At 41.5% G+C, this 64,119-nt stretch overlaps 2 protein-coding genes across 6 annotated transcripts in view; one reads left to right on the top strand and one right to left on the bottom strand.

The window, feature by feature from the left end:
• Positions 1–5,676: 5,676 nt before the first annotated feature.
• Positions 5,677–36,433, bottom strand: Racgap1 (Rac GTPase activating protein 1). Of its 4 annotated transcripts, none has more exons than XM_071609861.1 (18): positions 36,317–36,433; positions 31,281–31,367; positions 28,953–29,041; positions 21,725–21,927; positions 20,564–20,700; positions 19,545–19,614; positions 16,980–17,033; positions 16,237–16,317; positions 15,746–15,863; positions 14,566–14,696; positions 13,554–13,718; positions 11,988–12,083; positions 11,702–11,900; positions 10,329–10,434; positions 10,025–10,157; positions 9,741–9,876; positions 7,173–7,281; positions 5,677–6,812 (listed from the first exon to the last, which is right to left on the bottom strand). In XM_071609861.1, the coding sequence occupies exons 3-18, from the start codon at positions 29,035–29,037 to the stop codon at positions 6,737–6,739; spliced, it is 1,899 nt and encodes a 632-aa protein (XP_071465962.1). In that variant the 5' UTR covers positions 29,038–29,041; positions 31,281–31,367; positions 36,317–36,433; the 3' UTR covers positions 5,677–6,736. The 4 variants fall into 4 exon arrangements, with proteins under 4 accessions (XP_071465962.1, XP_071465963.1, XP_071465964.1 ...); XM_071609862.1 differs by having other exon boundaries at positions 28,953–29,037; XM_071609863.1 differs by lacking the exon at positions 31,281–31,367.
• Positions 36,434–59,517: 23,084 nt separating this feature from the next.
• Asic1 (acid sensing ion channel subunit 1) overlaps positions 59,518–64,119 on the top strand; it is a 25,152-nt gene continuing 20,550 nt past the window's right edge. For both annotated transcript variants that reach the window (XM_027949903.2, XM_027949901.2), the window contains exons 1-2: positions 59,518–59,879; positions 60,710–60,905. In XM_027949903.2, coding sequence (XP_027805704.1) covers positions 59,518–59,879; positions 60,710–60,905 — 558 coding nt within the window. The remainder of the gene's footprint in view (positions 59,880–60,709; positions 60,906–64,119) is intronic.

Below are 64,119 nucleotides of genomic sequence, written 5' to 3'. Positions count from 1 at the left end.
TAAGCTGCCGACTGCAGGCGGTTCCCGTTAAAGCAAAGCAGCTGGAAAGGGCTTAGCCCTTTAATGCCAGCAGCTGTATTTCCACAGTGTGACTGCTCTGCCCAGGGGCTGGACGATGTCCAGAAGCATCAGGCGTTTAGCCCCAGTCAATGTACATTAACCCAGGAGGAGAGAGCAGCCAGCTAGCTCCCTGGGAGGAGGGGCACCTCGGCCCCTAAGCTTTGCTTTCCAATAAGGAAGAAAAATCCTAGCCCTGTTGTTGTCTCTCTTGCTACTAAAATCTGGAAAGACTGTATCATCTCATAGGCAGAGCTTTCTCTGTGGTAGGAGCAACCCCATTTTAAAAGCTCACCTCAGGACAGAAGTCACTTGTTAGTTTTGACAACAAAAAGACTTTAGGCCATTAACCACACAGACTCATTCTCTTTTTTAAGCTGATTTCCCCCCCTCTGAGATCTGACGTATTCTTCTGATCCCAGGTATGCACATGTGTGGACAAAACAGACTGATACCTCTTCTTGGAGAGCACTGGGCCCTAGGGTTGATGAGGGAGAAAGCTAAACAGCCCTCAGAAAGACCTGGCACAGAGTAGGTTGCTGAAGAGAGATCACTAGAAGACTTCTTACTCAAAGCCAGATGGTGAACATGAGACAGGGTGAGAGCTAATGCCACTCAGGGGGAAGCCAATAAGCTAATCTGCTGACATGTTCCTTGAAGCAAGCTGATGACTTGGCTCAGAGACTTGTCTGTCCCTGGCTTTGAGCTTCAGAGCCCACAGGCCACTCATGGGTGGCCTGAGAATAGACAGCCACTAGGAACAACCTCAAGTACTCATATCTTTCACACAGCAAATAGTGCAGAACACCAAGTCCAGGTCCTCCATTCTGCCAAGCAGTAACCCCACTTGAAAATTCCGTCCCAAATTCTCTCCCCAGCAGCCTGGGCCTCCCTGCTCTTCCTGGGCCATCTGTTGAGAGTACATAACCATATCTACATATAGCCCTCTCAGTGGAATCTTAGCCCTAGTTTGTGTGTGACATACAAAAGTTCTTATAATAATGGGGAGAACTCCCTAAATGATCATCTGCTAGTTTTGCTCATTTTATATTTGATCACTTTGCAAACACACACCCTTCCTTGAATGGGATACAGATAACACTGGGCCTAAGCAAAGGTCATTAATAGCATTTAATACCCAATATCATATTAACAGGCTCCACACCAGTGCTGACCTCTAGAATAAGAGCTGGAACACCGAGGTTCTAACCCCAGGTAAATTATACATTAGTTTGTGGGAATCTGGGCCAAATCACCTCTGAATTTCCCAATTGGGAAAATACTACCTGTCCTGCCTTCCTCACATAGGTGTGGTGACATCAAGTAGGTGATAGATGATAGCCTCTGAATATGATAAATCACCATATTAAATTTCCTAGAGATTTTATGGAGAAATCAGTTCTTAATTCCATCTTCAGTGATGACCAGAGATCGTAACTGGCAAGTGCTTTATTAGAAGTCTAAATATCCATTTATATGTGTCTGAGCCTAGCACACAGATGGTACCCAACTGTGTGAGATATGAGGATACTGCTGTATAAAAAACAATGAAGCTAAATGAAGCCTGGCAAGAGTTACAGAGGGAGAGACAGATAAAAAGAAAAATTCCTGCCTCCAACTGAGTCCCTGAAAAGTGGCCTCCTTCACCATCCCACATGACTTGTTAGTTAGAGGACAAAGCTCTCACACTACAAGGTTATTCCTGGTGACGTCAAGCTGTCTTCCACCTGACTTCATGAATAGAAACCATCAACAAATACAGTTGTGAGAACGAATGTCTAATAAATTACACAAGTTAGGAACCTCCTGGCCTAGTGCCTTCACTTATTTACAAAATATACCAGTTAAAGGAAGCATATTTTTTAAAAATTACTAATTTCTTAAGTGACCATTCTCCAAGCCCTGTTTACCCTAAAAGCACAATGCTAACATGCCCAAACTCTGCAGGCTTAAAAGTTTTTGTAGCACTGCCTGAAATTTGAGTCGTCACCAAGACCGTATTAAAACATATTGATCTAAAACCTATGGTGACCTGTGCCAACTTGAACAATGAACACTATGCTACCCTCACTCCTCAAACCTGGACTTCCACAATAGCTTTCCCTGCTCATGTTCCAAGACTTAGTTAAAAGTAATGTATAATTAGGAAAACCAAGTCCAGGTCCTCCATACCAGGTATAGTAATGTGGCTCCCAAATGTTTTTCCAATAGGAAGTCATACACTGTGTGTGTGTGTATGTGTGTGTGTATACATATGTATATATACACATATATAATAATGTGTGTGGATATGTATATATGTATAGATATGGTATTTCCCCACCCCATCTGCGTTTCACAAATTTTTCAGTTTTCTGAAGTCAAACACTGTCCAAAATATCAAGTGAAAATTCTAGAAATAAACAATTCCTAAATTTTAAATTGTGAACCATTCTGAGTAAACATGATAAAATATTGTGCCATTCTGCTCTGTCCTACCTGGATATGAATCATTGCTTTGTCTAGTATATTCACATCATATACAGCACTTGCCTGTTAATGTTACTTATTTATCAGATCAACTCATGGTATCACAATGCCTCTATTAAGTAACCCATTAGACTTAATAATGGCCACAAAATACAAGAGTTGTGAAGCTGGCAATCTGGACATGCTAAAGAGGAGCCATAAAATGTTCCCTTTACATGAAAAAGTGAAAGTTCTTTACTTTAAAAAAAAAAAAAATCATGCTAGGTTGCTAAGAATAAATCTGTGAAATTGTGAAGGAAAAAATAAATTTGTATTAGTTTTGTTGTTATTATATTCCCAAACCACGAAAGTGTGTAGTAAGTACTTAGTAAAGGAGAATGCTGGCTCAAATGTAAGAACCTGGCTTTGATGCCCAGTACTGAAACAAACAAAAAATACGGAGAATGCATTCAATTTATGGGTAGAAGACATGAACAGAAAATGATCCAAACGAAGAGTGCTGCACCAGAGAGCATTAGGCCTATTGAATACTGCAGCACGAGATACACCCAAACTAGTGACATCCAGCCATTTACTAAGTGATGCAACTAAATGATGGTCACATAGACTCAGGAATAGATTTGGACTGAAAAAATATTTTAAAAATTTTCTGGAAGGCTGAGGATATAGTTCAGTGGTAGAACGCTTGGCTAGCAGGCACGAGGCCCTGGGTTCAATCCCCAGTACCACCAGAAAAAAAAAAAAAAAGTTACTGCAGAGGCTATGTCTGCCAAAGAAGCTGCTGCTGCCACATTTCTAGAAGAACTCAAATTGATTTAAGGAGTAAGGCCACCACAGCAAGTCTTCAATTTTGATGAAACTGGGATCTTCTAGGAAAAAAATGCCTAATAGTCTGTATTGATAAAAGTGCAAAAGCAGAATCAGGGTAATAAAATATAGGACACAATATTATGTGACAATGCAACAGACCATATGACAAAGCCAGTAGTGTACAAAATCCACATGCTGACAAACATGAAAACAAAAATTCTATTTGTGTATGTGTGTGTGTGTGTGTCGGGGGAATCCCAGGGCCTTATGCCAGTATTATCCCTTCTACCCCTGTGAGATTTCATATCTAAAAGCTTCCAGCAACAACCAGCATAAGCAGGCAAGTGCTCTACCACTGATCTATATTCTCAGTCTCAAAAATTCTATTTTGAGAGAGACTACATTCACATAGGTTTGAAATAGTTTTATTAATTTGTCTTAGTTTTAATCTTTCAATGTGCCTAATTTATAAATTAAAATTTATCATAGGCATATACATATAGGAAAAAGCATGTGTGTGTGGTGTTGGGGCTGTGGTATGATCCACGGTTTCAGGCACCACTGGGGGGTCTCATCCCCTGAGAATGGGGACACCTGTACATGTGTCATCTATCTGTCAGAGGTAGTCAGGGAGACCCACCATAAGAAAACAAAAACAGCAAGCCATTCCTTGCTCCCTGCACTCACTCAGCAATCCATGTCATTTTGTGTCACTCACTAATTCAGGCATGAATTTAAAAATGCAAGACCCCTTTCATTGCCACAGGTTCACTTCATAGCCAAAAATGACTGATTTCTCTGATTCAAACTCAAAAAGCCTTCTTGCCTTCTGTCTCTACAAGTAACAAATTCACTTTCTTAAGGAAAGACAAATCATTAAATACCCAGTAATAAATGCAAATTGTTGCTGCTGAATCAAACCATGTATGTAATGCTTGCCCGGTTAAATAAACATCAAACTTGGGAGTCTTACAAATTGAAAAGGATGGAGGTAAATGCTGTTATTTAAAAAGATTACCATTCTTAGAAAGTGAAATAATAAGAGTAAGAAGCAGCATCAGAAAGCACTAAGACCGGGCTGGGATGTGGCTCAAGCGGTAGCACGCTTGCCTGGCATGCGTGCGGCCCGGGTTCGATCCTCAGCACCACATACAAACAAAGATGTTGTGTCCGCCAAATACTAAAAAATAAATATTAAAAAATTCTCTCTCTCTCTACCCCTCTCTCTCTCACTCTCTCTTTAAAAAAAAAAAAAAAAAAAAAAGCACTAAGACCAAGAGATGGGGCGACAGCCACCCCAAACACTTGGACTCCTTTCCACAGATCTCACCTCGAGAAAACATAATTATGAAAACCCTCAAAAGTCAAGTTGTTCCACATGAAGTCCTATTAAAGTTGAAAGTGGAGATTATATATATATTTCCCTTTGCTAATACCAGAATTATATTCATGGTTAAGGTCTCTTGGCCTAGGCCAAAAACTGAGCAACTAGCTGCCAATGTTTGACACATAGGACCATTTCCTTTTTCGTTAATGGGCCATCAACTCCTGCATAGGGTAGTCTTGCCTTCACTAATGTTACACAATCCATTTACTTCCTCTACATTAGTGACTTCAAATGCACCTTGGGGAGATACTGCAGAATAGCAAATATGGAGCCAGGCCAACTTGATGCTTGCAAAGACATAAGAAAAGAGGTAGCATCTAGAAAAAGTTAAAAAAAAAAAAAGCCTAGCAGGCATGTGTGTGGAGGGGAGTATGGGGAGATGGGACCCATCCTCTGTCAATTTGCTGAGGCAGACGGGCCCTGCTGTGAGAGCTGCCCCCTCCTGGGAAAAAAGCCAGTAGGTTGCCTCCTCTCTCCACGGTTACATATTAAGCCTGCAACTGTTTACGTTCAATCTCAGATACATTCTGTTCACCAGCTTCAGAGTTCCAAGTGCAGGTGCCCTCAGTTAATCATCCCAGCTCACTCCAGAGTCATTTCCAGCAGTGAAGGATGTTCCAGGCAGCCAGGCAGCCAGGCAGCCAGCCAGAGGAAATTTTTTTTTTTTTTTTAATTTGCACCATTCTGGTCCCTAGAGACAGGTTTTAAAAGTTTGTTTTTTGTTTAAAGTACTTTCTTCAAATATAAGGATAAAAGTCATAGGACAAATATAGAACTTTGAATTGGACAAAGAAAGACTGAATGAGAAATAAACAAACTTCTGGAGGTGGTCAGGTGGGGTAGGTCCAGAGAGTGACAAATGGACAGAACAACAGGTTCAACATACCTTGAGGAAAGATAATATTGAAAAGGCATTGAAGGTTAACATCTGGGACAAGAAAACCAACCTCAAGTTTCTTTTGAAAAAGCTATTTACTTTTTTCCAAATATGTCTTACAGACAAGGGGTAATATGAGTCAAAAACATTCTATAGATGAAAAATTTTTATAGATGTTGGGAATAATTATAATAGAAGTAAAAGCTCACATTTATTTAGATGTGGCTATATTCCATGGGAAAAATTTTAGCATCCAAAGTGCAAAGACAAAAATGACTGTGTTTTTTCTTGCCACATGAAATATTGACAGTCTTCCCTACAGCCTCATCTTATTTGTTAGCTGGGATGACAAACAGCATACTAACCTTTAGAAATAGGAATCTACTGGACAAAAGGTGGGAGGGTGAGGCATCAGAATGAATTCAACTTTAAAACAACAAACTGGCTATGACCCCAATAAAACCCAAAGTCCAGCAAGTCGCCCATCAGAGATAAAAAGAAGTATCACATTCACAAGGTTGTGTCACTTCTCAAGACCTTAAGAACTAATCAATCCAAATTAAAGCTATGCATACTCCCATGACTAGTTCTGTCCTCAACCTATCCTATTTATGAAGGTTCCATGCTATAGTTTAATTCATAATGGGAAAAGGGAAATTGCAGGTTCTGAGAAGGAACCATCCTAAATTCTCTGACTAATCTTTTCTTTACCCTGTCCCGTCACTTCCTACCCATACCAAAGAGGCAGGGTTTCTGTCATTGTCTCATGGAGATGAGTTAAATAACACTAGAGAAAAGTCATTCCAGGAGCAGCATTTGGCTTCAAGCCAAAGGGATGCCTCCTGACCCCAAAAGAACCACAATTCCATATTTCTCCTTCAACCCCTATAGGGATCTCCCATCTGAAAGCTCCCAACAACAACCAGCACAAGGGGCTGATAAAATGTTACTGGAGGAGAAGAAGGAGATATATATATATATATATATATAGTTTTAATAAAACCCTCATGCACAATTAAACTTGATTAAAAGCCTGGAGAATGCTAAAAGTAGTACAGGAGGCTGCAGAGCAGAGAGTACAGGTGTGCCCTTTCCTGCAGTTGGTAAATGCTGGGAAGTAACAGGCAGACGTGACTTCACTTGAGCATTGGAGAAGCAAAAAAGTTGCCTTGTCGTCCTAGGTTGGTGGCAGACTTGCTTTTGCTCCCAAATCTACACATAGACACACATATTAAAAAAAAAAAAAAAGAGAGAGAGTGAAAGAAAGAAAAAAGTATTCTATATAAAACAATGAACAACCAACCATAATGTTATATAATCAACTAAAAATAGGAAATCCTAGACAACTATTTTGTTAGCTACTCTTAGTCACCTGAAATGAGAGGGGAATTAATTAATAATCTTTAGACCCTTCTCTTAAGAAGGTAGTCCTATAGCTCTAATTTTACTTTTAAAATATAGTTGCTAGCTTAAGATCTGATTTGATTTTTCTTTCAATATATTTGATATTCCAGAAGAGAAGTCTAAAGAAGGAGTCATCTCTAATTTATTAAGAAGGCCAATTCTGCATACCTGGGAGTGTTCTTGGTGAGGGTAGAGCGGACTCTTTGGGATAGGGAGCTGGATGAAGGAGTCTTGAGAAGCTGGTGCTCAGGAGTAGTCACGGGCCCCAGTAAGCTCACTTCAAAAGAAGAATTCAGACATATTTTTAAAAGAGAAAAAAGAAAGCACCCTTAAAGATGGCCAGTTTTAAGCTGACTGCCTTCTGAAGCACTTAAGAGCTAAGGTTAGGCACCAAGCAAAGTACCACATCATTTTTGTCATAATTTTTTGTAACACATAGGTATATCTTTTGAACTATGAAGGCAACTATTCAATAAATAGCTGGCATTCACTGCCTGAGTTAGATCATTCTCAAACTCTAAACTTCACACAAACACCTGGATATTTGGTTTTTACTTATACTAGAAGAAATAATATGCTTTCTTAAAAAGAAACTTGCAATAATGGAAAAAAAAAAAAAAAACAGATATCTAATGCCAGTGGGGTTGGAATGAAATCACCCTATTCATATAAAACTGTTGATAGCAATATAAACTGATAAAAGCCTTAAAAAAAATCAAGTTTTAGGGGCTGGCGTTGTGGCTCCATGTAAAGCACTTGACTTGCCTGGCATGTGTGAGGCATTGGGTTCGACCCTCTGCACCACATAAAAATAAATAAAAAGGTATTGTGTCCATCTACAACTAAAAAAGAAAGAAAGAAATCAAGTTGGGAGATAGGCATGATGGCACATGCCTATTAACCCAGCAACTCTGGAGACTAAGGCAGGAGGATCACAAGTTCAAAGCCAGCCTCAGTCATTTAGCGAGGCCCTGAGCAACTCAGTGAGACCCTGTCTCTAATAAAACATAAAAAAGGGCTGAGGATGTGACTTGGTGGTTAAGCACCCCTGGGTTCAATCCCCGTTACCAAAAAAGAAAGAAATCAAGTTGGTAAAACATCAAAAAACATAAAAAATGTTATCAAACCTTTTAATTCAGTAACCCCCACTTATGGGAATTTATCATTAGGGTATATGTATATGTTGGCTGCAGTATTATTTGTAACCATGAAAAATAATGTCACTATCTACCACAATGTGTGAGTTGCTGGCCTCAGCAGCTTAGTGAGATTTTTTTTAAAAAATATTTATTTTTTAGTTATAGGTAGACACTGTGTGTGTGTGTGTGTGTGTGTATTTTTTTTAATGTGTTACTGAGGATCAAACCCAGTGCCTCACACATGCTAGGCAAGCGCTCTACCTCTGAGCCACAACCCCAGCCCCTTGTGAGACTCTTTTTTAAAAATTAAAAAGGGCTGGGAGTATGGCTGAGTGGTAAACCACTGCTGAGTTAAATCTTTAGTACCAAAAAAACGATAAATAAATAAAAGTACACAACTCACAATATGCTCACAAAATTATCACAATATGCTATGTGATATAGGAACAAATTGTCTCTAAGCTATTATTATATCTACATTAAAAATATATATTCAAGGGCTGGGGATGTGGCTCAAGAGGTAACGCGCTCGCCTGGGATGCACGGGACGCTGGGTTCGATCCTCAGCACCACATAAAAATAAAATAAAGATGTTGTGGGGCTGGGGATGTGGCTCAAGCGGTAGTGCGCTCGCCTGGCATGCGTGCAGCCCGGGTTCGATCCTCAGCACCACATACAAACAAAGATGTTTGGTGCGCCGAAAACTAAAAAATAAATAAATATTAAAATTCTCTCTCTCTTTAAAAAAAAAAGCTTAGGACATACAAAAAAAAAGCAGAATACCTCGATTCTTGGAATACTAGGATACCAGCTATGGCCCCCTTCCCCCTCCTGAGAGAAATCTATGTTACCCCCTTTAAAAAAAAAAAAAAAAAGATGTTGTGTCCACCGAAAACTGAAAAAAAATATAAAATAAATTAATTAATTAGTTTAAAAAAAAATATATATATATATATATTCAAGAGCTGGGGTTGTGGCTCAGCTGTAGAGTGCTCGCCTTGCACGTGCAAGACCCTGGGTTCGATCCTCAGCACCACATACAAAAATAAACAAGTGAAATAAAGATGTTGTGTCCAACTACAACTAAAAAATTTAAAAAAAAAATTATATATATATATATATATATATATATTTTTTTTTTTTTTTTTTCAAGCCAGGCACAGTGGTGCACGCCTGAAATCCCACTGGCTTGGAAGGCTGAGGCAGGAGGATCGCAAATTCAAAGCCAGCCTCAGCAATGTAGCAAGGTATTAACTCAGGGTACTCTGTCTCTGGATAAAATATTAAAAAAGGGTTGGAGATGTAACTCAGGGGTTAAGCACCCCTGGGTTCAATCCTCGGTTACAGCAAACGAACATACACACACACACACACACACACACACACATATATATATATATACACACATACATATATATGGGGGGAGTACATGGAAAAGTAAAAAAGATGGTACCAGTTTTCCTTTAATGTTAGAATTTTCAATATAAATTTAATTTTTATTGAATAGGAATTTCAGTTATAGTAAAGACAGAGAAGAGAGAACATGACCAAAACTAAAGAGAAGCAAGTTGTTGAAGAAACACAATTTAGGCCTGACCTTTAATATCTGGTGTCTGTGGTGTTGAAAAGGCATTTGAGTTTTCAATAACATGCAGGGGATCAATGTTCTCTTGCTCCACCATCATGAACTGACTCCAGTATTCCAGGGGCAGTGAAAGCAGGCGTTCTACCACCTAGAAGTTACCAAATATGTTTTCAAACTTCCGAAAGCTTAAAGAGCTTACTTGTCATTATCCTCTCATGTATCGTATTGCATAAGTTCATACATTTTATATGAACATACACACATAAACACAAATCTATACATACACCTGTGCCTACCTTGGGTTGACGCTTGATGTCCTGTAACATTGTCACTGGGTCTGGATTGGGCACAGCATGGGCAACAATTGTAGGACCAAAGACTTTAGCCAGATTGGTAACATCCATTTTAGTGTTTGGACTCTGAGCCACTCTAATCAAAATGAGTATTAGGTTAGGTAACTTGCTCATCCACTTAAATGCAGACCAAAATATAAATTCTACAAGAAAACAATTCACCTCTCACACTCCCTAACACCCAACCCACATTATATTCTCCTTGAAAAATTCCCTAATTCCCAGAACAAGTTTCTGCTGTACTAACCTCTGCAAGTGAATCATGAGGAAGGCTAATGTGTCCCTGTTGGCCTGGGGTAGTTCACCAACAGCCTGGTACATGGCAGCTATGCTGTTATCTTCATCTGTGATTTCTATAAATGAAAAGAAAGCACCTAGAGGCCTGGACTTCTTTCCCTTGACAGCGGGCCTCCAGGTTATCGACCACAAAGTCTCATCTATACAGTAAGCTTCTGAAACTTCTGATTAGGTTCATGACTGCATCAGACTCTTCTTTCATTAAAAAGCAGGACACTGGCCAACAGCTCAATATTAGAAGTCAGAGCATTTTAAAAATCACCCTTGCAGTTAGGGAAAGTAGTTGGCAAGCCATGCTAGGAAGACAGACCTAAAACCACAGTGACAATTACCAAGAAGGTACTCATGAATTCATAAGACATATTTAAGGGCCTACTACGTATGTACCAGGTTATCTTCTAAGTGTTAAGGATAAAGCAAAGAAAGTCCTTACTCATGGAAGACCCATTCTAATGGAAGAGTTAGTCAAATAACAAATACATTTCAGGTTGTGATACCTGTAGCAAAGATGGCAGACAAGAAGTTAGAAAGTAATGGGAGCTGTTACTTGAGACTAGTGGTCAGGAAAGGTGTTTCTAAGCATAATACATCTGAAGAGAGACTTCAGATGAAATAAAGGGGCAAACCACATACTTATCTAGAAAGTAGTCAAGGCTGAAACAACAAATGTGATGGACTTGAGGTGGGGAGCAAGCTTAGTACATTCTAAGATGTGCAAAAATTCAACCATCCAAAATGGTGTTGGAGACATAACTAGAAGCCAAATGCTTCTAGTTAAGGAGGGCCTTTTGGGCTGTGTTAAAGACTATCGACTTCATTTTGAAGTAATGGGAAGCCAATGGAGGAAAATGAGAACAAAGGGATATCATCTAACTTAAATTTTAAAAGGACTACTCTATACTCTAGCTCATGTGTAAAGATCAGACAGTACCAGGCAAGAGTAGAAACAGGACAATCAAATAGCAGGTTCTTATCATATTCCAGGGGAAGAGTATGACAAAAGGGATAGTAGCACTTCTAATACCACTCTTGATATCAGGAAAATGAATCAAGATGGTTCCAATTTCTAAAGGACAACCTGACACTTGAACAAAAAATAAGAGCAATGACAAAGGCAAAACAAACAAACAACAACAACAAAACCTATTAATACCCTATACAGAAAGGAAGAGGGGACAATCGTAGGGAATACGTACATGGTTATTCAAACTATCATGAGTATCTACTATGTTTCAGGCCCTGTACTAGGTCAAGGATAAAACAGTAAAAAAGCCCAGTTCTGGTGGAACTCACATTCAGGTGTTAATATATGTATGCACATACCTGCTGCTTCCATAAAGGCTTTGTTTAGCCTAAAGGTTAGAAGGGGTTCTTTGAGGTTTCGAAGGAAGTCTTTTAGAAGGCTACAGATGGCATGGATATCATCCACTTTGCTGAGAAGGGGTACGGTTTTCACTCTGAGGAATTTCTCTTTCAGCTCTTTTACTGTCCGATCACAGCCTGAGATCCTATACAAGCCAGTCTATTCTCAAGATGAAAATTTTATGTAAGAATCTCCTAATTATTAACACAAACAATAAATTCATCCTGTTCTAGGGTTCACTCTTACCTCAGTTAGCCCTCTCTGCTCAATTTCATTTACACAGTGGACAACAATAGAGGGAATCATTGGAGAAGTTTGGGATACAAAATCAGCCAGCATTCCCTAAAAAAAAGAGCTTCCAATTATTATTTACACCATTTAGACCAACAGAGGAGAACTATGCATCTAAGAACCATTTCTATTCTACTGTCATATAGAATGCATAACTAACTAGAAATAATGCTAAATCTGGGATACATGTCAGCTTTTTAAATTCCTTTTCTCAAAAAAAACATATTAAAACAGATTCTCAATTATTTTTTCTACCTCCAAACTAAGACTGATTTATGATCATATATACCATACTCTTGCATCAACAAATAATAAGACCACCAGCTATGACTGTCTCCATCTCTTCTCAAGGGCAGCAGAAAGCAAGCAATAATGAGATTATAGGTATGGTCTTTATTATTTTGAAAAAGAAAATCTTTTTACATTTTAATCATTCTTAGCAAAAAAATTATTTAGTACAATTCATAGCTGATCATGATATAAACTCACTGTATAGGGGAGAACTCCATGATTACAGAAATACCATAAAAAACCCATAAGCACTCATAAGAACTATTAAGATTAAGAGAACAATAACATTTGATTTTCTGGGAGGTGGGTGTCAGTGTTGTTATTTTGCTTTAACTCTTACTAATATTGTTATATAATCAATTTCTAAACAATTTACTGGTAAAGGTGGGGAGGAGGTGATAAGAGAATTAGTAAATCAAGAATGGATTTGTGTAGCCGGTACAGTGGCACACGCCTATAATTCAGTGGCTCAGGAGGCTGAGGCAGGAAGACTGCAAGTTCAAAGCCTCAGCAACTTAGCAGAGATTCTAAGCAACTCAGCAAGATCCTGTCTCTAAAAAAAGTCTGGGGATGTAGCTCAATGGTTAAGCACCTCTGAGTTCAATCCCCAGCACCCAAAAACTTTTAAAAAATTAAATGGACTTGAGTTAGTAATCATAAAAGAAAACTGATAGAGTCAGTAGTCACATTAATCTGCATACTTTTTTTTTGGGGGGGGGGGGTACCAGGGACTGAATCCAGGGGAAACTTACCACTGAGCTATATCCCCAATCCTTTTTATTTATTTTTTTAAATTTTGAAACAGGTTCTTGTTAAGTTGCTTAGGGCCTAAGTTGCTGAAGCTGGCCTTGAACTTGTGATCCTCCTGCCTCAGCAACCTGAGTCACTGGGATAACAGGCATGTGCCACTGAACCAAGCATTGACCTGTATACTTTCGTTTATGTCTGAAATTTTCCAAAATAGGATAGGATGGAAATAGAGTATAAAGTAAGGAAGAGGAGGAAGAAAAAAGGAGAGGGAGTAAGGAAAGAGGAGTAAAGAGGGGAGGGAAAAGGAGTTTGTTTTAAAAAGGTTATTGAACAGGCAAACCCAATAGAACTTTGCTACAAGTTAACATTTTACAATTTCTATTCATTGTTCATGGAGGAAAATGTATTCGGCATCCATAATTTTAGAACAAAAACCGAAATTAAGCCTTTGAAAGGCTAACAAAGCCACTTAAGTCATACCTCTCCAATCTTGACAGGTGTTCCTATCAGAGTAGGAATGCAGGGAAGGGGACAACGGTCTCGACATTCTGGATGAGAAACCACACGACAATCTCGACACTTCAGAGACAGCTTGCCAAATTTTATCCGTTTCCCACATGGAACACAGGATTCAGGTTTAATAACCTAAGGATAAAACAGAACAAAAAAAAAAAAACAGGGTGGTATGAATTACAAAATTATCTTCATTGTCACCAATATCTATTGAACACTTATTATGTGCCAAACATCCTTCTAAGGTCCTTATACACGCTTTTTATGCAATTTTCCAATAAAGCAGGTTTGTTTTCTTCATTTTAAGATAAGGAAACAGAAACAAAAGGAGGTTAAGTAACTTGCCTGAAGCTATCCACCTGGAAGACAGCAGTGTATAGTAGTGGAAAGAACTTGTCTCTTGACAACCTGTCAGAAAACCTGGATGCTAAATCTGCCACTATCATATGGCTCAAACAAGTCAATTAACTCCTGTAAGGCTTGGTTGGTTTGCTTGGATTTTTATGAGGAAACCAAATGGTATAAAGTTAAAACATTTTGAAAACCTGCTATGTTTTCAATATGGCATATGACTATAACCTCAGACTCAGGAGGCTAAGACAGGAGATCGCAAGGCCAGCCTCAGCACTTTAAGCTCTAAGCAATTTAGTGAGAATCTGTCTCAAAAAAATAAAAAGAACTGGGGATACAGCTCAGTAGTAAAGCATTCCTGGGTTCAATCCCTTGAACAGAAAAAGATGCCACATTCAAGTACAAAATTTAAGCATGTATTACTAAAAGTACAATTATTTCTAAAAAGTTGTTTTAATACAAGCCTCCATAATCAGGAGTTACCCCTGGAGATTGAGATTGGAAAGAGGAAAGGAATTTGAAATTTAACTTTATAACACTAAAGTGTTTATATTTATTCCAGTACATATTACTTTTTCAATTAAAATATTAAGAGTCCTGAAAGAAAATGAAGCAATCACAGATCTACCGTCTTAGAGACAAAGTCATGCAGGCGCATCCCTCCGTTACTCTGTGGTGTGCCTGAACTCTCATTCTCGGTTCTTGGCTCCAGAGGTCTACTGCTCAGGGTGGAGTCACTGTTCCAAGGTTGTAAAGTACCTAGAAAACAAGCAAATTTAAACTTCAGCTTAAAAATTTGAATTTTAGCCCCACTTTTAATTTAACTGATAAACAGTAATCTGTAAGCATAACCAAAAGTGAATTCCAACAGCTCTGCCAAAGAAAAAGTTTCAAGAAAAACTAAGTTACATACAATGGCACAGATGAGGATAGCAACCTGAAGGTAAAGCATGACACAAACACATCTCTGGTTCTCAGTAGACATCAAAAAGAAACTACCCACTACAACCAACCCCTATCTCCAGGGTTCTAAGCAAACAACTCTCTCATGATCAGAGGAGTAGAGGTAAGGGAACAGAGGGAAGGAGAAAGGAAGGGATAGGGGACGTGCTGGGACTGAATTAGAGCAGATTATATTCTATACTTATATAATTATGTCAAAACAAATCCTAAGGGTCCGGGGTTGTGGCTTAGTGGTAGATCACTTGCCTAGCATGCGTGAGGCACTGGGTTCGATCCCCAGCACCATCTAAAAATAAAAATAAATAAAGGTATTGTGTCCATCTACAACTAAAAATTAAATAAATAAATAAAGACTCCTAGGCCCGGTGCAGTGACGCACATCTGTAAATCCCAGCAGCTCGGGAGGCTGAGAGAGGAGGATCGTGAGTTCAAAGCCAGCCTCAGCAAATGCAAGGCACTAAGCAACTCAATGAGACCCTGTCTCTAAATAAAATATAAAATAGGGCTGGGGATGTGGCTCAATGGTTCAGTATCCCGAGTTCAATCCCTGGTACCCACCCCCCACCCCCCAAAAAAGAATCCTAATATTATGCATAACTAAAATGAACTAATAAAAAAAAAAAAAGAAAAATGAAACCAATTCTCTCAAATCTTTACCAGCTGTTTTAGAGATTTGGGGTAGGGATGAGTTACGACGATTTGAACCCAGCAGTGCTCTACCACTTAACCACATCACCAGCCATTTCTTTAAATTTTTTTTAAGTTGCTGGGATTATAGGTGTGCACCACCATGTCTGGCAGTTACCAGTGGTTTTAACAGGCAATTTATTCACAAACTAACAGACCTGTTTTCCTTCGGCTCCTTGTCAAATATGGCACAGTTTCAATAGTGGACACAGCTTCAATGGGCCCACCATCATTGGGAACAGTTACTGTAGTCTTTGCAACTATGGATTCATTTCCCTGCAACAAAAGTAATAATAAGAGAAGGAGGAACATAAAGATTCTAACTTTCTCTTCCACTATACCGAAGTTGAAATTTCATACTTCAAAATATAAATTTCAGTCACAGGAATATATATGTGTGTGCAATCACAGGAATATATGTATGTGTGTGTACACATACACATCTGCAACAAAGGAGCAAACCTACAGCTGACAACTGTTTACTTAATAAGAATAATCTGGAGGATAAGGATCTTATCACATAGGAAAGCTCTTATCAAATACATCTCAAAATAACACTGCAATGTTGAATACAGTGTTTTTTAATGCTCAGGAGTACTAATCTGTGGTATGATCAAGACTACAGTTCTCTTGGCCTTACTCTTCTTACCTGGTCTACTGTGGAGCCAATGGAACGAGTTTTCTTTATAGGACCAGGGGGTCCATCAACAAACTGTCGGCTATTGGAGCGCTAGAGAGGGGACAAAGACCAAAAACCTTAGGGCCAAGTATATCTGAAGCACAGAAGATAAAATTCCATCAGACAAATGGATGTAAGTCCTAAGGCCCAGGGCTACAGTAAATGACAATGTGCTCTCTCTCATTGCCCATTTATAAATGAAGAATAAGTCGTACAAACACAAAAATGCCCTCAGTGCCCTAGAAAAAGAAACAAGCTTTGGAGAAATTTAGATGACAGTGCCAGAAAAAGTAGAGCTGTAATCCTATCTAAGTACATGAAGTCTATAGAAACACATTAGGTACCCTAAACAAGCAGACACAGATAGATCTCTATATCCTATTATACACACATTTCATCTGAAGCTTATATTAGAGCACAAAGTCTCGCATAAAAATTCAAATGACAACTCAAAACAAACTTAAGTATTTCCATTTCTACTGTATGAGATGCAGCAGCCCAGACAAGTGAAATAGGACAGAATCCTGTCCTGAGTCACTTCCTCAAAGACTATTAATACCAGCCCTACAGCATAAATCCTTCAGTAATATGTGTCTAACAATGACTAGAACAAGTATCAGGAATGGGGTACCATAGCAAAATTTCTAGAGAAACACACTTGAGTTGTTACTTTTGTTACCAAAAAAAAAGAAAGAAAGAAAAGAAATACCTACCCTCTTTTCTCTCTTCTTCAATTTGAAATTCTTCACCAAAGAAGAATCCCAATCCTGTTGACAATTATACTGCATTAATTTATTTCTTTGGTTAGGACTCTCCTAAAGCCATGCAAATAAATTTACAGGAAACTTTCAAGGCTTCTTGAGTCAGAATGCCTAACCTATAATTGGAGAGGGAAGGGAAGATCTCCAGTGTTGTAGCTTTAGAGCTACTTAGTACATTAACATGCTTTCTTTCAAAAACTGAAGCTGTTATAATAGAAATCAATCAGGAATCAATATCACAGAGGCATGAAAAGGTTAAAGAATCAACTGCTATAGTGATTATTTCCAGTGCCTTGTCCTTTATTTCTGATTATTTTTGTAATTAGTTTTAGAACTTACAGAATGCTAGGCACTATATTGATCATGTTAGATATGATTCTTTCCCTTAAGGGACTGCTAGTGTCTAATCAGATGTTCTAAATAATATTGCTACTTAAAAAATTTGAGTTTGGGGGGCTGGGGTTGTGGCTTAGCAGTAGACTGCTCGCCTAGCACGTGCAGGGCCCTGAGTTTGATCCTCAGCACCACATAAAAATAAATAAATAAAATAAAGGTATTGTGTCCAACTACAACTAAAAAATAAATATATATTTTTTAAATTCGAGTTTAGTTTTATGTCTCTCAATTATTCCTCTTTCTAAGATCCCCACTCTGGGAAAAAAAAAAAAAAAAAATTCTTCTTTACCCTGAAGAATTGTTTTACTATGGTCTAGTTTCTAGTTTCAAGTCACTTATTCCAACCATATGCATTCGCTGAAGTTTTTTACCTGTGATTTCCTTATTTCTGATTGTCCCTGTCACATATAGCAAATAGCACCTAGGCTAAATAAATTCAAATTCCTCAATTTATACTCAAGTAATTTAGCTTCTGGTTATTTGATTCAGTTTCAGTTATAAGAAATATCATAACAGATCTAGCTCAAAAATCAGCTGATAATAAGCTGTTGTTTTTATTATATAGCCAAGACCTACTCTATATTATTCTTTGCTTCAAAAAGGGGTTGCCTAGTGTTTATATCCACAAAATGGTCATATTTCACACCTTGTCAAACACTGAGTTTGGCCAGAAAACTCCTAGGCATGTTACAAGTAGTTGTCACTTGTTTTGCTATGGCAGAAAAATCAACCACCAATAAGTTCCTCTGATTTATTCTTTTGTTTGCTAAGTTTCTGCCAGTAACAAAAAAGATACACTAATCAGAGCTGGGGTTGTGGTTCAGTGGTAGAGCAATTGCCTAGCATGTGTGAGGCACTGGGTTTGATCCTCAGCACTGATAAAAAAAATAAATAAACAAAATAAAGATATTGTGCCCATCTACAACTAAAAAAGAAATCTAAAAAAAAGATAAAATCAATGAACCACCAGTCTCCTAAATAAAAAAAGACCAGCATATCTATCAGGAGATGACCTTTTACACAAAAACATCATCAAAAAGCAAAAGAAGGATGCTGCCTCATAAAAGCAGGTTACAAAGAGTTTAAACATGTTATTCATTTAGCAAAGCACTATACACTGTCTAGAAATTCTCATCACATTTTTCTGACTGAAGTCCTAGCACTTTGGCTTTCTTCTTTTTTTTGGTGGAGGGGGGAGCAGGGGCAGTACTAGGGATTCAACCTAGAGGCCTCCTACCACTAGGTGACAACCCAATCCTTTTTATTTTATTTTAAGGCAAGTTCTCGCTAAATTGGTGAGGTTGGCCTCAAACTTATGATCCTCCTGATGCAGCCTCCCAAGTAGTTGGGACTGCAGATGTGTGTCACTACCCTTGGTTTCCTTTTAATTGCGAAGTATAGTTACCTTTCCTCTAGAAAACTAATTCAGAAATAAGGTACAAGTCAGCCAGGTGTGGTGGCACATGCCTACAATTTCAGTGACTAGAAGAGGCTGAAGGAGAAAGATTCTAAGTGGCCAGCACAGACAACTTAGGGAGACGCTGTCTGAAAATAAAAAATGCTAGGGACATAGCTCTGTAGTAGAGCACCCCTGGATTCAATCCATATCACAAAAAAGAGAAAGGGGAGGCTGGGGCTCAGTAGTAGAGTACTTGCCTAGCAAGCACTGGGGTTTGATCGTCAGTATTTTATAAAAATAAATAAATAAAATAAAGGTATTGTGTCCATCTATAACTAAAAAATTTTTAAAAAGAAAGAAGGCACAAATATATTAACTCCAAGAGCAGCAAATAAACTCTGCCTAGATACAGTCTTGAAAAGTTCTTATTGTTACCTGGGACTTTAATAAGTACAGATATCAATTAATATATGCAGCTCAGAGATGCTTTAAATAAACTTAACTCAGGCCAAATCTTGAATTCTACATTTTCACTTCTAGAAACTAAATAAATATATATTTTTAAGATAGTCTCTCACAACTTATAAGTTGCTGTCTCTGAATCCATACATATCAATTAATAAAGCAGTAATAAAGGGTGTCCAGGAGAGAATAGGAGAGATGCTCCTCAGGGAGCAGGATTAAGAAAAGTAAATAATTATCTGAGATCAAATGTTTATTACCAGTGATTCATCAGTCTTATCAAAGCTGATATCTGATAAAATTGAACCAGATTCATCAATGGTTGACAGCCTAGATGAACAAAACAATAAACTGTTAGACACACAAGACTGTGGAAAGTAAAACCCACCAATATTCAGAACAAGTCCCTTTGGTCAGGTAACAGGAGCAAGTTCGTTACATATTTTCTCTAAGGAAACAACTATGAGTTCAAACCCTGGCTGCAATGGTTGTTTTATGTTTTTATGGGAATGTGTGCAAAATACAGGTGCAGCATAGTTGCTTTTTCAGGAGAGGGCTTATAGCAGCAGGTGAAAGTTATAGCCAGGGCTACTGGTGCTATTCCCTGCTGACTCTATACTACAGGTTACTAAAAATTCATAAGGCAAAGAGTTGAAGTTTCATTTGATCCCAATCATGGCTGCTTTCTACAAGACAGTATTATCAAGCATTGGCTTTTAAGAAATGAAGTCCATTTATCTTCTTAGTTATAAAGATTCCCCATAAAACAACCAAGCAACAAAACAAACAGTTCTAAGAATGCTGACCTTTCCCTACTTATTGTATTGGGCTATTCAATTTGAAATTTGGCTGAGACTATTTTAAATAGTGATACTGTGAAACAAAATTACTGTCTAGTCTTAGGCTCACAGCAGCCTTTCTAAACCAGAAAAGCTATAAGAGATCTCTGGAGAGTAAACACTGAAAGTATTGCTGAAATGCCACTTTCACCTTTAGCTTTCTTAGCAATGTGTAGGATTAGTTATTGATGTGCAATTTAGCCCTGACATCATAATTTTACCCCTGGTGAGACAACATCCTAAGGAGAGATGATTTAAAAAAAAGAAAAGAAAGAGAGCGAGAGATCCCTGTGCCTTTATTACCTACCACCCTTCCCCCAATCTTTTTCTGCTTTCTTCAGCACACATTTCAGAAGCAGTATATTTAAGAGTTCAGATAACAGGAACTTCTGACAGTTGGGTTGCTTGTGATCAGATAACAACAGATGCAGTTTTCCCACCTTTTGTTCCCAGCATTGCCACTGGATGGTTGGCCTCTGTTGAGAAAAGCCAAAGCTGATTTTTGCTCCTCGCTTAGTTGAATGCTTCCAGATGTGTCACACATGAGCATCTCTCGAATCAGCTGAATCTGTCGTTCCTATAAACCGAAGCAGGGTAAAATATCATAACTAGCCAGGGAAGAAAGCATCACCTCAAATTTATGGAACAAGCAGACCAGAAGACATTAAAATACAGCATTATGCAAATGGGCCTTCAGGAAGGCGGCTACACCAATAGCATATTAATTCACATCAAGCCTAGATTGTGGCTCTGATTTCTGATTGTTAAAATGAACTCCATCTAGAATAGTGGGGTTTCTGCTACAAGACTTTTGGATCAAACTGCTAATCCAAGAGGAAAGTAATGCAAAATGAGAGTCCCAAAATAGATTTCACATAGCAAAAACACTTTAGTGTCATTTTATGAGGACAACTATTGACTTCTCCTAAGGATCAAAGGAGTCACTCGCCTTTCTAAATGGTGGAGCAAAATGCATTAAAATAAATACAAAGCTGTAATGCACTGGAACCAGACAATTTGAGCTTACTGAGGCATTTAACACTGAACCAAGATGGATTAGTCCCTTCAAGAAAAGGGCTTTCCTTTGCTGCACCCTGGCACATCAAAATGATAGTGTTCTATGTCAGTTACATTGCTCAACTGGTTAACTACATCTAGCTCTCTACCCTAAATTAGAGAGCAGTGATGAAAGGAAAAGTTCAAGTTTCCTTGCCTGTATATATGACGATATATATATTCCCACTATTCACTTAAGGATGAAGACATTCTGGGAACCACTTATAATAAACAGTGTGGGATGGCCAATAACTTGTGACAGATCAAGAACACTAGAATTTTCCTGCCTTCCCCACCATTTTAACTCTAAATTCTCATTTATAATCTGTCTATTGAGTAACAGTTTCAAGTCTAAAAGATATAAAAATTTTAATTTTATGAGTCATAGGCTACAATTTCAGTTCCAATCACTGGAAGATGTCAAAGGACTGGTCACTTTCAGTTCTTTAATGTGGAGGAAACTTGGTATCTTTGGCAAGTGGAAAGATTCTCAGATGATGCTTCCCTTGAACCACCACTCTTCTAGCATAGAAAACAATACACACCAGTTTTTCACAGTCAGCCTCAGCTCGCTGTCTCCGTTTAATCTCTACATCCACTTGATTTCGTGCATGCTTTAGCTTAACATCCAGAGCACTACGCTCAGTTTCTGCTTTCATCAAAAGATCCTTGTATTTCCCCAGCTCATGGTCTGTTCTCTGCCATTTCTTCCGGAAATCCTCAAAGTCCTTTGCCAACTGGATGAATTCTGAGGAAAGGTGAAAACTTCAATAATTCAAGTATGAAGCAGAATAAAATACTGCTCAAATAAACAGATCCTAGGTTAGCTTTACTATAAATACATACTTAAGGAACCAACTGAACTATGGGCAAATCCAGCTGAAAATAACCAGGAGCAGTTCCTGAATGTTTATCAGTTATAGATGAGAGCTTTGTAGGGAACAATTCCTGAGTCAATAGGCCACTTACTTTTGGCTTAGCCAGTGGCATCTGCTACAGAATAAGTAACTCATTAGTCACCTGGCTCAAGACGCAACACCAACACTGAAACCTCCTGAACAGAAGGCAATCAAAGGGGTATACCTGTGGGGCAGCTGTCACGTACCAGGACAGTTACAGCTATAAAACAAAAACAGTCTCTTTTACAGTCACGCATTGCTGCGCCAGAGACATTAAACAGCAAATTCAAATGAAACTGCTGTAATATGCTCCAGTAGATGTAGATTAATATTACAGATGTCTAGGCCTGCAATTCCATTCAGCTATATAATTATACAAATATTGATTTGAAAGTAAAGAGCCAATTTGCTTTTGCTGTTTAACACTGCCTGAAGGGTATGTAAACATTCCAGTTGGAAAAATAGGAGAGAAGATCATAAAAGTTCTTAAAAAGTCACTGATAGCAAAATATAAACTCTTCTTAAATGTCTGCAAAGACAGCATCACTTAAGTCAGCACCTCAAAGCAAGATAACACTTGTGGCATTCATTCTTATCACCTGCTACTGGTAAAGACTGTCCTACAATGTACTTGCCTTACAATTTTCCAGTTAACCTCAATCTATCTCTAAGCATCTCTCTCCACCAACATCTTGGAGGAAGGTTCCAACATATATATCTACTGCTGGTCAAACTAACATAGTTTACAGTTAAAACTAGGTCACATTAAAGCAAAGCCAACACATTCTTAGGCAGTAAAGGCCCTTTTCCTATTTAAATTTAACCCATGAGTATAAAAACAGTATAGTGTCCTTTTATAACTTGACTAAATTTCAGACTTACAAATTGATACCAAGTCATTCTAAAGAAACCAAGTCATAAGGAAACCTTAGGTTATAGCGAACAACAAATTTTAGCAAAATAGGACTTATGACCTAGTTATCACAATGCAAATATCAAGGACCAAAAACTAAGTTTTACCATGCAAATAGTTTTAAATAACATGTTGGTTTAGCTAACAATCAGAAACATATTACTGGTTTTTAAAAATTATTTTAAAAAACACAATATATCTCTTTGCAAATTTAACTATTTCCACATTACAGATTCACAAGAAAAAAATTTTAAGCAAGAATTTCTTATTTGGACATGTTGACTCTGACAACTCATCAATCATTACTCTCACATTAGTGCATTTTTGTGATGTATACAATACTTCAATTTCAAGAAACACACTTTTAGGCGGGTGGGATGGCACACACCTATAATCCCAGAAGTTGGATTGCGAGTTCAAAGCCAGCCTCAGCAAAAGCGAGATACAAAGCAACCAAGTGAGACCCTGTCTCTAAATAAAATACAAAATAGGGAATGTGGCTCAGTGGTCAAGTGCCCCTGAGTTCGATCACTAGTAGCACACACAGCCCCCCACCAAAAAAAGAAATGAACTTTTAAACCTCAAAGTCAAATTTTTTCTAGTTCCTCACTGTGGTCCATTACACAGTATTTCTAAAGATGGTGTTACATATACAATCAAATATTTACTGAACTGAAAAACAATTTGATAATGGAAAAATTTCCATGCAATCTCATTTTGCTAGTTTGTTCTTTAGGAGATATAAATATATATATATATATATATATATATATATATATATATATATATATATATATATATATATATATACACACTTTTTTTTAAAAGTGGTACTGGGAATTGAACATATTATAGGTGCTCTACCACTGAGCTACAAGTCCAAATTTTTTTTTTTTTTTTTTTTGAGACAGGGCCTCACTAAATTGCTGGGATTCACTAAGTTGCTAACAGTAGCCTGGAAAATTTGCAATCTTTCTGCCTCAGCCTCCCAAGTCACTGGGATTACAGTCATGTGCCAATGGACCAGTTTCCTTTTGACATTCTTAAGGGCAGGGATGTTGTGTCTTCTCTGATCCTTTATCTTCAGTGCCTTGCACCCTACCTAACACATAATAGGCTCTTAAATGTTTGTTGAATTAGTGAATAAAGAATTGCTATTCAGATCAAATTTAAACTCCAGGCATCCAAGTTCACTTTACCAATCAAATTAAACTTACTTCCTATACTACACAATACTTTCTCTAGCTAACCCAGTCTGTCCCTGCTCCCAAAACAAACACATATTTATTTCTGTCTTCTCATTTCATGAGCAAGCTGTGTACTCTACCTACTCTTCTTTACATACCCATTTTTCAAGTCCCATCTGCTCTGTGAACCCTTTCCTAATCATTTTGCTCCATATTAAGTTGTTCTAGACTTCCCCCAAAGCATTTATTGATATTTGTATTACCTACTATTTTATTAGGAAAAAAACCTGAGTTTCCTGTGTTCAGCACACTATCCTGGCTTGCCCTCTCATTATTAATTTTGTTTATTTGGGTAGTACAGGGAGTTGAACCTGGTACCTCTCACACTGGCTCTCCTGTGGGAGCTACTTGTTATTTTTTATTTTGTGACAGGATTTCACTAAATTGCCTCGAAATTGAGATCCTTCTGCCTTAGGTTCCAGAGTTGCTGAGATTACAGGCTTGGGCCACCGCATCTGACTATTCACAAGCTCCTACGTGTATATAACACACTTTGGTTATATCTGCCCTTTATCTATTCCTTCCTTCTTCCTCTTTCCATCATGTATGGGTGATCCGATCTACTTGTAAAGTGCTAATTCTTTTTTTTTTTTTTAACATTTATTTTTTAGTTTTAGGTGGACACTATATCTTTATTTTATTTTTTATTTTTATATGGTGCTGAGGATCGAACCCAGTGCCTCAAGCATGCCAGGCGAGCACACTACCACTTGAGCCATATTCCCAGCCCATAAAGTGTTAATTCTTAACAACCAGATCTAGGTCAGGCCTGGTGGCATACACCTGAAATCCCAGGAGCTCAGGAGGCTGAGACAGGAGAACTGCAGGTTCAAAGCCAGCCTCAACAACTTAGTAAGCCTGTAAGCAACCTAGCAAGACCCTGTCTCAAAAAATTTTTAAAAAGGATGGTGAGGGAAGAGGGGAAAGGAAGGACAGCAGAATAAAATAAACTTTATTATTGCTGTATGTATATACATGACTACATGACCAATGTGATTCTGCAACCTGTACACTCAGAAAAATGAGAAATTATACCCCATCTGATTCAAATGTATGATATGTCAAGATCATTGTACTGTCATGTGTAACTAATTAAAACAACTTTTTTTTAATATTTATTTTTTAGTTTTTGGTGGACACAACATCTTTGTTTGTATGCGGTGCTGAGGATCGAACCCGGGCCGCACGCATGCCAGGCGAGCGCGCTACCGCTTGAGCCACATCCCCAGCCCCTTAAAACAAATTTTTTAAAAATGTACTTTTGGGCTGGGGATGTGGCTCAAGCGGTAGCACACTCGCCTGGCATGCGCGGGGTGCTGGGTTTGATCCTCAGCACCACATAAAAATAAAATAAAGATGTTGTGTCCACTGAAAGCTAAAAAATAAATATTAAAAAATTCTCTCTCTCTCTCAAAAAAAAAATTTTTAAATGTACTTAAAAAAAAAAAAAAAAAAGGATGGGGATATGGCTCAGTGGTTAAACACCCATTAGGTCCATCCCCAGTACCAAAAAACAAAAAGACAACCAGGTCTATCTTACATTTTTCTTCCACCCAGATTCGGATTTATTACTGCCTGGTGGATTTTCTTTCTGACTTGGGATGCCTTGGTAAATGTAACAGATTGAAAAATTAAAATAAAAAACAAAATACCAACCTGGAAGAAAAAAAGATTAAAAAAAAAAAAAAAACAACTCCTGTCTCTGAAACTAAAATACTATAATTTTCTTGATGACAAGCACCATATCACATTTACCTCATAATGTATTTATTATACATAGTATAGCAAAAACCTACTCTGTCACTGGCACATAGTACGTACCTGCTAAATATTAAGATATACCTATTCTTCATATATACACCAATGATATCAAAAAAGTTCAGGAAGCTTACAACAAAATAAAAATAGAAGGTAAAAACCATGAAGACTGGGGAAAACAAAGATAATAAAATAAGTAATAAAATATGTATAAAATTATTTATTGGAATGTTAACTTTCATTCTTAGCTTTGGGTAACCTTGAACTTAGCTTTAGAAAAACTGGACAAAAAAAAAAAAAAAAGAAAGAAAGAGAAAGTAAAGAAATTGTGAAGAAAGGCAAGAATAAGGAGTCAGGGCATATGTGGCCATGGGGGGAATCCCTAGGATCTGAGAAAGGGAGAGATACTCGGGTTTGCACAAAGATTTTAGAACCTAGAAACCATTGAGTTACTTTAGTTTCTCAAAAGCCAACATTGCAAATTATAAATCTGGTGCAGGGAGCAAAATGTTCTTCTGTTATAAAATAGAAATAAATGGGAAGATGGAAATTTGTTTATAAAATAGAGATATCTATAGGGATTGGGGCTACAGCTCAGTGGTAGAGTGCTCACCTGGCACATGTGAAGCACTGGATTCAATCCTCAGCATAACATAAAAATTAATAAATAAAATAAAGGTATTATGTCCATCTATAACTAAAAAATTTTTAAAAACAATAAAAACATAAAGATATCTGTAAAAATAAGTATCTTTCTTGTTTTTTTTTTTTTTTTGCATGATCACTTCCAAAAGTATTTCACAACTAGTATCTCAGTTTATCCCCAAATCCTCACACAGAACTCCCACAACAAAGATAAAGACATTTAAATTCCTATTTTACAGCTGGAGAAACAGACAGAGAAATAACAGTTAAAAGCCAGCACTAGTTTCTGAGACACTAAATCTCAAGTTCTTCCCTCTACCCCCACATGCTATCAGCTATGTCTTCCTACAAGTCTTATCATAACAATCTCTTCTACACATTTCCCCTTGTTTCCATCTTCAAAGCACCACTCCAGTAAGGAATGGAATTCCTCTTATTGCTTCTTTCCTGAGCTATGGCAGTCTCCCAGCCTCCACCTCTGATGCAGTCTATAGCTATGACAGGGTAAATCTTACTGAAGCACAATTCTGATTATGTTACAACTCTTTACTCTGATTCTCCTCAAACCCTCTTGTCACCACTCAGACCTGAAATGTCCTCATTCATTTCTGTCTTTTGGGATCCTACCATATATCTAAGGTTCAACCCAAACCCTACTTTCCTCCATGAAGCCATTTAATTGTCCTTTTCCCTCAACTCAACATACACTAGAAGATGTGATAGGTTCTAATGAAATATTGCTGAATGAACTTGGGTTTTAAGATCCCTTATTTCATATCTGCCCCACTAGACTTCAAAGTAATCCATCTTCTGAAATGATGTGACCTCAAAGAGAAGACTGATTAATATGCCATTGTGGTTACTGAGCTGATACCAGATGACAGGGTCATGCAGCAGCTATTAGAGAGAGAAAATAGAATATTGTTCTGAGAGGCCTGTAAGTGGAAAAGAGCTATTAACAGCATCAATCAATTAAAAAAAAAATAGATCACATGGAATAAGCAAGATGCCATATTAAGAAAACTATGGAGATAAAGGAAAGTTCAAGACATAGTTCTTGCATTACTTTCATACTAGTAAGGCTGACTTGAGAGCAATACTTACTAAATTGGCAATTACTGAAAATCTGAAAGAGGACAGGATGGAAATACAATGAAAAGCTGGCAGAGAATAATTTCCTTATGTCACATATATCAGTGCTATTAGCTCCATTTTCCTTTCATGCTAATTAACTTCCCAGACTATTCAAATACCTCTATCAACACCCCCTTTTTCTTTTTAGCAATACTGGGGATTGAACCCTAGTGGCACTCTACCATTGAGCTGTATCCCCAGCCCTTTTTATTTTGAGAAAGATCTCACTAAGTTGATGAGGCTGTTCTTGAACTTGTTATCCTCCTGCCTCCCAGATCACTAGGATTATAGATGTGTACCTCATACCTGGCTAACATCTCCTTTTTCTTTCCAGCTGTCCACCCTATCTCAATCCTTTATTACACCTTAAACATACGAAGTACATAAAAGTGGGTGCCTAGTTTCTCCTTCAAAAAGAAATTATGACTTTTTTCCTCAACTGAAAATGTTTCATGGAACAGAGAAAAGCCAGAATAAAAAAATATAACTACTCTAAAGGAAAAACCAACATCCTTGAAAATCTAAATTTTTCTCAGTTCATACAAAAATGAAATTGGCAACTAATGCCAACTATTCAGTGGAAACAGAACCTTGATAATGAAAAAAGTCTGGATAAAATCCATATATAGAACAACATTTGGTAATGCACTCCTGTAATTACAGCATCTAGGGCAGCTACAACAAGAGGATCACACGTTCAAGGCCAACCTCAGTAACTTAATGAGACCTGTCTCAAAATAAATTTTAAAAGGGCTGGGGATGTAGCTCAATAGTAAAGCACCTTTGGGTTCAGTCCCAAGTACCCTCCCCCCAAAAAAAGAATAACTACAGAAAAAATGTTAGTGCCCATTTGGAATGTGAGTGCCCTTTAAAGCTTTGACCATGGATAAGTGACTATCACTTTCTTTTTAGATAATCCAAAAAAAAAGCAACTTTAAGACTGGAAGATAGGGGCTGGGGTTGTGGCTCAATGGTAGAGTGCTCACCTAGCACATCCAAGGCACTGGGTTTGATCCTCAGCACCACATAAAAATAAATAAAATAAAGATATTGTGTCCAACTACACCTAAGGGGGGGGAAAAAAGACTGGAAAATACTTCAACTTTGTAGAAAACACAAATTTCAAGTGTGTGGGTTTTTTTCCCATTTTTGCACAGATCAGCTCAGAATGACTTACGGAGTTCATTTCCTTCACTGAGAATCTCCACCCGGCGCACAAGCTGCTCAAACAGATTCCGCAAATTCAGCATTGTGGTATCCATCTTTCTGCCAAGAAATCAAATATACATTAGGGGTCCTGCCTTCCCACCTTGACAAAAGATTCAATAGCAATCCAGTATAGCTATCAGTAACCAACATCTGGACTCTTACATTTGCAGCTAATTATAAGAACCTCAAACCAACAACTGATGTTTTGTGTGATCCTTATTATAAAAACAAAGTTGAAATGTTAAAGATTATTTGAAAACTAGAAAATCTTTTCAGACCTCTAAAGATAACACTCCCTCTCATGCCTTAACCCCCTAACGCTGAAATCATTCTGGTGCTGAGGAGGAAATTAGGAACAATTAGGTAAGTTGATTACAAGATGACCAACTACAAAATGTAGTTTTTTAGTCAAACCTATTTATTAATAAAACATTTTTACCACTTTTTCTTCTGAACTTTGAAGTCCCAGAATGTAACTTTAAAGGTTTATTTTTTTATTACATTTTTAGCTAATTTCCTATTGCAACTGCCTTTCAAAATGCAGGACATGGTCAGCACATTTCCTACCAATGGCATAAATGACGTTTGATTAAGTGGGGAAATTGCCAGCTCAGCAGCACAAGAATTATTTCTGTAATGCAGGATTCTCTGCTGGACTGTGTGCAGGGACTACGTCTAATAAATTTATACTAAGTATAGGCAAAGGATTATGTTGTACCACATTCTGGCATCAGAGAGACAATACACCACCTTCACAGAAGGGCAAAGGAAAAATCATTTGTTTCTGTATTCTATATAGTGAATTTCAGCTTCTTACTTCCCCCCCAAAGACCTGCTGATATTACATTAAAAACATAGTCCTTGAAGGCAGTTCTGTTCCAAATAAACTTCAACTGGGAACATTTTGAGGAAATAAGATCTCCATTTAGCAGTCAAGAAAGAAAGACATTTACTGGATATTATGAAAATTATCAAGAAATAAAATGTCAAATTTGATTTGAAAATCTAATATCCTCAAAAATACTACTAAAAGACTCTTCTTATGTTGCTCTAACCATCATTTAACATTCTAGTTCAGGTTGTTATTTCATGTATCTAAATAAAATTTTTAAAAATTTTTTTATGAATCTTTAGAGATTTTGTAATTTTTATAAGATTATGAGGGCAAGAAAGAGGGGGAAAAAAAAAGAAAAAACAAGCCACAAAGGAATATAGAAATACAAAGCTATTTTCTATTAAACATTACAAAATATTCATACTCATGTGACAATTGCTGTAATAGCAAAAAAAAAAAAAACACCTTTGAATTCCAAACTTGGATGCAATATATACCTGAATCAGGGCTGGAAACCAAGATCTTCAAATGGCAATGTTATCTTTCTAAACAACATAATCACAGCAAGTTGCTAATCAACCAGACCAACAAATTTATTACATTATTACATAGATCTTTCTCTAAACTAAGAATAAAACTAAAAAAATAGCATTAAAGCTCTCAGAAAGACATCTGGAAAGTCATGAAGATGCCCATAAATTGAACAAAAATAAACAAATAAGATCAAGTACTATAGGACAAAAGCAGGTAAAGGCATTCAATAGTCAATTCAAATTATGATTTCCTTTGGCTCCCAGTAAAAACGGAAGACACTAATCAATAATTTTAATATAGGGTATTAATTCCTTTCATCTCAACACTTGTTCATATATCCTAAAACTTTAAAACAGTAAACTTCTTTCTAAGAACACAGAAAAGGAAATTTCCATGGCCAACTAAGATATTAAAAACTGGCTTAAAAATTGAGTTTTTAATGTTTTAAATGATAATAATACCTGACCTTTTGTCCTCTCTATGATTTGAATGTTTGTGTCCCCCCAAAATTCATGTGATAATATTAAGAGGTGATTAGGATGTGAATGGGATTAGTGCCCTTATAAAAAAGTTTAAAGGAACTAGTTTGGCCGGGTTTGCCCTTCCACTACGTGAGGACACAGCAAGAAGGCACCATCTTGGAAGCAGAAAGCAAATCTTTATCAGAAAAAGAACATACTACTGCCTTGCTTTTGGACTTGCCAGACTGTGAGAAATAAATTTCTATTATTTATATATTATCCACTCTAAAATCTTTTGTTATAGCAGTAGGAACAGACTGAGGCAAGCCCCCTTTAAAAAAAAAAAAAAAAGCCTCCATTTTCTCAAGTTCCTTTAGTCCATTATTCTCTATATTCCTCATGCATATTTCCTGGAGGGAGGTAGTCTCTTGAAAAAACAAGTCTGGTTGGGCATAGTGGTGCATACCTGCAATCCCAATGACTTCAGAGGCCAAGGCAGGAGAGCTGCAAGTTGGAGTCCAGCCTCAAGAATTTAGCAAGACATTGTCTCAAACTGAAAAAAAGAAAAAATTGGGTGTCTGGGGGTAGCTTAGTAGTACAGCACCACTGGGTTCAATTCAGGAAGGAAGGAAAGAAATACAAACCTGATCCTGAAAAAAACTGAAGACATAGAAAATCTACATGGGGAAAAATCTCACCACCGTAACTGGTATACATACAACAAGGGCAATCTACATTATTTTACTAAATGATGCCTAGGAACAGTACTTAGGAGGTGGTTATTTAACTAAATTTGTAATGCTGTATTATAAACAACAAAGAGGCAATCCTTAACTGTCAGATCTTCATGGTCTCCGTATTTAGAGTTTTACAAATAGTTGATTATCAATTTTTGTTCTTCCCTCAATACCCATAAAGTTCAATCCTCCAAATGCTCAAAGAACTTATCAAATATTCCACCTTAACCATTACATTGCTGTCCTATCCTATAGATTTCCAAGCTTGACCTCCCCATTTTTATTAGTCTCCCAGTCACTTGCTTCCAAACTTCAGAAACACCTTTGGTTCCTCCCTTTCCTATAAGCACATAACCAACCCCTGTAGTCTCTTCCCTTATTTATATATTGGACCCACCCCATCACCACTTGGAAGTTTTAATCATTCACTTCAATTGATCTGACTGCCTCAAATGACATCCGTGCCACCAGTCTTTCCTCTACTGCTTTGGTCAATTGCCACTCAGATACACATACCTTGCACTTCAATTTAATTTTACCATTTGTTTCTGTCTTGTATTCCAGGTAGATTCTAAATTTGAGGATGAAACCTTATATTTGACATTACTGTATTACACACATCCAGTATTTAATATGATGCTTACAAAGACATAAATAATGGATAAATGGAAGTCAGAGAATATACACACACACACACACCTATGATACCTCTGTCAAAGAATTCCCATTCTACTTCAACATTATTGTATAACACAGGTTAAAACAAAAAGAATAGTTGGTGAGAGGTGGGGGTAGAATTCTTGGAATAAAGCTTTAGCTCCTCAATCTACCAAAAGCATAAACTTGGGTAAATTACTTAAATTCTGAGACTTATCTAAAGTGAAAACAACAGCATTTGTCCTATTTATCTCTCAGAAAATTATAAATTGATGTAGATAAAAATATTATAATGTATATATTATCAAAATATAAAATATATATTTATATGAAAGTATGAAGTAGGTTTTTTTGAGTCTGATGGATATTAATTATATCCTAGAACAGTGATTCCCAAGTCTACTAATTTTTTCTAGGCAATCTCCACATAAGGATACCACAAAAAGTCAGAATTTTACACTTTTTTAAAATAGTGTTATATAGTTAGAAAGAAAATCAGTATTTATAAAATGTACAAGGTACATTTGAAGTGATTTGGGCACTAAAACTGATATTTCATGTATATATTTTAAGTAATCTGATTAATTAACTTCCATTTACAAACACAACTTAGGCTTAGAGACCTTAAATCACTAATAAATGATGAGCTCACAATGAAACCCCAGTCTAAGTCCAAAATCTATGTTCTGGCAGGGGAATACGAAGAACAGTAGAATTAATTAGACTTAACTTTTCTAGCCTTGTATTTGAATACAGGACCCGGGTTACTCCACATCATGTACAACCACAAGAATAGGATCCTAATTTTAGAATAAGTTATACTACATGTATGTATACTATGCCAAAATATAGTCTACTGTTATTTTTATCTAAAAAAAAAAAAAACAAAATAAATTTAAAAAAAAGTTTTCTACCCCAACACATCAAAGAGATGTTACAAAAATATCACACTATACATGTTGCAGACTTTGCCAGATGCCTCCTCCAAAGTATAATATGTCAGACAAAGAATGACACATATAAAAACACAGATCATAACTAGAACCCAGACCAAAAAGAATCAAGGAGATAGCAAAATCTGACTAGGCCAAGGCTTCTAAACAAGCTGTTCTAGTGAGGCTTGTTGCTACTGAAGAGTTAATTCTTCCTCTAAGATAGGTTTACTTAAGGTAATCCAAATATGGATTACTAGCAAACACAATCCTTTTCTCTTTATATGCTGGGGACCATATATTTTTATTACTATTCTACAGAAGTGACTCTCAGGAATTATTTATAGGTGACAAAAATATCTTTCTGCATCACCACTAACTCTTGATATCTCAGCCAAATTGTAACGCAAAAAGCTAAAATTTACTCAACCTATCCAATGTCAAATGAGAATGGTCTTAATTTTCCTGCTGGGTCACATTTTCATCCTTTTGTTTATTTCCTCCCCCTTTATTATTTAATTCCATAGCTAGGAGATACACTAATGTGAAAGGAAACAAAAACAAAGTCATATCTAGTTGCATTGCTTTGAAGCTGTAAAACAGCTGTCACTTTCCACAACAGAGACTGCTGCCTTTTCGCAAAGCTCAAATGATCCCTGCGTGTAGCAAGGAAATCAGTTTGTGGAGCACTTTAAACAAAAAGGTGCTGGAGAATCTCAGCTGTTATTGATAGCAATCCCCAGAGGTGGAGAAGTCACTATGTTACAGATTCCCAATCTGTGAGCATCCCTAAGGGAGCAATTTGGCAACACTATGAAAGAGTCTCAGCTTGCCATGATTGCTCTGAGACCCCAATTTAATTTCAATCACCCAGGCAAGAGACAGACAGTCCTTCAGAATAACAGACTATCACAGATCTTACTGCAGGGTATCCTGGGAAAAGTCTCTATAATTGTCTTCCTTCTGTTACAAACATTAGTAAAAGACTTATATCAGGTTTTTTAGCTCCAACAAGGGTGTTAGATATTTTAAGACAAACCAATGGAAAAATCACTTGAGTTTTCCATCAAAATGTTTCAATGAAAAACATCACAAACATTGCTGATCTGGAAAATTCCTAAGAAATCAACAACATAGATTTGGGGCTGCCAAGGAAAACCATTCCCAAAGAATCTCAATACTAAGATTTTTTCATACAAAAGCATTTCAGGATAATTATTTTCCCCCAAATGTCCAGCTTCTGCTTCACTATATCAAAAGCTTCAATCCAACTGGCAGGCAGAAGGAATATTATCTTGAGACCAAATGTTCTTATGAACAAATCGACTGCAGAAAGAGTAAACAGAATGTCCTCAACCAACTTCAATGAATGAAGACTAAAATAAGGAAAGGGTAGAACTGAATTATGATTTTTCGTAAAATTACCAGTTCAACATACCACAGTTTAGACTACTTTCTTCTTTTCCTTCTCCTTCCATTCTTCAAGGTTTAGACTTAAGTCTCACAAATTCACTGAAGCCTTCCCTAACTATTTCAGCCCAAAATGACAAAATTATTTCCTTTATTATTTATAAACTCATTTGGCATATATAAAATTACTGCCTGAAGTTATAGCTCAGAGATAGAGTGTTTGCCTACCATGTACAAGGCCCTGGATTCAACCCCCAGCACCATGAAAAACAAAACACTGCCTAATGGTATAACTGTTCTATGTCTGAAAATATTATTTTTAAAATAATAAAAAAACTCATCATCCTAAACACTATATGTACATCCATATGTATCCTTTACTCATTATACACTCACATGTCAAAGAATTGCAATCACAGATTACGTATAATTTTATACTTTCCTTTTTACTATAATGTTTCCATTAAGTTCAAAAGAGGTGATGAACAACTATTTAACCATTCACTTCTTTAGATATTGAAACAATTTCCAGATTTTCAGTTACCTCTCTGCCTGGAAACTCTTTCGGTCACACTCTCACCTCCATTAAGTCTTTACTCACCTAACTCCCCCTCTCTCTCTTTTTCCCCAATGAAGTCTTTCTTAACCACCCTATTTAAAATTTCAGACTTCCCCCCAACATTTTCTTGCTTTATTTTGCTCCAAGGCACTTATCTCCATCTAATATACTTATCTACTTATTTTATTGTCTGTGGTCTCCCCAATAGTTAAAACTTCAAAAAGGCAAAGATTTTTGTCTGTTTTGTCCATTGCTGAGCCACTGGTGCCTAGAACAGTATCCAACACTTGGCAAATTATTAATAAATATTTGTTGAATGAATTAATTGAACATCCCTATGGATGGTATTTTTCTTTAGGTGACTGTTCGTTAGGTGATTTCCAATTACTATATTTGAGTGTAAAAACCTTTTATAGCTCTTGATAAATACTGCCAAAATATTTTCTAAATGGGCTGTACTAATGGGCTATACTCCCAAATAGCATCTAACCCTTCCAGATTCACCAGTTTTCTTTTTAAGTTCTATCGCCTCAAATAAACTGCACACCGCTTTAAACCCAAACAGGATTGTCTTCTAGCTACACCTTGCGCTTAAACACCTGTTGAACGATTAAGCTACAGAAAAGGGGCCTTCTCTAAACACCTTCAATAACTCAAAAGGCTTATTTACCCGACTTATGAAAGAGAAAGATAATGACATTTTTCAAGGCTTATCTTTCCACTCACCCCACTTTTCTACCCACACTCTCCAACTACGAATGAGATACTGCTAAAAAAAAAAAAAGTACGTCTAAGTGTTAAAATAAGGCCTCGCTGTTAGCGAAGCTAAGAATTAGTACAGGAAGGTCAAGATGTCACAGCCTCGGCCAGCCTACCTAGAAAGATGCGACCCACAAGGGAGCGGGGCTCCACTTCAGACTCCAGCTCAGGCTTCAAGGTATCAAGACTTTTCCCTTAGAAATACCCTATTCCTTCGTAAAGAATAGGGTATACCTCCACCCACTCCCACACCGTTACTCCGGAGCCACTTTTTTAGGGTCAACCCTGACCTGTTCAAGCCACACCTCAAAAAGAAGTCCCCGATTTCCCACATAACCCGGCGCCAAGAAAGCCCACTACCCTGCCAGCCCCCGCCACAGGGAAGCGCCAGTGGAAGGATTACAGATGCCAACCTTCCCCCCGGGCCCCTCAGGTTACCAAGGCTTACCGGGTCGGACGCTCTCCTTCCTACAACAATCCAAAGCCAGACGCACCTAGTTTCAGTCCCCAAAACGCACCACTCTAGGTCCGCCCGGCCCCACCTGGGCGACCTTCCACTTCCCTCTGCGCCTCACCCAACGGCGAAGGGACACCGCGCCGCCAGTTCGGGTTTGAAATCCTGAACCAACCAATCACAGAGAAATTTATTCCTCCCACGCCGTCCCTCTGCGCTAGGACGCACGCGTAAAGATCAAGGCGGGTGAAGGGCGGGACCGGGACTACGCATGCGCATTCTGATAGAACGAAATCAAGGTGGCCATTTTGACTAAGGTAAACAATCCCCGTCCCCACCCCCAGCCCCTCCGCCCGGAGGCCTTTTCTGAAACCATTGAGAGGCCATGTTGACTAAGGGCAAGCGGTGTTCCTTGAGTGCATATTTATGTTTGCTTCCCCTTTTTCTTGTCGTCTCCCCCTGGCAGGGAGACCGGGTTTTTGGAAACTGTTTACTGAACATTTTCCGGTGTCGCTGTAGACTATGCATAACTCTAGAAAGAGATAAAACAGTAATCATTTTCAACCATATTTCCTGAGCTATATTATCCCTTTACTCTCATTCAGGCTTTCATTTGACATTTGACAAACACATAAATACTCCAACTTCATAACTTGCTCTCTGTTAGGAATCAGAAAAATAATGTGATCTCTGCTTTCCAGTGGCGACGAATGGAGGAGCAGTTTAAGGAAACAAAAATGAATACAAAATGAAAGTGTTATAATTCAATTTACTAAGTGTCATTTAGAACCTGGCATTGTGCTGGTGCAGGGGCTTTCATACTTTTAAAAAATCTGGATCCGCAGTGAGAAATAGATTTTACATTACAAGGAAGAATCAGCGGACTCTGTTCATCCTTACTATATGTGAATTAATCTGAACTTTATTTTAATCCCCCATTCCTTATTGGTGTCCCTACCTCATGAATTTATTATTCAGTGAGTGACTCCCTGCACTTTAAAAAAAATACTGGTTAGAGTATACAAGAAGCAGTGTGATTTAATAGAAAGATCACATTTGGAGCGATGTTAGTCAAGGATATAAAATTTCGCTGGGTGCGATGGCAACATATCTATAATCCCGGTCACTCCAGAGGTTGAGACAAGTGGATGGAAAGTTCGAGTCATCCTCAGCAATTTAGTGAGACTCTCTCAAAAAAAAAATGGCGGTGGGAGGAGGCTGAAGTTATAGTTGGTGGTTAAGCACTCCTGGGTTCAATCCCCAATACAAAAAAAAAAAAGGATGTAAATTTCAGAGAATTAAATTCAGGAGGTTATTATAACATGATGACTATAGTCAATAACAATGAATTGTATACTTGAAAACTGCTAAAAGAGTAGACCATAAGTTCATACCACGGAAAAAAAAAACATAAATATGTGAAGTAATTGTATATGTTAATTAGCTTGATTCATGCATCCTAAACACTTTAGCAAAACATCATGTTGTACAATACAAATATATACATTTTTTAAATTTGTTCATAAAAAAAAAAAATCACAGTGCTGGGCACAATGGCCTTTGCCTATAATCCCAGTTACTGGGGTAGCTGAGACAGGAGGATCACAAGTTGGAAGCCACCCCCACAACCTAGGGAATCCCTGTCTCAAAATAAAAATTAAAAAGTGCTGAGGAGGTAGCTCAATGCTAGAGTGCCCTGAGTTCAATCCCCATCACAGATTTTAAAATCAGAAAACTTGACTCCATTTTTGACAATAGCAATGGAGCACTGATATTTAGGCATGCGACTTAACCAGCTTGCTTGCTGGCTTGCTTTATTTATTTATTTATGTATTTATTTAGTGCTGGGATTAAACTCAGGGCTTCCCACAAGCTCTACCACTGAGCTACACACCCCCAACCTCCACATTATTACTTTTTTCCCCCAGTACTGGGGATTTTTTTTTTTTTTTTTTTTTTTTTTTTTAGTGAAGGACTTGTCCATTTTTTTTTTTTTTTAATATTTATTTTTTAGTTTTCGGCTGACACAACATCTTTGTTTGTATGTGGTGCTGAGGATCGAACCCGGGCCGCACACATGCCAGGCGACCGCGCTACCACTTGAGCCAAATCCCCAGCCCCTGGGGATTGAACTCTGGAGTGTTCTATCCACTGAACTATATCTCCAGCCTTTTATATTTTTTTATTTTTTTAAATATCTTTGATTGTGGATAAACACAATACCTTTATTTTATTTATTTATTTTTATGTGGTGCTGAGGGTTGAACCCAGTGCCTCACACATGCTAGGCAAGCACAGTACCACTGAGCTACAACCCAGCCCCTGTATTTTATTTTGAGACAGGGTTTCATTAAGTATTCAGGGATCTCACTACAATTGCTGAGGCTGGCCTTGAATTTGCAATCCTCCTTATTCAGACCCCCAGGTGGCTAGGATTACAGGCATTGAACATCACCATGCCTGGCCTTTTTTTAACTCTTAGGTATATCACTTCCTCCAAATATAAAATAGAAATAATAAATACCATTACTATCTCACAGGTTTATTTCCAGATGGAATGCTATCAAACTTTGTCCTTTGTAAATTGTAATACAGATTATTAGCATTATTAGGAAAGGGATGAAAAAGAAAATGCAACTGTAAATATATTGCCCCATGTAATCCTCCCAACTTTTCAGAGTCAGGAGCATTTGTTGATTGCATTAGTCTGTGTTCCTTAGATACTCAAGGCCTAAATTGTCCAACTTCTACTAGGACAGAGATATGTGTAAAGTAACTTAGAAGCACAAATGAGGAAGCAATTAATCCTATCTAGGGAGTGGGAGTGTTAGAAAAAGCCTAGATACTGATATCTGAGCTGGGACTTGAAGTGCGAATAGAAATTTCCCAGAGAGAAGGGATTGGCAAATTCCTGGCAGTGGAAAGATCATGTGACCTCTGAGGAATGAGGCAAGTGTATGTTTAATAAATACACAAGCACACAGTTTACAAAGGTTTAGGGCTATGAGGGAACGTTTACTTAAACTTTCAGGTGACTCTGTGGTTTCAGTAGGTGTAATACCTCTGGAGCAATATTGGCCCAAAAGGGGGAAGGAAAAACTGACAAAGTAAATTGAGAGGAGACCAGGAAGAGATTGGATTTTGTCCTGTAATAGGTTCAATGACAGGTGAGATGCAGATTGATTTAACTGATTCAGAACATACACTAAGATAGGGCTAGGGGTGTGGCTCCATGGTAGAGCACTTGCCTACCATGCACAAGACCCCAGATTCAATTAAAAAGTATATGTTTAGGGGCTGGGGTTGTAGCTCAGTGGTAGAGCGCTCGCCTAACATCCGAGAGGCACTGGGTTCGATCCTCAGCACCACATAAATATAAAATAAAGACACTGTGTCCACCTATAACTAAAAAATAAATATTAAAAAATACAAATAAAACATTAAAAAAAGTATATGTTTATATATATGCTAAGATGGCTTGGAGAATATCTGAAGAGAAAAACATATTGATTTAGACCAGTGGCAGTGGTGGTGAGGAGGAGGGGACAAGTGGAAAATATTCATGAAAGCAATTTTGAATTAAATGAAATTAATATATTAAATGATTGGAGCTCAGTTTTGAGGAAGAGCAGAGGATACAGAATGTCTTGTCTTTCCCTCTCTCTCCTTCACACCCCAATTACTGAGTACCACTCCTGGATTCTCTTATGTGTGCTTTTTAATCTTCTAACTACTGTTACACCCTGGAAGAGTTTAGTAGTACAATCACCAATGAAACTGTGAACCCTTGTATTGCATTCTCCTATACCCCTTGGTATTGGGGATTGAACCCAGGGGTGCTTTACCACTGAACCATCCCCAGCCCTTTTTATTTTTTTTTTATTTCAAGGTCTGAATTCCTAAGGGTTTTGCTAAATTGCTGAAACTGGCCTTGAAGTTGCCATCCTCCTGCCTCAGCCTCCCCAGTTGCTGGGATTACAGGAGAAGCCACAGTGGCTGCACCCTCCCTTGCATTCTTTACACCTTAAATGATCTTTTAAAAATGCAATTGTAATCATACCTTTCTGTTGCTTAAAACCACTAATGACTTAAGCTTGCTGCCTTAATTAAAAACAAAATCCTTAACAAGACTCTCCTATCCTGCCCTAGGTATCCCCTTCAGCTGCACTTCCTCTGGCTTTTACAGGTGCTCAAGTGCACCATGCTACTATTTCTCTAGAAATTGCTGTTTCAACTACCCAAACATTCTTCCTGACCTCCACCGCCTCTTTATCTGGCTAAATTCTAGTCATCCTCTGGACAGCTTAAACTTTTACTACTTTCCTCAGGGGGATTTCTGATACCTGACTCCAGTCTTCCCTTTTTTTTCTTTTTTATATTTTATTTTTTAGAAGTAGATGGACACAATACCTTTATTTTTGTTTATTTATTTTTAAGTGGTGCTGAGGATTAAACCCCAGGGCCTCACACATGCTAGAGGAGCTCTCCACCGCTGAGCCACAATCCCAGCCCCCAGTCTTCCCTTTTCATCCATGTTGCCTTGTTTGTTTTTCTTTCTGGTTCTTCCATTTATTGTTATACGGCCTTCCATAAATCGATTGTACTTGTTTTCATGTGCTGGGTGTTTTTGTTTTGTTTTTGTAGTGGGACTTGAACCCAGAGGCCGCTCTACCACTGAGTTGCTACAATCTCAGTTCTTTTTATTTTTATTTGAGACAGGATCTCAGTTGCTAAGAACTTGGAATCTGGAACTTGGAATCCTTCTGCCTCAGCCTCTCAAATTGCTGGGATGCCAGGCTTGTGCCATTGGATCCTGGCTTTCACATGGTTGTTGCAAAATACTTAGCACTGACACACACACACACACTAAAAAATCAGTTCCTGAGCCGGTCGCGGTGGCGCCCGCCTGTAATCCCAGATGCTCGGGAGGCTGATGCTATATTTTCTGTGGCTGAGTTGAGTTCAAAGGGACAGTGATAGTATTGTACCCATCTCCCAATCCGTGTGCCCCAAATGATGGGTTGGGGGCTCAAGATCCTGTCCCACCTACATTTCTCTCCTCGCAAATCACACAAATCGCGACACACACACACACACACACACACACACACACACACACACCGTGTATGTATAATATGTCAAAATACACTGTACTGCCTTGTCTATCTAAAAAGAACAAATAAAGGGGGGGGGGGGAGTTCTTAACTCTCTTTCTTCCCAAACTATAGTTCTCTGGATAGAGAGGCATCCTGGGACTCCATTGTGTACCAGGAAAGCAAAAGAGCTGATACCGGAAAGCCTCGGGTTCGATTCCCGACTTTGGCATTTATTAGAAGCGAGATCTTTTGCCATGGTTATTTAATCTCTGGTGTCTGGAGAGACGCTATCACCGGGGGATTGCGAGGTGCCAGGGAGGTAATGGCTGTAAAATGACTTCTGTGTGCTGGAACGCGCCGTCGGAGGATGCGTTATTACCCTTACTTGCTGGAAGGCGCGGGCCGCAGGCTGCAGGGTGGGCGGGGGCGCCACCGTCCGCCGGTCCCCGCCCGCGCAGCCCAGCCGCCGCCCGCTGGGAGTGCTGAAGAAATTTATGCTAATGACGAGGATGTGGGTGACCGCCCGAGCGCTCCCGAGCGCCAGAGGCCTTGCTTGCGCTTGGTCTTGCTCGCCCGCACCCCTCCAGGAGTCGGCTGCTTGCCCAGAAGTCTCTATAGAGGAACTGTCGCCGTCAGTCTCTGGGCCTAGAGGGGTGCGAGGAGAAGTGGTCCCTGGCTGCGGTCCGTGTGGCCAACGCCGTGCGTTTGTCTTCATTCTGCCGACCCCACCCCGTTCGGTTTCTGCCTTCCAGATCCTTTTTGATTGCTCTCGGTCTCTGGAGGTCTCACTCCTTGTCTCATTTTACGATTATCTGCTCTCTTTCTAGTAAACCAAGATATGTTGAACACTTCTGCCTTCCCGACGGTTCGCTAACCTTGCCCCGCTGGGCAGCGGCAGGATGAAGAGGAAGCCTGAAGCCAGCACCCGACAGCTCCAAGAGCGGAATGAGGGCTGTGCTCTGGGGCCTGGGAGAAGGCGAGCCCACTTCTGACCGGGAATCGGGAGAGAGTACCTGAAAGCCGAGCCCTTTGGGCTGAGCTCTAAAGAATGGACAGAACCCCAACCCGGATGCGATCGGGAAATGAAGTAGGCAGAAGTGTTAAGATAAACGGGGAAAGCCAATGCAGGGTGACTGGAATACAAGGACCTTGTTTGGAGTTTGGGGGAGAATGCTGGGAGGGATTTTGAGAGGGCCAGGTGAGAGACCTTAATACCAAGTCAAATAAGTTAATGTGACTCCGGAGGCTTTCTTCCTATTTCTCTAAGAGAAACAATAAAGCTAGTGGTTAAATACATCCATGGACTCCGGAATTACACCGCCCTAGTTCAAGGTTTACAGTCCACCACTATTACCTGTGTGATGTGGAACTTCCCTTAGCTTCTTTGCCTCCACTTCCCTATTAAATTAGGGTGAGAGTAATAGGAAATGGTAAAGGGCTCTTGGAAGGATTATATGAAAGAAACTGTTTGCAAAATAGCACAGTGCCTGGCACACAGTAAGTGTTACAGTGTATTTGTTACTGTTATTTTGTATCTCCTCCATCTTCCTTTGTCTGATTAGACCTCAGAAACACAGGAACATAGATACTCCAGTTTCACCTCAGCCATCCTCAGACAAGAAGGGGCTGTAAGATGAAAAGGTCCCTAACAAGATAAGGATGGCCACCCCAACTGAATGGACTTCATTAGAAGCTTGGGAGCCCAGGGAATGGATGGGGATTCATGGAGTCTGAAGGTGGACCTGGAGGCCATCAGAGAGAATTAAAGGGTCATCACACCCAGCAGGGTGGTCTGTCTAAAAAGGAGATAATTAGGAAAAGACCTTTGATAATAGGCAGGGCATGCCTGTCTTGCAATAGGAGGCAGCACTCATGGCCAGAGGGGAGAACAGGAGAGGCCAGCACCCTCCTTCCACTCTCTACCCACTCCCAGCTGAACCCTAGGCAGAGGTCTGAATGGCTCATCCAGACCATTCTAGTCAGAAATATCTCCTAGGAAAGGCCAGAGGCCTCAAAGAGAGAAATTGGTCACACGCATATGCATGCGCACTCAATCGCACACACAGACTGAGGTGCTCTCCAACTGGTAAACTGTCAGGATCCAGAAAACTTTCTAGCCCAACCTGAAGGTGTATCCTAAAGACAAGATGCTCATATGATGTGATACAGAGGCACTACCCTACCCTAGGGGAGACCTAGGAGAGTCAAGGCTGGGAGGGAGGTCAGAATGGAACCCATCTTGACAAAACAAAAAAGATTAGAGCAATTCATTTGCTGTCAATGGCATTGGGGGTTGATTTTTAGCAGCACAGATGAGGACCAGGTTTCTGGTCCTCCAGTTTCTCCAGTCAGAGCACTAGATTCAGCCTACCTCCCTTCTACTCTAGGTATGCCACCTGGTCCCCTTCCTGGCCAAGCCCCACTCATATGCTCTTCCCCTTTCAAGTACCCCTAGCTGATTCTGATCTCCAGATTTCTTCCCACAAGCACTCTGTCCCACCCTGTCCTTTGCTCCTTGCCTGAGATCTGGGTACTATCCCTGTCCCATGCCTGTCCCCTAGAGTGGGTGCTCCTAAGCCTATTTCTCCCAACTTCCCACACATATGACCCTTCCACAAGGCTGCTCTGAGGTTTGCCAAGTGATTGTTCTTAAGTGGAGAAGACCAGAAAGAGAGGCAGCCAAAGGAACAGTAACACGCATATTGGCAAGGCTTCTTTGGGTAGCAGAGGACAGTAGGACAGGCAGGAAGCCTCCCCACTCACACACACCCCAGGACTGTCTGCTCTGCAGATGTCTGTTTCCCTGGGGCCCCAGGCCTACATCCTCACTGCCCACAAAGTCTTTCCTATATGCTTCCACAGGGAGAGCCTAGTCATGGAGGTATGGAGGGACTGGCTTTCTCTAGGGACCTCCACATTCCCAGAAGCTTTCAGCCTTCTAGAGACAAGGCCATATCAAGTCTGGGATCACTGCAGCTGCCCCACTAACAGCCCAACCTGCCCTTCCCCTCCCCCTTCATTCCTTTTCCTCCTTCATGTCTCCCTCCCACCTCTGTGAAGCCTTCAAGGCTGGGAGGGAGGTCAGAATGGAGCCCATCCCTGCAAAATGAGAAAAGATTAGAGCAATATATTTGCTGTCAATGGCAATAAGGCTGCCTGAGCAGGGGAGGAGGAATATTTGATTTCAGGCTCTCCAGGGGTCTTGATGGAGGAGCATTGGCAGCCTGCAGCCTGGGGCCTGATTGAGTAGGGAGTCCCAGCCCCATCCAACTAGGGACCCTGGTGTCCTAGCTGTCTCATCTCCATATCAACCTTATCCTCTGCAGTTTTTAGCTTCCTCCTTCTCTCCACCCATCATTTCTTTCTCTCCACTGTTTTCCCACAGCAGTTTTTCTACTGGGTACAGGGTGATGGAGCAGAAAAAAATACTGCCCTAGGAGGTGTATAGGAGGCCTTGGTTCTAACCCACCTTCTGCTTTAAGCCCAAGCAAGTCACTCCTCTCTAAGCCATGGGACAGCATGGGTGGAGAAGAGAACATAGAATTTAGCGTCCTGAAACTGGGGTCAGCTAAGCCACTTGCCACTCACCACTTTCATCATTTAACCTGTCAGCTTCCATTTATTAATCTGTAAAATGGGGGTGAAGCAAATAATAAATAGTAAGATTTGTGTCCTAGGGTGGTACTGAGCATTAACAAAGCTATGAATATGAAGGTTGTTAACAATTGTGAGGATTCATGGTACATTTCCTGCTGAAGGTTGGGCCTGGATTTCATAAGGCTCCAGAGGGTCCTGCCAGTCCTAGGATGCCCATCTTCAGCAGCAAGGAGAGGTTATAGCCTTCCGGGAAAGGGTATAAGGCAAATTATCTGCCCCAAAAATCCAGAACTGAGAGGAGTAGCCTTCAATTCATCTGGGATTGATTTTGAAAGACTTTCTGGAAGGGAAGGTTTTAGCAGTGGCTAGTCACTAGCATGTCCTTCTTCTTCATGCTAGGTGAGTACTCTACCACTGAGCCACAACCCTAGACCTAGCATCTCCTTCTTAATGCCCCTGACCCTCTTGTCCATGTGTGAATGGTGCCCCCTGGAGTTACTAGTGGCAGGCCTGCCTGAATGCCATGTCTGTCCAGCCTCCAGTGCCAGACAAGGTACTGGGGAGGAGGGAGGGTGGAAGGGACTAAGGAATGGAATTTATTACCAGGCTGCCATATGCCAGACACCAGGCAATGTTTTTCATATGATATCTAGTCTACAGATACAACACCAGCCGAGAGATAAGTATGGAGTTGATTAACTTGCCCATTGTTACCACTAAAACAAGGTGTCTAGACCCCATCACTCCACACTGCCTCCACTGGGACAGAGAGTTGAGGCCCCTGTCCCAGGCTTGTCTCCTATGGCTGTACTGGAAAAGGAGAGATGTCCCCACCATCCCAGGAATTCAACCAAGGGCCTCACAATGCTCTACCACTGAGCCACATCCCTAGCCCATTTAAATTCCTGTAAACCATAGTTTTCCCTTCTATTAAAGAAGATGATCTTGGGCTGGGGCTGAAGTTCAGTCAGTGGTAGAGGTCTTGCCTTGCATGTGTGAGGCACTGAGTTCAATCCTCAGCACCATATAAAAATAAATAAATAAAGATATTATATCCATTTAAAAGAAGAAGAAGTAGGTGGCCTTCATGAAATAGCAGCCCAGAAAATGCTTTGGAAAGTATAAAGTCATGCACAAATTTACAATGCAATATACTTCCATGTGCTTCTTTTCTGGCTCCAAACTCACTTCCCATTGCTCCCCATAATGGATTCCCCCCTGAGATCTCCTCATTTCATTTTTATCCAGAAGTATCAAGCTAATTCACATCTTCCTCTTCCTCCACTGCTTCTCCTAATCTCATTGGTCCTTGGAGACCTAGATTAGGTGCCCTCTGCTACACAAAGTCTTCTCCTACCACCCTGATCCACAGTGTCAATAAGCATAGACTTCCTTGATTTAATATTCACTTTTTATAACTGTGTCATAATTCCTCAACTAGTATCCAATAGATTTTCTGAGGGCATAGATTATGTCCCCTATGTCTTTGTAATCCTAGGGCTTGAGTGGGGTCTGGCACATATTGGGTGCTAGAAAGACTTCTGCAGCTGATAATGTGGTAATGGTGCCCATGGGAATCCATATTTGAGTTTAAAGTAATGGTGGTGACTATGATAACAGCAGCAATGGCAGTGATGGCAGTTATAGTAGTAAGTTTGAGAACATGTTGTTATGGAGATGGTGATATTGATGATGTGAGTTTGAAGATGGTGATGGTGATGGTGACTACATTAGTTACCTATTGCTGCATAACAAATTACCCCTATTTTTGGTAACCAAAACTTAGTGACTCAAAACAACATACATTCATTATCTTGTAGTTTCTGTGGGTCAGAAATTAGCATGTCTTAGCTGGATACCTCTGTCTCACAGTCTCTCACAAGCCTGTTTACCAAGGTGACAGCAGGGGTACAGTTCTCATCTATTGTCTTGACTGAAGGACTATCTGCTCCCAAGTAAATGTGCATGATTATTGGCAGGATCCAGTTCCTCTTATGCTCTTGAACCTTGCTGAATGTTGACCTAAGGCCTCCCTTCATTACTTGCAGTGTGGGTTTCTCCATGGGTAGCTGACAGCATGGCAGCTGGCTTTCCTCAGTGCAACTTATAGAATACCTAAAATGAAAGCCAAAGTCTTTTGATAGGTTGTTTTTTTTTTTTTTTTTTTTTATACTAGGGATTGAACCCAGAGGCACTTTACCACTGAGCTACATCCCCAGCCCTTTTTGTTGTTTGAGACAGGATCTCTCTAAGTTTCTTAGGGCCTCACTAAATCACTGAGGCTGCACTCCCAATTTGTGATCCTCCTCCTGCCTCAGCCTCCTGAGTCACTGGGTTTAACTCATCCACCATTGCTTCCGGTGATGGTAGTCTAATCTTTGAAGCAATATCCCATCACCTCTGCTCAATTCCATTAATGCGAAACAAGTCATTAAACACAACCCATATTCAAAAGGATAGGATTACACAGTGGAAAAATACCAGGAGGCAGGGGTCATTGGAAGCTATCATAGAGATCACCTACCAAAACGGTGATGGTAGTGACAATGACAATAGGGGAGGAAAGCTGGAGGGTTACGGTTCTGATGGTGGTAATTAAACAGGAATGGTAAGATGTTTGAGAATGAAAGTATTGTTGTCCATATTAGAATTGAAAAGTGCTTCCTCAAATTGAATTTCACTGAGGGAACCCAACAGGCTGGGGTCAGATATAAAAGACACACTCTCTTCTGTACTCCAGCCCCATTCCAGGTCCATTCCCCTAGAGTTCTTCCTACCCATTATTTTCTCTGCCAATCACCTTCACCATAGGCTGCTGTTCTCCTTTAGGCAATTAATGAGCTAAGTAATCACCAAAGGGAGAGCAATTACTGTCAGCAGTCAAAGGGAGGAGGGTGAGAGAGTGGTCAGAGGCCCAGGGCAGACAGAGAGGTGCTTCCAGTTCTGGGCTGGGCTGTAGTTCTCTCAAGTTAGATAAAGCCACCTGCCCCAACTGACACTGAACTCATGTCATCTCCAGTTGGTGCACCTCTGTAGACACAGCCTACCCACCATGACTTCATGTTTCCTTGCTCAATTCTTCCCGTAAGCTTTAGGCCAGAGCTACACTAAACCCATGGGAGCCTATGTTCTCTATCTTCTACCTCCAATCTCTCACCACTTCTGATGACCCCCTATTTTTTTTAGTTTCCTCCAACATCACCCCTGTTATTTGATAAGTAAAGAAAGGGCTCATCTTTTCTTAAGTCTTATCCCTACAAGACTACCATCACAGCCCCAATTACTACACCAATGCCAGAGTTTTTTTAAGTTTGGTAAGCCAAAAGAAAACCTAATGTGTGGAAAAGGCACTTTATTTTTTTTTTAAATATTTGTTCTTAAGTTTTAGATGGACACAGTATCCTTATTTCACATTTATGTGGTACTGAGGCTCTAACCCAGTGCCTCATGCATGCCAGGCGAGCTCTCTACTGCTGAGCCACAACCCCAGCCACAGAAAAGGCACTTTAGGCAGCCAGGATATACTGGGTATCATGGAGACCAAATCTTCCTACAGTTGGATCAACCAGGTTGAGTGACAGGGGAGAAAGATATTAGATTAGGAATCAGGAGACCAAGATGTTAATTCCAGCTTTGTCACTCACTAATATTGCTGCTTCTGCTTTCAGGCCTCAGTATCTTCATCAGTAAAATAGTGAAGAAAGAGCATGGATTAGATGATCTCTAAAGACTCTGCCAGTCCTAAATATATAGGATGCCACTTCTTGTGAAAAGGGTTAAGGATGAGTGGAAGGTTATAGCTACTCTAAGAGATTAAGGACCATATGACCCAGTTTCTGTATGCAAAGGAAAGTCAAACCTGTTCACAGTGGGGAGGCTCTGTTCTGTGCTTTGTAGGAACCCAGGACTACCTCCATCTTCCTTTCTTGCATCTGCCCAGGACCCAACAGTATAACCCTAGAATTGCCAGCTTTCCCTGTGGCCCCCATCAGCACATCCAATCAGTTACCATCCGACAATTCTAAGATATCACTCACCTCTTTTATTTCCCTTCTGACTCCTAACACTCCCACACTGTCCCCTTCTAGTTCATTCCCCTTCCACTTTTCTCATGGGCACCTGTGACATACTTCAGTGTTTCTTTCCTGCATCCTATTGCCCTGTGTAACACTTCTTTCCTCATCTGTCTCCCATTTTTATGACCCATCTCTCTCAGTTTCCTTTTCTTTCAGACTCCCTACCTGCCTCCCCTCCTTCTGTTCACCCCTTAAATTTGAGTGAACCCCTTAAGGTTTTGTCCTTGGCCATCTCATATTGGTAGCATAATAACAAAAGCAAAAAACAACTAGGATTTAATGGTGATTATAAGCTACAAAGGGCTTCACATGTACTCTCATTTGATTGTATGAGGTAACTATTATCCTCCATTTAATAGAAGTCAATTTTGCCTTCATGGAGTTTCTAAAAACTGTCCTTTCCTTTTTATTTTCATTGCCACTGCCTTAATTTAAGCCCTTAATACCTCATCTCAGAACCTCGCTTCAGCACCCGAGCTGACAATACTGTAGGTCTTAGCGGTTGATGAGAAGGAAAGGATGTAGTTCCAGTTAACCAATTGACCAAAGACTTTCGGCTTAACTGAACCAGACCAGGCCCCACTCAGAACAGTGGTTACACGGGGGCTGTGCTGTAAAGATAAGGCACTCAGAACTAGAATCATTTTGGGAAAAAGATTAGGGTCATACAAACACAAATGAGAACCTGTGATTGGTCCAAATGGAAAGAGGACAATTTCTGATGGAATAGGTGAAGGGCTGCATAAAAAGTTCCAGGAGAATCTCCTTATAAGCCCCACACCCCCAGGACTTGTGTGCCCTTCTCAATCTCCAATCCTCCCAATCTGCAGCTTCTGCCTATGGGAGAAGGTAAATCTCCACTCTTCGTTTAAGTCAGGAAAACCCTATTCCTGAGAAGAAGGGGAAAAAAAAGAATAAGAAAAAATGCAATATTATAAATTTTGAACAAAGAAATTTAAACTCATGATATTGGTTTTGTAATGGGTGGGGATTTTTGTAATTATGTGTGTTTCATAATATTGTATGTTTTGTCTGTTTTAATTTTATTTGTTGTGGTACTGGAGATTGAACCCAGAGCCTCCCACATGCTAGCCAAGTGCTCTACCATTGAGCTATATTCCCAGCTTCCTTTTTGTCTACTTTTAATGATATTTGAAGTTTTTAAGAAAGACTGATAGCTAGGAACAATAATAGACATCTGTAATCCCAGCTACTCAAGAGACTGAGGCAGAAGGATTGCAAGTGTGAGGTTAGCATGGGCAATTATATATATATATATATAGTTGATGAACTTTTATTTTATTTATTTATTTTTATAGGATGCTGAGAATCAAACCCAGTGCTTCACACATGCTAGGCAAGTGCTCTACCACTGAGCCACAATCCCAGCCCCCAGCATGGGCAATTTAACAAGACCCTGTCTCAAAATAAAATTTTAAAAAAGGAATTGGGATGTAGCTCAGTGGTAGGGTGAGTCTGGGTTCAATCCCCAGTACCACAAAGAACAAAAACAAAACAAAAACGGTTAGATTTATGAAGAGCTTGATTTCATTTGTAATCAACGTTTACATATTTGGAGAAATATAATTTGTTAAATTTAAAATTTTTATTTATCGGTTGCATATGTAATGTGAGAATATTTAGGGGAATGTGAATAATTGAATAAAGATTAATAAATTGAAAATCAAGTAATAAATATAATGAGTCTTTTTTTCCATGCCTCAAAGAACTTGCAGTCAGTAAATAATTTATCATCCTAAACTTTCTATCTCTGATTTTTGTGTCTTCAGTTGATTCCATTCATTACCAACACCTCTGTGACTCAATTTCCTCATCTATAAAATGGGATAACATTACTAAGGATTTAATGAGATAATTCCTTACATGGCACTTGGTACAATGCCATGTACTTAACTCCTAAGTACTTAATAGATTTGGTATAGTTACCTACCACCCCCCCCCCCAACTAACACCATTTCACCTGGAGCTCAAAATCCTCCCATTGCTGCCCACCACTCCGAGGACAAATCCAAGCCTCTCCATATGACACCAGAAATCATTTTTTAAAATATTTTATTTTTTAGTTGTAGTGGACACAATATATTTAATTAATTAATTTTTATGTCGTGCTGAGGATCGAACCCAGGGCCTTGCCCGTGCTAGGGGAGCGGTCTACCTCTGAGCCACAACCCCAGCCTGACACCAGGAATCTTCCTGTCCTTACCTCTCTGCCACCTGACCAGCCTTGACCCTCACTATTCCCCATCACCCACCAGATAGATAAAATCACTATCTCTTTGCTTCATCCTAGTCCCCTACCCTCTTAAAGACAAGACCCATTTTTAAAAAATAGTTACCTAGGTCACCCTCACTGACCTATAGTTGTAGGTGGACAGCGTGCCTTTATTTTTGTTTGTTTGTTTACTTATTGTGCTAAGGACCAAACTCAGTGACTCACGTGCTAGGCAAGCGTTTTGCCACTGAGCTACAGCCCCAGCCCGCCAACAAGTCCCATTTCTGATTGATCTTGGGAAACCCAGGACTGCTCTGCCCACAGCCTGTTGTGCAGTAGGTGCTCTGCCAACAAGTTGTGGATTCCTCTAGCTCTGGGTAGTCAGGTTATCCAAGCAGAAGTAGCAGAAACCTGCAGGTTCCCTAGGCCACCCTCACTGACCTAGTAGACCATGAGGACACAATAGGAAGCCAGCAGTCAGCACTTGCCAGGGCCCATGGGGCAGATGGCATGAAGATCGTAGAGCCAGATTCCAGGAGCATGTGGAGCTGGATCTGCTCAGCTCATCAATATTCCCCCAGACATTCAGCCCCTTCGTCAGTCAACACTTTTTTAGGCTATTCTGTGCCAGGTGACGTGTGAGGCAAGGCAGACACCAGACTGGTGTCAGCTCCCAAAGAGGTATGCCCATGTGCCCAGAGCTCCTGTGTGTGAGCATACATGTGCCCACGTGCACCCCACACGGCCCTGAGTCCCAGCTCCTGACAAGCCCAGCCGTCTGTGAACCAGGCTGAGGACCGCCTTTTACCCTGTTTCCAAACAACTCCCCTTTCCGCGCCAGCGCCGCTGCCTCTCCCGTCTGTTAGCCCCTCGCCTCCTCCTCCCTCTGTTGGGGCTGCCGCTGATGATGAAATTTGGCTTGCAACACCCTGTTCCTCCCCTTCCTGCAGGCCTGGGAGAGGATTAAGTCGCTGGAGTCTGAAATCGGAAAGATCCCAGCTTCTGCGCCCCGGCACCTCCCCACGCCCCCTCCCCCTCCCCGCCCATGCAAAACCAGAAAATTAATCTCCCCTTCTGCCTGTGATATGGCGGGCTGCATTACAAGCTGGGCGTCGAGATAAAGCGGAGAGCCGAGGGACGGCGGCCCAGCGCAGGGGCCCCTGGTGGGGCCGGCCGGGGAGATAAGGGCCTCCCAGCCCCATGAATTATTCACCGGCACTGCCTCCTCCGGCTCCGTGGCCGCCCTGGGCGCTGAGATTGCGCCTTCCACCGAGCCGGGTTAGGTGGGAGGGAGGCCCATAGGGAAGGGCAGCGGGCTGTAGAAGAGTCCTCCTGGGGTGGGGGAAGACTGCTTATCTGGGGCACAGCTCAGAGACACATGCGCCCTGTAGGGCCAACTGATGCAAGGAAAGGAAAGGGCCCCCAGGCCTGGGGGACCCCCAGACCCAGCCAGAACCCCCAGGTATGCTCTCATTTATGCGGCTCATTTAACACTACTGAGCCGCTGCATTTGCCAGGCTCAGGCCAGGTCCTAGAGCAGGAGATTCAATCCCTGTCTGAAAACGCCCTGGATACAATGCACCTACTGAATGCCAGGACCTCACCATTCACTCACCTACCTGTCCACAATCCTTCTCTGCTGCCCACCCCTCCTTTGGGAGTCAAAATAGTTTATGCCTATCTGGGATACCTCACCTGAAGTGAGTGCAAGGGAAAGGCAGAAGTCAGACCATCCAAAATGCCAGAGCCCCCTCCCCCCAGAGAAACCATGGCAGGTGGTCCAGAAGAGACCTGGGGGTCAGTGCTAGGGTAAGGGTTTAATATGGGAAGTTCTCTGGAGGAGGAAAAGCCCCCACACTCTGTGGGCCTTCTATTTCCCTCCTGTTCCCTCTCCTTCTCAAAGACCCAGGCGTAGCTGGCTGAGTGGCATATGCCTGTAATCCCAAGATACTCAGGGGCCTGAGGCAGGAGAATCACAAGTTTGAGGCCAACCTGGGCAATTTAGCAAGACACTGTCTCAAAATAAAACAGACTGGGTCTGTAATCCCAGCTGCTCTGGAGACTGAGGAAGGAGGATCACAAGTTTAAAGTCAGCCTCAGCAATTTAGCAAGGCCCTAGGCAACTTAGTGAGACCCTGTCTCTAAATAAAATATAAAAAGGGCTGGGGATATGGCTCAGTTGTTAAATGCCTCTGGGTTCAATTCCTGATACAAAAAAAAAGTACTGGGAATGTAGCTCAGTGGTAGAGCCCTTGCCTAGCAAGGCCGAGTTCGATGCCCAGTACTAAAAAAAAAAAAAAAGAAAGAAAAAAAAAAAGGAAGATCCAGACTTTTGAAGCAACCTTATCAATCTTTTTTCTAGATCAATGTCCCTTTCTACGTCTGTCCTTACCCACTCTTTCCCTCCATTTCAGTATCTGTCTCTCCATTCCTTCCTCCCATGCTGTATTGTGCATTCATCTGCCTTTTTAATCTCTATCTTGCCCTGATTTCTCCACTCTCTTGCTCTCTGCTTTTCTCTCCTCTCTCCCTGATATATTTATACATATAAATGTATTTACACACGCACATATTATCTCTTTAATGATCCCTCCTTTTCGAAGCTGTGAATTCAAAAAGTGACATGTTGACATGAATTGTGATGCATGACAGAAGAAAGGTGGCCATCTGCCAGCCCGCCTGGGAGTGGAGAAGGAAAAGAAGTGTCCATCATGAGCCTGGGAACACAGACAGGGTTATCAGCATGGGTAGAGAGTGCCCCAGAGATGCACTGGCACAAGAAAGAGATCCTGAGATGCCCAGGAAGCCAGGAGTGCATGTTGCTGGGAGAGGGCAAGGACCACAGGAGGCTCCTTCAGGATTACAGAGGCAGACACCTGCAGGCAATTGAACCTGCTGACTTGTAGCAGATGTGGACTCCCACATTATGAACCAGAAAACTAGGCACATTTACTGATACCCAAATTCAAGTTGGAGAAAGGAGGGTGATGATGGGGAGAAGAGAAGGAGTAGAGAGTGAAGGGAAGCTAGACAGGAGGAAGAAGTGGGGAGGAGGGATGAGCAATTGAAGGCTTGTAGAAGCAATGACTTGAGTGAGAAAGGGGCAAAATCTGAGGGGAGGAGGAAAGAGATTAGAGAGAGGAATGAAGGACGAAGAATGAGACTACACAGGGTAGGGGGAGGAAGTTTAAAGGCAGCAGAGAAGTATGGGAGGTAGGTAAAAGGAGCATTTGGACCAGAAAAGAGAGAAAGCAAGGGAAGAAGGTGAGGGTCATGGTGGGGCAACATGAGTGTGGAAGGGTGGAGGAGGGGTGTTCCGATGGGTCCCCAGCCCCTTCCCAACTGCCTGATAATTAACTCCTTAATTATCTCTGCATTTGCTGAGCTGGCAGAAGAAATAGATGCAGACAGATTGGGGCGCGTGTGATTTCACGCACGGGGAGCGAGAAGAGCTGCCTGGGAGTCCCAGGGGGCCTTGTCCCTCCTATGCCCTCCCCTCATCCCCACCCATCTCTGAGAGGCTGGAGAGTGCTTTTGCACCTAGAGCAGATGGGGCCATCTGCAAGAGAAGCATCCACAGGGAATTTGCCCCCATCAGCCTTTCAGGGATGATTGTCATGCTTGCCACTATTGATGGAACACATACTGTTTGCTAGGCACACATTGTTTTTATCAGCGTGGGCATTAGCTGGATTTTATGGTTTGTGGAGAAAGATGAGACTCAGATAGGCTAAGTTATTTGCTTAAGGCCACACAGCACTTGTGTGACAGAATGGATTTGAAACCTGGTCAGCATGGTGCCAGAGTCCTGGGAGGATCCTGGCCAGATGCCTCTCTCCAGTGGAGAGAGAAACATCTTCAAGCCAGTTTCTCTTTTAGCCACCAGAGGAGAAAAGTTCTGAGGTCTGGAAACTGCAGGGGCCAGAGATAAGGAAGTATGGACAATAAACTGAGAAGAGGATGAATGAGCCAGGGTCTGTCAGGGCTTAGACAAGAGGCAGGTGGGCCCAGAGAAGCAGAAAGGAGCAGTGGGACACTAATCATAGTCCTTGAATCCCTCAAGTGTCATCTTAGTAAGACCCCGGCAGTGCCAACTTCTTTTTTTTCTTCATCCAGGCCCCACAAAGCCCTGCCAGAATGACTGCCCCTCTGCTACTCTATGCTGGCAGAGCTGGTCCGTCCCTCTATTTCACCCTTGACCTTTGCATTAGAGTTATCTGGCAACATATTCATCTTTCATTTGCTACTGGGAAACTTTGAGGGCAGGGACTATGCCACTCCTCACCTTCTCCCCAGACTCCATTCTGGAGTTTGATACAGGAAAAGCCTCAATGGAGACTTGCTGCAATATATAGCACAGGGAGGGGGTATGCAGGAACCCACTTCATTTCAAAGGAAGAGAAAATTACAGCATGAGGGATTTAGGCTGAGTATAAGAAATAACTTCTTAAGGCTGGGGGCTGAGATACTATGAAGGATTAACCCAGACCCACAAATTCTGAAGAGCTAAGTTCCCCCAAGATTGACTGCATTATAGAGGTCTTTAAAAGTTGAAAAAAGCTGGGCATGGTGGCACATGCCTATAATCTCACCAACTTGGGAGGTTGAGGCAAAAGGATCACAAATTTAAGGCCAGCCTAAGCAATTTAGTAAGAACCTATCTCAGAGAAAAGAGAAAAGGTGGAGAGTATTTGGGATATAGCTCAGTAGGAAAGCACCCCTGGGTGAAAATAAAGTTGGGAGTTCTGGGCCCCACCACTAGAGATTTGATTTAAGATGGGTCCATTGTATCAGCATTTTGAAAAGCTTCCCTGCGTAATTCGAATGTGTTGAGAAACACTGACTTAGACTCTGTCCTGATGTGGCTGCCTTGGCAGTTTTACCACCAGATCTAAATACTAATGCTTATAATAATTGTTATTTACTCTTGAGGATTTACTAAGTATAAGCCAATGTTCTAAACATTTTCCATGCATTATCTCGTGTAATTCTCAAAAAACCCTGTGAAATCAACATTCTCTTAATCTTATAGATGAGGAAACAGGCTCAAAGAGGTCAAGGGACCTGCCCATGCTAATAAATGGCAGGACCATGTCTAGGAGCTGAGATCCCTTGATTCATGCCTTTGATCTTCCCCCAAACTCCTCCTGAAGCTACTGTTGTCCTCAATCAGTCTTTGCCTGCCTCCACCTCACCTCATCACCTTCCCTCCACCCCCGCTGCTCCCTCAGTAACATCCCAAATGATTGAAGCAATTTGCAGCCATTAGAAGAAGCTCCAATGTGTCACTCAGCCTGTGAGGGTGGAAATGTGGAAGAATTACAGATGCTCTAAGATGATCCTCCCCTCCCCCTGAAGACATTTTGGGATTCAGGAATCAATTAGGTCCACTGCTTCCTCAGGTCCCTATATGGGACCCTCCCATAGGAATTCCCACTCCCAAATACCCTCAAGTGGAGTCTAAGTATCTGGGGGCGTACTGCCACCCAGTGGCTGCCCAAGGACACGACAGCCCTCCTGCACCTCCTGGTGCTGCTGGACAGCTCCTCAACCCAAGACCTTAATAGGAAATCCTTCCTCCCTTTCTTACAGCACCTCTGTGCCCAGGACCCTAGTAAGTGGATCCCCAACCTCCATAGTCTTAAATCCACACCCCATCTAGAGAGCTCCGACTTATTTACTGATTCCTCATGTGTTCCCTTCTCCTAACAACTCACAACTTCTCATCCAACTTTTTCCCACTGTGTCATCCCCTCCTCATTTCAGGTGCCTTCTTCCAACTTAAAACCCAGCATCAAGTCCTGGGGACCCGCCTCTCATCTTCCTTCTTGCAGAGCTGCACCAGCCTGTAAGAGTAGCAAAGGAGCCATTGAAGATACCATTCTGGTTCCCTGCACCCCCCTCATCATCTGACACCATCAGACCTCAACAGCCTCAGTGCTAAGAGCCCCTAATGAGCATCAGCAAATTAACAACTTCCCCTTGATTGCTCCTTCTCTGTTAATTGGATACAGAGGCCCCTCCCCCAAAGGCCTGTCAGAAAGGAGGAGGGAGGGAGGGAAAGAGAGCGGTAAGAGCTTCAGGAACAGACCCCAGGCCTGGGTTCAATACCCAGACTTCGGCTCCACTCCTAAGCCCAGATCCCCTTTGCCACGTTTTTCAACCCTGTACCCCTCTCATTCCCTTTCCCCCTTTCCTTACTTCTGTTCCAATTCCCTTGAGCTCTGGCTATTTCTTCTTCCTTCCATCTGCTCCTCCTTTAGAGATTTGGTAGTGAGGAGCTGCAAACATACCCCCTGCCCCCAGACAAGCCAGCTCTATAAGGATGGATTCTGGGTGGCCAAGGCTGTGTGCTTGTTCACATATGTGCATGTATGTATCTATGTGTCACATGTAGGTGGGGAGCCGGGATAAGAAGAGGTGAGTGGATACGTGTAAGCCGCTGAGTGCTTGTCCTGTGGTCAGGCCTCTGGGTTGTGTGGACGTCTGTGATGTGTATCTGTATAGCTGTAAGTGGCATGCTATGACTCCGGTCTGAATGTGTCTATGTCTCCACACGGGCAAGTGCTTGAATCAGTCAAGTGTGACTCGGAGCTTGTGTGTGTGTACACGTGTGCGTGTGCCACCAGAGGAAGCAGCAGCAAGAGGCAGAAGCATCGATCCGAAGGAGACAACGCGGGGAGGGGGACGCTGGGGGCAGATACCCTCCTTCCTGCGCGCACACGCGCGCGCGCGCGCACACACACACACACATCACATAGTCACATAACAGGCCATAGGACCTCACAGGCAAGGAGACGGCTCCGGGACCAGAGGGAGGCAGCGTTGCCAAGAGCGGCGGGGAGGAGGGGACAAGCCAGCGCCTGGAGCTCTGCGTTCCGCTCCGCGGGCCAGGGGCCCCGAGCTCACACCGGCCCAGAGACACCCTCGCAGACACTCGTAGGCGCGCACGCGCACCCTCACCCCTCCTCCACCCCTCCCGCCGCCTCCGGGCCGGACGATGGATCCCTGCAGATCCCGGGGCTGAGAGCACCCGGCACCACGCACCGCGCCGAGCCCGTGCGGACCGAGCCGAGGCGAGCTAGCCAGCGAGCGCGCGCAGGCGGGCGGGCGGGCGGACAGATCAGAGCCGAGCCGGGTCGGGCGGGCCGCTCCCTGCAGGGTTCTGCGCGGCGTGCCGCGGCGGCCGCCCGCTCCGGCTCCGGGCCATGAGCCCCTCCGCGACTCGGCGCTGAGCCCACATACGGCCCCGCGCCCCAGGACCTGCCGCCGGCTCCTGGCTTCCAGAATCCCCCTCAGGTGGGTTTCCTATTCCCCCGCCGTTGGCCGCGGGGTTCCCCAGCGCCCAGAAGCGGGGACTCTCCTCCCCTCTACCTTTCCCCAGCGGCTGGGGAGGGTCGAAGGGTAGGGAGGGGGCGGGGGCCGAGCAGGGGATCTGACTGCGATGGGAAGCCCGACTGGAGGGGGGTGCGTTCGGGGCGGGGACAACTGACTGTCATAGGGAACCGCGCCCCCCCTCCATACATCCACCTCTGGCAACCCGCCACCCCCACCCCTCACCCCAAAGACAGACAGACAGACACACACACACACACACACACACACACACACACGCCTGCGCCTACATAAGAACTGGAGACACCCCAGGTGAGTACTCAGGCTGGGCCCCTCCCCTTGTATACCCACCACCCTGGGGATTTTCTGGCCCAGGTTTAGCTCCTGGGAGGGAGAGCCCAGGATACCCTTGATCAGGAGAGGAGCTCCTGATCCTAGGTTTAGCCTATCTGGGGGAGTTTTATCTCCAGGATAGGTAGACATTCCTGTCCCAGAGTGACCCCACATCTCGAGGGAACTCCTGTGCCTTCCTTGGGAGCATCAAGACTTCCCTCTCACCCTTCAGTGACTATCTGGGGGTCTCCTCTAGCCTAGAAAGATTCCCTGGGAGAGCATTCTCTTGGCCTCAGCTGACCCCCCAAGCCTCTATTTGGAGGAGCCTTGTCCTGGGACAGGTCCCTTAGCCAGACACTTCTCGCCTTGAACACTAGGGAAGTCTTCTGCCCCAGGAGCACTGACCTCTGGAGATGGGGATTCTGGATGGACACAGTTGGAAGGGCACCATGTGCACTCTTATCTCAGGACAATAGCAGACTCTGTCTTTTCCCTGTCCTCCCCACCAGGATCCCCTAGACAAGGATGGAACTGAAAGCCGAGGAGGAGGAGGTGGGTGGCGTCCAGCCGGTGAGCATCCAGGCCTTCGCCAGCAGCTCAACGCTGCACGGTCTGGCCCACATCTTCTCCTACGAGCGGCTGTCCCTGAAGCGGGCACTGTGGGCCCTGTGCTTCCTGGGCTCACTGGCTGTGCTGCTGTGTGTGTGCACCGAGCGTGTGCAGTACTACTTCCACTACCACCACGTCACCAAGCTCGACGAGGTGGCTGCCTCCCAGCTCACCTTCCCTGCCGTCACGCTGTGCAACCTCAATGAGTTCCGCTTTAGCCAAGTCTCCAAAAATGACCTGTACCATGCTGGGGAGCTGCTGGCCCTGCTCAACAACAGGTGGGTGGCTCCCACCCACCCTTGCGCCCTGCTTATGAACATGGGGATTCTGAATGGACAGCTGGAAGGGCCCCATATGTGCTCTCTCTCTCTTTTTTTTATATTGGGGATTGGACCAAAGGATGCTTTACCACTGAGCTATATCCCCAATCCTTTTTATTTTTTATTTGAGACAGGGTCTTGCTAAATTGCTAAGGCTGGCCTCAAACTTGAGATTCTCCTGTTTTAGCCTCCTGAGTCTCTTGGATTGCAGATGTGTGCCACCACACCCAGCCCCATATGTATTCTTATCTCAGGACAGTGGCAGATTCATCTCTTAGTCAGGGTGCTTGCCTCTCTACCCTACCATAGAACCAGCCAACCCAGCCCTCTAGCCACCCCTCAAGCCTGCCACTCATAGCAGAGAAGTTGGGGCACTGCTGAGCACCTAATTAAGGCACCTAATCTCTGATTCCAGGATAGTCCAAAACAGTGCTACCATTACCCAACCTGAGTTAACATTGGTACTCTCTGGAGTGAGATTTTCCCTCCTTCCTGCCACTGTGTTCTGATCTCCTCATTTAGGACAGACCACCTTTAAAGGGTAGAGACTATATTATAAAAGCCATGGCTGCCACTTTATCCATGCTTCCTCTCACCCATGTACTGAGATGCCCAGATACTTCTGTCTTCTCAAACTACATGTGGCAGGCCCTCTAGACATGACCAGCTCTCCTTCTTTGCCTATCTATGCCCAGGGCTGATCCCGGGGCTGGATGCTATCCCCCACAAGCAAGGGATGGGCACTGGTGGTTGTGCTGATCCATGTGCCACTCACCCCCGGGCTCCAGGTATGAGATACCAGACACACAGATGGCCGATGAAAAGCAGCTGGAGATATTGCAGGACAAGGCCAACTTCCGCAGCTTCAAGCCCAAGCCCTTCAACATGCGTGAGTTCTATGACCGAGCAGGACACGACATTAGAGACATGCTGCTCTCCTGCCACTTCCGGGGGGAGGTCTGCAGCGCTGAAGACTTCAAGGTGGTGAGTCCTCTGCTGTGGGGTGTGTGTCAGCCTGGCCTTCAGTGGAGGAGGAGACAGGGAGCGGGCCAGGGCTCTCAATGCTTGCTGCTCTGGGAGAGAAAGTGTGTGTTTTGGGATTTGCTTCTGGAGTACATTTATACCATGTGAGGGCCTGAGCCACAACCTTGCACCCATTAAGGCAGGAAAGAGAACCTACAGTGAATATCATATACTCACACACACCACGCGTGCACACATGGCCAGGCATGGCCCTGAGCCCACTATTTACCTTCTGGACCACGGGTGTCAAAGTTAGGAGTAGTGATGGGTAAGTTACAACCTTGTTACTCAAAGTGAGGTCTGATAACTGTCACCTGAGAGCTTGAAAGAAATATAGTACCTTGCCACCCCACTTCCCAGACCTACTGAATCAAAATCTGCATTCTAAAAAGGTCCCAAAGTGATGTGAGTATACAGTAAGTTTGAGCATTGTGAAGTATGGGGATTAAGGGAAGCTTCCCTTTAAATAGCCAGACAGGTCCAGGTGTGGTGGCACATGCCTATATCCCAATGACTAGGGAGGCTGAGGCAGGAGGATTGCAAGTTTAAGGGCAGCCTCAGAAACTTAGTGAGTCAGGCCTTCAGCAACTTAGCAAGGGATTGGGGAGGTAGCTTAGTGATAAAGTACCACTGAGTTCAATTCCTTAGTATCCTTAGTACCAAAAAAGGAAGAAAAGAAATAAGTAATTTTCTCTGTGTCATTCTCACCCTCACCCCAACCTCATATACACATGTGCACACACACACATACACACACACACACAAGCTGTCCAGTTAGGTATCCCCCTTGCCAGCAAGAGCCACAGAGCCAGAGTCAGAGGTAATCAGGATGAAAATGGAAATGCCCCACAAATGCTTGCACAGATGTGATGGCCTCAGGTCAGTACCTCAGGTGCTAGAAAATTGACTTTGGCATCTGATGTGCTAGGTTATCCTAGGCAAGTCACATATATTCTTTAGGGTAAAGATCCTCACAGAGAAGCCAGATGTGGGGGTTGCATTTTTGAAATCCCAGCTACTTGAGCGGCTAAAGTAAAAGGATTGCTTGAGCCTAGGAGTTGGAGGCCATCCTGAGAAGTATAATGAAACTCCCAGATCAAAACCAAACAGCTAGCTGGGCACAGTGGTACTCATCTGTAGTCCTAGAAGGAGCTTGAGGAGCTTGAGGAAGGAAGATCGCAGGTTTAAGGTTAGCCTGGGCAATTTAGTGAGACCCTATCTCAAACTACTGAGGATGTAGTTCAAGGGTAAAGCACCCATGGGTTCAATCCTAAGTACCAAAACAAACAAACAAACAAATGAAAAAAAAGATACACACAGAAGCTGGAAAGAGGCCAAAGGACCTGGAGGCATCTATAAATAACTATAATCCCAAATGGAAGGACAATGTTTGTAACTCTTCAGAATGCTTGCTATGCTCTCCCAATCCCTTTGATAAATAACCGTATTATCTGTGTTTTACAAATTCACAATCTGAGATACAAAGAAGTAGGATAATTTGCCCAACCTCACTAGCTGATTAATGACAGATTCAGGATTGGAACTCATGTCTCATTAAGTACTAGTGCAGTGTGCTTTTCTCATTAGTGTTGCTGAACCTGAATTTCTCCTGTCCACCTCCAATTCTGGCATTGCTCTTTCAAAACCCAGGCTCGGGGCTGAGGTTGTGGCTCAGTGGTAGAGCTCTTGCCTTGCACATGTGAAGCACTGGGTTCGATCTTTAGCACCACATAAAATAAATAAATAACTAAAACAAAGGTACTGTGTCCATGTTCAACTAAAAAAAAAAATTAAAAAAACAAAACAAAACAAAAAAACAGTCTCCCCAGGATCCCCTGCTCTCATGCCTCCTCCTAATTCTCCATTCTCAGATCTTCCCCTTTCTCCCAACCCATTTCCTCCCCGACTTCCTTGCTTCCTTCTAGCATTAAGGAAACATAGGCTGCATATGTTTACATAAAAAGGTTAGAGCCATGATCATATGTAGTGTTTCCTGCTGAGGTTACACAGGCTTCCCACTCTCTTGTTTGTTTGTTTGGTACTGGGAATTTAACCCAGGGGCACTCAATCACTGAGCCACATCCCCAGCCTTTTTTATTTTTTCTTTTGAGACAGTGTCTCTCTAAATTGCTCAAGGCCAGGTTAAATTGCTGAGGCTGGCTTTGAACTTGCAATCCTCCTGCCTCAGCCCCAGAGTGGCTAGGATTATGTGTGTGCACTGCACCTGGCACTTCCCAATCTCTTTAAGTCCTGTTCTGCAGACCAGTTTCATGGGCCTTTGTCAGTCCTGTTGGACAGGGGTTATATGACCACACTCTATTCTTTGCTAAGCCAAGCTGAAAGGGAACTTAGCCCAGGTACAAGAGCACTTCCTTCTCTTTTCCTTCTTCATAACAGGAGAATCCTAGATTTCCCAGAGCTTCAGACCAGAGGGTTCCTAAGCTCACAAACTTTGTTACAAGAAACCTAGAACTGGACTGGGGTTATGGCTCAGCAGTAGAGTACTTGCCTCGCACGTGCAAGGCCCTGGGTTTGACCCTCAGCACCAATAAAATAAACAAATAAAATAAAAAGTTATAAAAAAAAGAAAGAAAGAAACCTAGAACTATAGGTGAAGGTGGAAGCAAAATTCAGAATCCTACCCTTCTCCAACATACCCAAGATACAACAGAAGGGACTACCAGGAAAGAGAAAACCTATCAACTGGATGGTTTATAATGTTGGATATAGGAGGGAAGTGCTTCACTAGACTTGGGAAGGTGTTAAGGTATAAAGTTGGAATACTGTTAATCCAGAGAAAGTATTCAGTTGAATATCCATTTGTCTGTCATGTCCAGAAAAATTTCAAGTGGCAATGCTAAGATGTTTGGTTCATAGTAATGGAGATACTAAACTGTAATTGGTCCATGTTGTCTGAGGGGGAAAATTCCAAGCAGTCAGATGGAGATATGATTGGTTCACAGAGTCCTGTAGCAATCTGAATTCTTCCTTCTCCTGAGGAAAAAACCTACAGGGTAGCGCTCTGCAGGTCCAACTGTGGCACTTGTTGATTCTGGGTTGTAAGGGAAGATCAAGTTTTTTTGTTTCTCAGTCCATGTATCAAAGACCTAACCCTGGTCTGGCTGGACCCAAAATCCTCAGCCTATCCTTCTACCCTTTCTGGTTGCCCTCAATG

The sequence above is a fragment of the Marmota flaviventris genome, chromosome 3 (assembly GCF_047511675.1).
Source record: "Marmota flaviventris isolate mMarFla1 chromosome 3, mMarFla1.hap1, whole genome shotgun sequence".
NCBI lineage: Eukaryota > Metazoa > Chordata > Mammalia > Rodentia > Sciuridae > Marmota > Marmota flaviventris.
The sequence above is the reverse complement of the archived record's forward strand: the minus strand, read 5'-3'. Positions and strand labels throughout refer to the sequence as shown.

Bases quoted from the DNA above. Each gene is read 5' to 3' on its own strand.
- Racgap1 (XM_071609861.1), bottom strand. From the start codon at position 29,037: ATGGATACCACAATGCTGAATTTGCGGAATCTGTTTGAGCAGCTTGTG. The intron at 16,318-16,979 runs GTAGGTATTTCT...TCCCCTCTCTAG, and splicing joins TGAAGAAGAGAGAAAAGAGG to CGCTCCAATAGCCGACAGTT. The intron at 12,084-13,553 runs GTATGACTTAAG...TCTTTTTTTTAG, and splicing joins CACCTGTCAAGATTGGAGAG to GGAATGCTGGCTGATTTTGT.